Below are 72089 nucleotides of genomic sequence, written 5' to 3'. Positions count from 1 at the left end.
CCTGCAGAAGTCTCAGGATGTTGAGAGCCACCTTGACAGAAACAAACTAAGAGCCTCCAGAAGAGACCCTCCACCACCTGAGAATGGAGGCATGCTGGAAGAACATCCAGCCCCTGAGGAGGAAGAGGCATCATCCCCTGCTGTCCAACCTAACGGAGGTCCTGTAGAACCATCTGCTGCCCCTCTAGGTGGCCTGGGTATGTGTCCTCCACCTCGACCACCGACTGCACCACACTCCGGCCACCAGGACCCAGGTCCCTCTACGTGCAGGCCCAAGAAGAATCCATGGGTGCTCTCCGTGATTTCTAGCTTCAGAACTCACATTTATGAGTACGAGATACGTGAGTTGCACAGAAAGAATCAAAGGCTGGAAACCACCCTAGAGAAATGCAAGAGGTGTTGAACGACCTACTGCAAGGGAAGTCAAGCGTACCCTTTCCCAAGCAAAGTAAGGAGTGTGAGAAGGGAGAGACCACCATCCCCATGGACCACTAGTAACACTTCTCGAAGGAAGCACCATGAAGGGTCTAGGGAAGTGAGGTACCCTAAGAACAAAGGCAGAGGGACAACGCTGGTCACAAAAATGGAACTAAAGTCACCTCCAAAGAAGCACCCCCTGACCTAAGGGAGGAGCTCGATAGGAAAAGGTTAGACGTAAGGACGACACCTCCCATGGCTCCCTTAAGGATGCATGCAAGGGGAATACTAAACCTTCAGACCTCAAAGACACCTTGAATAAGAGGAGACGAGAGCTAGACTCCAAGATGAGAAGCCTTTGGAGCAAGATAGTTACCGTGTCGGGAGGACACTTGGACAATGATGAATTTGATTACGAATCACACTTCATTAGGGAAATCTAGACAGAGTGGCTCTCAGCCAATTTCATGGAGCCTCACATGACCCCATACGAGGGTATTACTGATCCCAAGTACCATTTAGATGCCTTCAATGACCTGATGGAGTTGAGGGGAATCAATAGCAGGGCAAGGTGTCATTGCTCCGTAGTCACCTTGAAAGGAGCTTCTTACAAGTGGTTCAAAAGGTTAAGAAAAGGGTCCATCAGGTTGTGGCAGCAATTTTGGGATGAGTTTCTCAAACAACATCATGTTGTTCGTGGCTACGCTATGCAGGTACCTGTCTCGCAAACACAAAACAGGGCAAAGATGAAAGCCTAAAAAGCTATATACACAGGTTTAACATGGAACCAACTAAAGTAGGAAGCCTAACTCGAGGGGAACTCAAGACGGCCATCACGGCCGGGGTGCACTTGGCCAGCAAGCTATGGGATAATATGTTCAAAAGGGAGGCCACTTACTTAGACAACTTCTATGAAAGAGCACAAAAATATATTCGCGTCGAAGATGGCCATGAGAACCTCAAGATAGGAAAAATCGAACCCCCATCTAAACCCTTGGCTCATGAGGGCTCGAGCGGCGCAAAAAAAAGGAGAGTTTATGAAGGGCCGAGGGATGACCAACAAAGAAAACACACACGTGGAGGAGAAAATGGGAAAACGCCATATACCTTCTATACAAACGAGATAGATACCAGGGAGCATATACTCATCACAAATGAGAATCAAGATCCCTTCAAAAGACCCCCGCCAATGAAAAGGGATCAATCCCAGAGGGAACCGAGCAAGTATTGTCTATACCATAAGGATATCAACCAGACCACAGTGGAGTGTACCCATTGAGGGTGGAAATCGAGGAACTCATACGCTGGGGGTACCTTGGAAAGTATGTTAGAAGGAAGAACCAAAAACCTGACGATAGGCTGGCTTCACCATGAGCACAAGAGCGAGTTGTGGATGTGCAAGGAGAAGTAAGGACGGTCTTTGGAGGTCCAGGGTTTGGAGGAGAGTTAAGGAAGGGGCAAGATTGATAGGCCAGGGAAGCTAGGTGGAGTGTCATCATAGATATCTTCTATTGCCCTACCTTGGAGAAGATGGGCTTGGGCATTAAGAACTTAAAACCTTGTAATACCCCCCATATGGATTTACTGGAGACTCGGTACAACCCTTAGGTACAATTGAGCTAGTCCTCACTATGGGAGAACAACCCAGACAGACCACCATCATAACAAACTTTGTTGTAGTGGATTGCACATCGACTTTCAATGTGGTATTTGTTACAAATTTTCTACACGCAAGTATACACGTTCGTTTAACAAGAAATATAATGTAAGAAAGGTCGAACCCACAATGATTATTACCAAGTACCAAACATTAATCCTAATATTCTATTTGGTTAACAATAATTTGATTATAAGAATTAAGTAAAACTATTGAAATAAGAACGTAATTGCAGGAATAAAAGATAACAAAGGAAATAGAATTCAATAATTAAATGAACTAGGGCAATTAACTTAATATACCATCCACTTTATATTTCAGTAATACAAATTGTACTATTCAATTCTCTCTCGTGATAGCAGGTCAAAAAAAGTAACTTATATTCGTACTAGGATATACAAGTCTCAATCTTATGTAAATTTTCTACATCTCTGTGATAAATGAACATAAGACAGGCATTAAGTAAGACAACCCTAAAGCTACACAGACCAAATAGGTACTCTCCTCCTATAATGAAGTCTATGTATATTCAATTACAGCATAATCAATTCTCACTTCTTAGATTCCGAATCAAAATCATATAAATCATGTAATAGACAGCCACTCAATCACAAGCATTAATCATAATTCGAATAGAACACAAGATAAATTCTAATGTGCTTCACGTTCCAGATTTCGTCTCTGTAGTATGTAGGGCCGCAACTCTTTCTGGTAGAGCCGCAACTCTAAATCTGGCTGACTTTTGTTTTCTTCTTTGTAACTCTTACGACTGGGGCTCTACACCATAGAGTTGCATCTCTTATTCCAAAATTTCACCAAATCATCAATTTGACCCTCGGTTTCGCCCAGTTCCATTCCTTAGCCTGTTTAACACCGTTTCTTCAAGAATTAAGCGCTTTATCTCCAATTTTAAGCTATTTCGTTAATAATCACACTTAATCCTGAAAACAAAATAAACACCCGCATAATGTCTCACAAAACCAAATAAAAGACAAAAATTACATCTTAAAACACGCCATAAAAATATACCAAACTAATCCTAAACGTATCCTTTACTCGCCCTCGAGTAAAGAACACAACTAAGACTCAATAAAACCTAAACAAACCAAGTTGACAACCATAAAATAGCCTAAAATATCGTGAATACCATATGCATATAATTCTAAAGAAAAGTAACGTGCTGTGAATGTGGGAAATTCGTTGAAGAAGCAAGGCACCCGAGAAGAGGGCCTCGCATACGTATGGGGCCTCACATAGCATAGTGTATGTTAATATGGAATAATTTTCCCCTTAATCACCATGAGCCAAGACACTAAGTTGGACCTCAAGGAAAAAGGTCTCCCTGACAGAAGTGTAAGAAGGGCATCTGTGAGCGACTAAGTGTCGAGATACATGGGCCTCACTATGCGAGGCACTTCCTCAAAGACGCTCCGCATGAACCCTTGAAACCCAAGGGCCTCGCTATAAGAATTTATTTGAGTGGGAAATGAGAGATATTTTATTCCACCACAGAGAATTATTTTCCCAAGGGTCTTGCACAGTGAGACCCATCCCCGAGACTCGTGAATGCCCAAGAGTGCACATGTCCTTCCTAGCCACTCTGTCCGACCCTAGAGGCACCAAGGGCCTCGCTATACGAGGGTCGTCATGCGTATGCATTCGCTGAGGCACCAAGGGTTTTACATAGTGAGACCCATCCTCGAGCCTCGTGAATACCCAAGCATGGCGTGCACATGTCCCTCCTAGCCGCTCTGCATGGACCCTAGACCCTACACCTACCTCCAAGCCTCGTACATGCCTATTTCTAGGCCCTACACCTGGAAATAGGGCCTGGAGAAAAGAAGTCTGGTTCGACACTTACCAAAATATAAAGAAGTCTGGAGAAAATACTTACTTTTGAAAGGTGAGGGGGACCACCAGGCATGAAATCATGTATAAGCACGGGGTGTACAACCCTGAGAAGGATAGAGCCAAGACCCTGACATCTGTGTCCAACAAGCAGTGGTGGTACGAACCCGTACAAAGAGTGGAGGCACTACTTGAGAACCCGCGACCATGTACTAGAGCTGACACCACAACGTCCTGCACCACTACCCTGATAATGTACCTATGTACGATCTTGTCCCCTAGGAACACCTTGTATCAGGGGCCATTAGAGCTCCTCTATAAATAGGCTTCGACCCCTTAAAGTAAGGGGTTGGAAAATTCATTGTATACTCAGGCTATCAAGCGATATACGAATATTTACTCCATTATTAATCTGCACTTATTTTTCCTCAAGTCCATTCTAATTTCTTATTTAGTTATCTTCTTACTAAGCTTTGAGTTTTCTGACATAACATCGTTGACGAGTTCTTTCCATCAACAGTTTGGCGTTGTCTGTGGGAAGAACGGGTATTAAGCAAACGTTCTTTCATCACTTCCAGCAAGGAAAAATGCCAAGGCATTCGAAACGCTTACGTCAACTACAAGATGTTGAGGTTCATCTGGACGGAGGACAGCTGAGGGCCTCCAGGAAAGACCCTCCTTTGCCTAAGCATGGAGATATGCCGAAGGAACATCCTGCCCTGAGGAAGGAGAAGGAAGTATCATCCCCGACTGTCCATCCCGGCAGAGATCATTCAGAGCCAACAGGCACCCACTTCCTCAACCCCCGGTGGCACAGCTCTGGCCACCAAGACTTGGGTCCCTCGACACACAGGCCAGGCAAGAGTCCCCGAGTGCACTCGGTAAGTTCTAACTCAAGGACTCGCTTCTATGAGGACAAGATTTGCGAGTTACACAAAAAGAATCGAAGACTGGAAACCACACTAGAGAACCTGCAGGAAGTTTTAAATGGCCTTCTGCAAGGAAAGTCGAGCATACCCATTCCAAAGCATAAGGAGAAAGAGCGTGAAAGAGGGGAAACCACTATCCCCGGAGACGATGGTAGAACTCGAATTTCCATCAGCAAAAACCCCCAGAAAAAGTACCATGAGGGACCTAGGCCGACGAAATACTCCCAGGAGCAAAGACGGAGGGACGACGCTGGTCGTAAGGAGGCGCCCCCTGACCTAAGAGAAAAACCTAATGGGAGGAGGTCAGAAGTAAGGATGACACCTCCTATGGCCCCTCCGAAGGGTAGAGAGAAGAGAAAGACCAACCCTACTGAGCTGGGGGACTCTTTGCATAGAAGGCGACAGGAGCTAGACACCGTGATGAGGAGCCTTCAGAGCAAGATCGCTACGACATCTTGGGGGCACATTACAGATGAAGAGTTCGACTACGAGTCACCCTTCACATGAGAAATCTAGTTGGAACGACTCCCAGCTAACATTAAAGACCCTCATATGACCACATATGAGGGCACCTCAGACCCCAAGTACCACTTGGATTCCTTTAATGATTTCATGAAGCTAAGAGGGATCAATAGCAGAGCAAGGTGTCACTGTTTCACTGTCACGCTGAAGGGGCCTGCATACAAGTGGTTCAAGAGGCTGCGGTCAAGGACCATTGGTTTATGGCAATAATTTTCTAACGAGTTTCTACAACAAAATCATGTTGTACGTGATTATACCCTGCCGGGCACTAGCCTCGCTAATATAAAGCAAGGTGAAGGAGAAAGCTTGAAGAGCTACATCCATAGGTTCAACATGGAGGCGGCTAAAGTGGGAAGCCTGACTAGGGGAGAACTCAAGATGGCAAACACGGTTGGAGTGCACCCAGGCAGTAAGCTTTGGGATAATATGCTCAAAAGGGAAGTCATTGACTTAAACGATTTCTACGAACGGGTACAAAAGTACATTCATGTCAAAGATGGCCATGAGAACCTGAAGGCATCACTTGTCAAGCCCTCAGCCTCTGAAGGTTCAAATGACACAAAAAAGAAAAGGGTGTATGAAGGCCCAAGAGATGACAACAAGAGGAAGCACAAACACGGAGGTAATCCTAGGCAAACATCCCACACCTTCTGCACTGACCTAGCACATACTAGGGAGCATATCTTTGTAGCGAACGAGAATCAGGTCCCCTTCAGGAGACCCCCACCAATGAAGAGAGATCAGTCAAAGAGAGACCACGAAAAGTACTGTCAGTATCATAAAGACATTGGCCACACCACAACGGAATGCACTCATTTAAAGGTGGAAATTGAGGAACTCATACGCAGAGGGCACTTGGGTAGATACGTCAGAAGAGAAAATGAAAGATCAAATGATAAACCACCCTCGCCACAAGCACGAGGTGTAGCTCCAGAGGTGTAAGGAGGGGTGAGGACGATCTTTGGAGGGCCAGGATTCGGAGGAGAATCAAGAAAGGGGCGATATAGATACGCCAAGGAAGCCTGACGAAGTCCACCCCTGTGCATGCTAAGCTTAGAACAACGACCGCCAAAAAACTTTAAAGGGGAAAACGACTTAATAACCTTCACCGAAGAAGACGTGCGTGGTGTGCATTTTCCACACAATGACCCCTTGGTGTTAAGTGTACAGCTGGCCAACATGAAGGTACATCAAGTTCTAGTAGACTATGCGGGCTCCATAGACATCCTATATTGCCCGACCTTAGAGAAGATGGGACTGGGTATCAGGAACTTAAAATCCTACAACACCTCCCTGTATGGGTTAACAGAAGACTCAATACAGCCCCTGGGCACAATCAAGTTAGCCCTCACCATGGGAGAGCTGCCTAGACAGACCACTATAATGACACATTTTTTCGTGGGAAGCTGTTCCTCGACCTTCAACGCGCTATTAGGGAGACCCTCCCTGAGAGAATTAAAAGCGATCACCCTGGTATACCACTTGGCCATAAAATTCCCAACTCCTGGGGGAGTAGCGAGCGTGAATGGGGAACATAAAGAAGAAAGGGAATGTTATAGCCTGTCCCTCAGCACAGTCATGAAATCACCAGAACCTATGGTGATGGGAAAATCCACGTGAGTTCAACCCCAAAGTTATGGAGGAGATTAGAACCGATGGGTGGGCATACACGCCTGGAGGGGAGCATCAGATAAAGCTCCACTTTTAGTATGCTAAATCAAAAGGGTTACCATAGTTAGCCCTCAACATAGTTGTGAGTCCTCCCCCTTAAAAACAGCTACGAATTAGAGGGGTAACCTAGATGCCCTGATATGTAGTAAGAACAATGTTGCCATAGATACCTATGTCTCTGCTAATTTTTAATGAATATGTTTCTTATCTGCATGATACGCACCTCATTTACGTGAGCACATATCTAACTCTCGGGTACCTATCACCAAATGGAATTATCAAAGTGCATGAGAAAAATGATTAAAGTGCCCGATGAGATAAATCTCGCCAACCACTTAGGGGCAAAGTATACAGCCAAAAAGGGTCCTAAAAGAGACCCTTATAAAAAAAGGAAATAAGGAAGAAAACCTTGCAAGGCATCTCTTGAGTTAATGAGGATTAGCTACCCTTATTAACATCAAGAGGGTCAAAAGGTCCTGCAGGAAGAGCCTTCTAATAAAGGTTGATACCTCTGTGAGAGGAAAGGCCTTAGGAAGAGCATCCACCAATAAGCCTAGAGCGGCCACCAAGCCGTCTAGTCAAAAAGGGTCCAAAAAGAGACCCTTGTAAAAATAGTACTATGCATAATGACGAGAAGGACGCTTCTCACAAGAAATAACAAGCACACGCAAAGAATATAAAAGGATACCAAGAACCCAAGGGGTTAACATGTCCTTACAAGTATAGGCAAGGTGCACTAAAAATACTATCATCATCAGACCAAGGAAGAGATAATGAATTCATCAAAAAAATAATAAGAGGGACTTACTAAAGTCCCTTAAGTTTAATAATCAAAAGAGAACTACAAAGGCTAGAAAGGCCAATGCATCCTAATAGTCGATATAAAAAACAAACAAGGACATACAAATCAAGAGTTCTGCGCACCATTAAAGATTTATGAGGAGTTAAAAACAAAAGGAAAACAATATGGAGGATTACACGGCAACAACATATATGTATGCAAATAGGCCTTGAAGAGGGATCTGCGGGTTTCAACCTTGACCTTTCCACTTAGAGATTTTCCTAATTGCATAATCTCCAAAGGGAGACAGGTCGATGTCAGGGTTGGTGTGAAGAAGGAATGCCACTAGGCTAAACAAGTCTTGGTGTGAAGAAGTGGGTTCAAGTCTTAGGATATTTATAAGGAAAGTCAAGGCTTTCTAGCCATTGGATCAAATTTAGATGGATGGTGGAGATCAAGAGCCTTGGCAACCTTGGGATCTGTGCTTGGAAATGATTGGTTCTTATCACATCTCAAGGGCATACTTGGATGACAACCAAAGTTAGTTGGTTTTTGTGTTTCTTTATGAATTGCAAAGAAAGACACCACCAATGCCCATTTTGTGTTTCCCCATACATTCCAAGATATCATTCAAAAGGTTAGTCTTCCATGCTCCTTCAAGAAAGGGCGAAGCATGAATGCCATACATATTACACAAAACACATGTTAAAGAGTCTACAAGAACACTTAAAAGTATACTTATAGACTCGGGGGCATATGTGAATGTGGGAAATTCGTTGAAGAAGCAAGGCACTTGAGAAGAGGGCCTTGCATACGTATGGGGCCTCACATAGCATAGTGTATGTGAATATGGAATAATTTTCCCCTCAATCACCATTAGCCAAGACGCTAAGTTGGGACATCAAGGAAGAAAGGTCTCCCTAACAGAAGTCTAAGAAGGGCATCGGCGAGCGACTAAGTGTCGAGATACAGGGCCTCACTATGCAAGGAACTTCCTCAAAGATGCTCCGCATGAACCCTAGAAACCCAAGGGCCATGATATGCTGGACCTGTCATGCATATGTACCCACCGAGGCACCAAGGGTCTCACATAGTGAGACCCATCTCGAACCTCGTGAATACCCAAGACTGCACATGTCCTTCCTAGCCACTCTGTCCAGACCCTAGAGGCACCAAAGGCCTTGCTATGCGAGGGCTGTCATGCGTATGCACCTGGTGAGGCACCAAGGGCCTCACTATGCTAGGCCCATCACGCGTATGCACCTAGTGAGGCACCAAGGGCCTCGCTATGCGAGGGCTGTCACAGGTATGCACCCGCCGAGGCACCAAGGGTCTCACATAATGAGACCCATCCCTGAGCCTCGTTAATACCCAAGCGTTGTGTGCACATGTCCCTCCTAGCCGCTCTACATGGACCCTAGAGACCCAAGGGCCTCGCATAGCGAGGCCTATCACGCGTATGCACCCAATGAGGCACCAAGGGTCTCGCATAGTCTCGTGAATCCCCAAGCCAAACGCATCTCCAATCCTCGTACATGCCTATTTCCAGGCCCTACATGTAATGACCCACTACTCTAGACTTTTGGACCATTAACGAAACTATACATACAAATCCTTAGTAAAACTTACATTTGCGAAAATACCATAACTTTATTAAAAACTTGTAAAAAACCAATGTTAAATCTTACATAACTCAAGGCAGGATATGGGACCCCATTGTTTTAAAAACAAAACATAACATAATTTAAAATAAAAAGGATTACATAACAAATGCGTAAAATTACACATAAACCATAAATAAAAAGACTACATCCTCGAAATCGAACTCTCGACTCCTTGAATCCATTCATCACCGATACACATTCTCCCAAGCATCCACGAATCTTACCGCCACTATAGCTATTTTCCTGCACATATAAACAAAAAGGAATGAGCCTAATGCCCAGCAAGGAAAATCTAACACATACTTCATATACATAAATTTCATAATAAACATAAAGACATAACATAACACTTATTACATACACATACTATAATGGCCATTATTACTTGGGGTCCCATAGACTAAACAAGTCATATGCCCATGAGATTAGTGGGGTCCTACTAGCTAAGTAGGTCATATGCCCATAATCTATTTGGGGTCTTGTTAGTCATATGGGTCATATGCCCAAGCCTACAAACATACATATCATAACACTTATGATAACATAAGAAACATAAGATAACATATAAAACATATAACATATGCATTTCTATCCTATTTTCCTTACCAAAGTTACCGGGATATGTGGACAGTGTTGGGACTTTGGAACACTCCTAATAACCATTATGAAAAAGAGTGAGTCTAATGAAGAAAAAGAGATGAAAAGGAATGGGAAGACTAAACCATTGAGAAACATACTTACCAAAACTTATGCGCTCAAGAACTTAGATTTCCTAACCAAAATAAGAATGAGGTTAGAAGACTGAGTAGAAGACTAAGAGAAGGGAAACATAACATAAAACCAATGAACTAGAGTGTGTTGAATACCTTGAGGACTTGTAGATCAATCTAACCCTCGAACCGAAATACTATGAAATCTTACTTCCCAAAGTGTTTGATAAGCTTAAGATGATTAAGCTTATGATTTCCCCACCCAAGTGTTTAACTCTCAAACTCTCCTAGCACTTGCAGCTTCTGAACTTAGAGTAAAAGGTGAATAATGGCTGGGTACTAGGTCCTATTTATAGAGTTTGCGAATGAAGGAATCTTAATTTTACTTGAATAAAAATAATAGCTTTTTAGGTGAAAATAATTTGAATAATCGTTCAGTAGAGGCTGAAGACTCGTTCAAAAGATGCTGGACTTATGAAGAAGTTGAATGGCTGAAAGGAAAAAGAATTCAAAAACATTTGAATCATGCTGAAGGAGGCGATATATCGCCCCCTGTAGGCGATATATCGCCTGGGCCAGTATGCCCGAGGCGACCGTGCATCGTTTCGTGTTTTCCGTATCTACGTGCTGCGATATATCGCCCCCTATTGCTGTGATATATCGGCACACGCTGAATATTTAAACACGAAATTACACATTTTTAGCTAAGTTTGAATGGAGTAAACAACCTTGACTAAGCCCTCAATGTATTCAAAGCTGCTGACTTACCTTATAACATTCAAACTTTACTCCTTATTAAATTTAATCCTCAAAATACTTAATTCTTAATCATCCATTCATAACATGTGCTTAAAATCCTATTGGTCCTCATCTAAACCTTATAGTATAACAAATATTATCCTTAATATCAGTCATATAATCAAGCCTTAGGTTTATACTTAATATTCTTAAACTATAGGTTAAACTTAGAAAATCTATAAGTACTACTATGAGTGTCCAAATAATTCCCGGTCTGAACCAAAAATCCACAGTTACAAAGATAATACTATACATACTATAATACTACTAAATAATTAGCTAAGTAAAGTTCTTGGACTCTACAATTCTCCCCTACTAAAAAGAATTTCGTCCTCGAAATTTACTTATCAAATAACTCCGGATACCGCCTGGATGTCCTCTTCCAACTCCCACGTTGCCTCTCGTGCAGAACTATTACTCCATAGGACTTTGGCTATAGGAAAGCTCTGGGACCGTAACTGCTTCATCCCCCTATCTAGGATGCTAACCGGTCGTTCCTCGTAACTTTAGTCTTTCTAGAGTGCTATCGTATCGTACTTGAGGACGTGAGATGGGTCTGACACATATTTACGTAACATCGAGATGTGGAAGATGTTGTGACTATCGGCTTGTGCTGGCGGTAGGGCTAGTCTATATGCAACTGGTCCCACTTTATCCAATATCTCAAAAGGACCTATGAATCGGGGACTAAGCTTGCCTTTCTTCCCGAACCGTGTGACACCTTTCATAGGAGATATCTTAAGGAAGACTTAATCTCCAACTTGGAACTCCACATCGCGTCGCTTGGTATCCGCATAGCTTTTCTGACGGCTTTGAGCAGCAAGCATACGCTATCTAATAAGCGCTACTGCTTCTTGAGCTTGTCTAACAGCTTCGGGACCTAGAAGGTGCCTTTCTCCTACCTCGTCCCAGTGCAACGGTGATCGGCACCTTCTTCCATATAGCAACTCATAAGGTGCCATCCCGATCGCTGACTGGTAGCTGTTGTTGTACGAGAACTTGATTAGCGGCAAGTACTTGTTCCATGATCCTCCGAAATCAAGTACACACGCGCGTAGCATATCTTCTAAAATCTGAATCATACGCTCAGACTGCCCCTCTATCAGAGGATGAAAATCTATACTAAGACTTAACTTAGTACCCATAGCTTGCTGTAAACTTCCCCAAAATCTCGATGTAAACACCGATCCTCTATCTGACACTATCGTCTTGGGGACTCCATGCAGCCATACAATCTCTTGGATGTAGATGTCTGCATATTGGTCTGTCGTGTATGAAGTTCTAACAGGCAGGAAATGAGCCAACTTGGTTAGTCTATCTATTACTATCCAAGCGGAATCATGCTGCTTATTCGTCCTTGGCAAACCCGTTATGAAGTCCATAGCTATATCGTCCCACTTCCATTCTGGTACGCTAAGCGGTTGCAATAAACCTGCAGGGCGCTGATGCTCCGCTTTCACTTGCTGGCATACCAGACACTTAGATACATACTCCGCTCTATCCTTCTTCATCCCTGGCCACCCATAGATTGCCTTGATGTCATGAGTCATCTTGGTAGACCCTGGATGAACTGAGTACGGGGTGCTGTGCGCTTCTTCCAGAATCGTCTTCTTAATACTTTGATCATTTGGCACGCATACCAGATCCTTATATCTCAATAAGCCTTGGCTAGATATTGAGAAATCTGTAGTCTTGCCTTGTCTGACTGCATCCATGTGTGCTGCTAGTGTGTCGTCATGTCCCTGACCAATTCGTATATCCTCTAACAAATTCGATTGGATAGACAAATTAGCCAGCTTGCCTACAACCACTTCTATTCCGGCACTGATAAGCTCCTGCTGTAGCGACTTTTCTATTCCGGATAAGGCTGCTAAATTCCCATAGCTTTTCCTACTAAGCGCATCGGCAACCACGTTCGCCTTTCCTGGGTGGTATAGGATTTCGCAGTCGTAATCCTTGACTAACTCCAACCACCTGCGCTGCCTCATGTTGAGCTCCTTCTACGTAAAGAAGTATTTTAAACTCTTGTGGTCCGTATAAATCTCGTACCGTTCTCCGTAAAGATAATGGCGCTAGATTTTTAACGCAAAGACCACTGCTGCCAACTCCATATCGTGAGTTGGATAGCGTTTGTAACGACCCCAAATTCACTATTAAGGCTTAAGGGCCTTGAGTAGTGTGCCTGGAGGGCATAATGGGATTCTGTGTGTGACTTTTATGAGTTTAATGCATGACTATGGTTTAATGCACGTTATTTGACTATTTGATTATTTGTGATGCATGACTATGTGAATTAGTATGCATGTAGACCTGATTGAACATAATTGTAATCTGGCCATTTTGGGCATGTTTTGTGTTGATACCGGTGATCCATGACTCGAGACGATCCTAGAGTGAGCGGGTTAGCGGAAAAGTCAAAGCGGGAATCTATACCCGGCTTGGGTTAAGCCTGGGGAGTTTAAATGAGAATTTGGAAATATATTGAGGTTAATCTTGATGATGAGGAATGTATATTTGATGATTAATCAGGTATTGGGTAGCGAGCGGGAATTATTAGGAACACTTGAGGAATTAGTGGGAATTTGGGTAATATGACTAAAATGCCCCTTTATGGGCATAAAGGTTTAGAATTAGTAAGGGAGGGCATTTTGGTCTTTAGGCTTGTAAGAGATGAATTAAAGGAGGGCTTTTTACTTAGTGGATTTTGTAGAAAAAGGAGTTATAGGCTGAAAAGAAAGAAGAAGAAAGAGAAAAGCTGAAGGGGTTTGTCCAATAACGGTTTGTGGCTCTCCCAACCAAATTCCTTCACTTTTCTTGGTGTCAAGCTCAGTGGAGAGCTAGGGTAGGCTGAGCATCAAGGATCCTAAGCTAGACTTGAGGATTTACAAGGGATTAGCAAGATCACATCAGAAATTAAGGTAAGTTCTTGGGGATTTTCTGTCTTAGGGCTTGACTGGTTTGGATTGTGTATTTGAGCTAAATGGATGGGGTTTTTGGGGAAAACAGGTCAAGGTTGTGAAGGTGCAAGCCAAGGAGGTCTAGGGTTCAATTCAAGGTCGAAATTCCACCCACGGTATGATTTCTAAGACCCTATCCTTGTTGTTTGAGTGAATTTATGGTTTTTGGGTTCATTGTGTTAGATTTTGAGTTTTGGGTTGCTTGAGCTTGGGATTGAGTTCTTGGGATGCTTGGGATGAGTGTGAGGTGTGGATATGTGTGTTTTTGGGTTTGGAAAAGGTTTGGGCAAGTTTGGAGTTGAAATGGGAGAAGAAAATCGCAAGATGCGATTTTTGGTTTTGGTCTGGCTGCAACTAGCGCTACAGCGCTAGTCAGGGGGCGCTGTAGCGCTAGCCCCTGTTCTGATGGGGTGGTTCTGCTTGTAGCGCTACAGCGCCCTCTTTTGAGCGCTGTAGCGCTGCACTGTTCACAGAGGGGATTTTTGGGCTTTTGTAAAGGGATTTTGACCTAGGGTTCGGGGCTCGATTCCGCCACTTTGTTTTGGGGATCTAGGACTCCCCGGGGGCTCGGGATTGGTCCCGAGGATAGGTTTTGGACTCGAGGTTTGGTAATGACTTTGACTTGTGGATTTTGCTTAGGTAAGCGCTAGGGCTCGGGTAGGATCGTGCTCAAGGAGTCAGGTGATCAAGGCTACCGAATCTAAAGGTAAGAAAATCGTAACACCCGAGAATAGGGCATGGGCCCACTGTGTGATTGCAGGGCATGGCCCTAGATTGTATTATGTGCAAATGTGTAATCTTAGATGAACTATTATATGTTTGAATGGTTATTTCTGAATGTATTATATGTGTGATTATAATGAAATGAACGGCTAAGGCCGAGAGCGGCGAAGGCCGGGTACGGCCTTGGGGCCGGAAGTAACGCTCAGCACATGGGATGCTATAGCCAGGGTGGGACCCCAAGGGATACATGAGTTATCCTACGGTGAGGACCGAGACCCCAAGCTTTGGTAAGGCCTCTGGGGCGGCATGGCCGTGCTTGTTTAATCTGATGGTTTTCCTATTTATCAGTGAATTATGCCAGCTATATTATTTGCATATGTTATGTACTATTTGGGTTTTCTTGCTGGGCTTCGGCTCACGGGTGCTCCGTGTGGCAGGTAAAAGCAAGGAGTCAGTCAACCGGCCATGAGTATGGAGAGCGTGGGGGCGGCGCGTACATGTTCGGCCTGCCCGACTGCTTTGGTTGGGGGCATTTTGTATATGGCTGTATTAAACCATTCTTTTGATAGTTGATCAAGTGTAAATCTATTTTTGAGTTGTAAATATTTTGTAAACCTTATTTTGGGATCCCAGATGTTTTATACTTAACGTTTTCAATGAAACTAAACATTTCCAAAGAGTACAGCCTTAAACTCTGGCTTATTCACACTTTTGGTTTTAGAAACCACTTAGAGTCAGTCAAAAGCACGATTTCTATTTTAAACTCACTAAGTAACGGCTCTAAGGTAGTAGGGCATTACAGCGTTGCTCCTACTCCTTAATTGACGTGAGGCATAGGCTATTACTTTGTCATTTTGCATCAGCACGCATCCTAATCCTTGCTTCGATGCATCGCAGTAGACTACGAATTTATCGTTGGGTGTCGGTACACTGAGTACTGGTGTTGAGCAAAGCTTATCCTTAAGCAATTGGAAGCTTTCCTGACACTTGTCATTCCAGTAATGTCCATAACGAGTCCTAAAGGCTGTCTTAGGAATATCTTCTCCCTTTACCTTGAGCTGATGATATCCTGGCCGTAAGTCGATCTTTGAAAATACTGTCGCACCTCAGAGTTGATCAAACAAATCGTCGATCCGAGGTAGCGGGTACTTGTTCTTAATCGTTACTTTATTCAGCTCACGATAGTCTATGCACATCCGCATACTTCCGTCCTTCTTCTTCACGAATAGTACCGGAGCTCCCCATGGTGAATGGCTTGGCCTAATAAAACCCCAGTCTAGGAGTTCTTGTAGCTGCGTCTTTAACTCCTTGAGTTCCGTAGGTGCCATCCGGTATGGTGCCTTAGAGATAGGCTCGGTGCCTGGTACTAATTCTATCGTGAAGTCTATTTCTCTAGTTGGCGGAAATCCTAGCAAGTCATCGGGAAATACTTCTGGAAATTCTTGTATAACTCGAACATCTCCAACCTTAAGCGGCGTCTCCCTTTCCACGTTCGTGATGCTGGCTAAGAATGCTTGACATCCTTTCTCCATCATTCTCTGAGCTTTGAGAGATGACACTAACGGGGTGCGTAATCCTGAAGCTTGTCCCATGAAGCATAGTTTCTGGCCGTCAGGAGTCTCGAACATCACCTTCTTGCATTTGCAGTCGATGGTTGCGCCATGCCGTGCTAGCCAATCCATGCCTAATATCACGTCAAAGTCCTTGATCACTAGTTCTATCAGGTCTCCTTCTAGTTCTATGTCCTCAATCTTGATCGGTACGCCTCGTACTATTCGTGATGATAGAACTACTTTGCCCGAAGGCAACTCGGTTACAAACCTAGTTCTAAATCTTTCACTAGGTTTGTCTAGTTTTTCTATCATTCCTAACGAGATATACGAGTGAGTGGCTCCCGAATCAAATAATACATGACATAAGTTATTGAGGATAGAAACCTGACCTGTGATCACCTTGTTGCTAGCATCAGCCTCTCCTTGGGTTAAAGCAAAAACCCTAGCAGGAGCCATCTTTTCATCCTTCTTCCCTTCTAGCTTTTGCTGAGGACAATCTCTTTTACGATGCCCTTCTTGACCACAGTTGAAACACTCCTTGGTGTTGGCGTGGCATTCTCCGGGATGCTTCTTCTGACACTTAGCACATGGCGGGTATTCCACGTAGCCCGGCCTATTTCCCCCATTATTCGTACTTGCCTTCTTATCGCTGTCGAACTTCTTGTTATCCGGATGCCGTCTTTTCTGGCCGTTACCGTTGTTGCTGGACTGATTGTTGCCATTATGGTTGTTGTTGTTCCGACTGGCCTGAGGTTGGCTCTGCTGCCTGGGTTCCGGCTTACTGGCTTCTTCTTTGCTTACATTGGCCTGCAACCTTTCTACTTCGATTGCCGTCTCCAGAATGTCGGCATATGTAGTGTTCCCCGGGTTGGCTAGCTTAACCCCCATCTCGATCTTCGGTCGAAGTCCTCTAACAAACTTGTTCACCCTCAGAAAATCGGTTGGAACCATCTCAGAGGCGAACTTTGCTAAGCGGTCGAACTGACGAGCATACTCTGCCACTGTTAAATTTCCTTGCTTCAGGTTGGCAAACTCCTCAACTCTTAACGCGAGTACAGCTGAGTTGTAGTACTTTTTGTGGAACAGCTCCACAAATCGGGTCCATGTCATGGTAGTAGCATCATGGGATTGCTTGACCAAGTCCCGCCATATCCTGGCATCCTTCTTGAGCAAGGACGAGACGCAGGATATGCGGTCCGCATTACTAAGGTTCATGTGTGTCAGAATCGGCTCCACATTCCTTAGCCACTCTTCCGCTTCAAAGGGGTCTGTAGTCCCTTCGAAGTTTGGAGCATGCTGCTTGCGGAACCTCTCATACACTGGCTCCATGTGCTGTACTGGATACGGCGCGTAGTTCGTCATTGGCCATCCCCCAAATGGACCAACTTGTTGGGGTGTTGGGGCCATTTGCTGTGGCTACGGCTGTGGCTGTGGCAGAGGCTGAGGCTGAGATTGAGCCTGTTGGCGTTGTTGCTGCAGAAGTTCCTCGACTTGCTGTCGCAGTCTGGAAATCTCCGCAGTGTTGTCAGCTGGCGGTGCCAGCGCGTTGCGGCGAGCAGTAGCACGCACTCCCCTTCGGCGAACGGGAGGGACTTCATTGGTCGCTGGAACATCGTTGGAGGCATTTCCGTTGGTGCGTGCAGATCTTCGGAGCGACATCGTAGCAGAGTTCTAACAGTTGAAAGAAACATGTTAGAACTTTACCTAATAGGCTCTAAGGCAAAAACTTATTCTAAAACAAACATATCTCGGACCTATTTATTATGAGTTTTTATGAAAAATTATATAAGTCTTTATTTATATTTAGAGTGGGTTTCTATACTTAGAAAAACAAGTCATCTTTATTTTCTAAGTGTGTTTCTAATCATCCTATATGACTTAATCCTCAGGCTCGAAACTTATCTTTGTCCCAAAGTTAACCATATTGAGGGAGGGCTGGGATCAGTAAAATCGTTCCCACTACTAAGGCCCCCTAACTCTCAATAAGGAAACTTGGTTCATTGATTTGTATCCACCCTCACCCAACTTAGTCATTATTCATTTTATTTAGTATTTATTATGATTGCAAAAATAAAATCAAACTCATACATGAAAATAAAATAACATGTTATTCATTTGGAAAAATAGTTTTCACTTATTACAATCATAAAATAAAAAGTAAATAAAACAAACAATAAAAACTATTAATCTAAAAATCGGGATCTTCTACATCCGATCCCTCATCTAGCATATCGTCATCTATCTCCTCATAATCATCATTGTCTTGAGCCTCAAAATTTCCTCGGGGAAGATTCAAGAAGATCCTATGTTGTTGCTCATTAGTGAATTGAAACTCTAAATCATAGGTGAACCTAAGTATGAGAGAATAATATCTTAGGGCTGCTTGTAAGTCATCATCATTATTTATAGTCTCCCATATTTCTTCTAAAGTTAAAATTACTGAAGGAAAATCTTTTAAAAGCCTAATTACAAGGGTATATTGTTCTGCAGCTCTCATCATGATTTGCTTAGACTCTTGAAGGTGACCTATCTCTTTGTGGAACAAGATCAATCTCCGAGTGATTTTCTCTAGTGTTCCTACGGTGTTCCTTGGCTCCCTTATTCTTTTTAAGGCCTTAATGGCTCGGATATCTTGGTAGGTTAAAGCTCCGTTCATACTTAACTGAAAACATAAACACTAAAGTTGTTAGCTATACACATAGGGAAAATAACTTGTAACTTAAACACTTACTTAGCGGTCAGATTCGGAGCTTTGAGCGTGTGTATCGAGGAGAACTTCATGCGAAGGAACCGTTTTCTCTGATACCAACTGTAATGACCCACTACTCTAGACATTTGGACCATTAACGAAACTATACATACAAATCCTTAGTAAAACTTACATAACTCAAGGCAGGATATGGGACCCCATTGTTTTAAAAAAAAAACATAACATAATTTAAAATAAAAAGGATTACATAACAAATGCGTAAAATTACACATAAACCATAAATAAAAAGACTACATCCTCGAAATCGAACTCTCGACTCCTTGAATCCATTCATCACCGATACACATTCTCCCAAGCATCCACGAATCTTACCGCCACTATAGCTATTTTCCTGCACATATAAACAAAAAGGAATGAGCCTAATGCCCAGCAAGGAAAATCTAACACATACTTCATATACATAAATTTCATAATAAACATAAAGACATAACATAACACTTATTACATACACATACTATAATGGCCATTATTACTTGGGGTCCCATAGACTAAACAAGTCATATGCCCATGAGATTAGTGGGGTCCTACTAGCTAAGTAGGTCATATGCCCATAATCTATTTGGGGTCTTGTTAGTCATATGGGTCATATGCCCAAGCCTACAAACATACATATCATAACACTTATGATAACATAAGAAACATAAGATAACATATAAAACATATAACATATGCATTTCTATCCTATTTTCCTTACCAAAGTTACCGGGATATGTGGACAGCGTTGGGACTTTGGAACACTCCTAATAACCATTATGAAAAAGAGTGAGTCTAATGAAGAAAAAGAGATGAAAAGGAATGGGAAGACTAAACCATTGAGAAACATACTTACCAAAACTTATGCGCTCAAGAACTTAGATTTCCTAACCAAAATAAGAATGAGGTTAGAAGACTGAGTAGAAGACTAAGAGAAGGGAAACATAACATAAAACCAATGAACTAGAGTGTGTTGAATACCTTGAGGACTTGTAGATCAATCTAACCCTCGAACCGAAATACTATGAAATCTTACTTCCCAAAGTGTTTGATAAGCTTAAGATGATTAAGCTTATGATTTCCCCACCCAAGTGTTTAACTCTCACACTCTCCTAGCACTTGCAGCTTCTGAACTTAGAGTAAAAGGTGAATAATGGCTGGGTACTAGGTCCTATTTATAGAGTTTGGGAATGAAGGAATCTTAATTTTACTTGAATAAAAATAATAGTTTTTTAGGTGAAAATAATTTGAATAATCGTTCAACAGAGGCTGAAGACTCGTTCAAAAGATGTTGGACTTATGAAGAAGTTGAATGGCTGAAAGGAAAAAGAATTCAAAAACATTTGAATCATGCTGAAGGAGGCGATATATCGCCCCCTGTAGGCGATATATCGCTTGGGCCAGTATGCCCGAGGCGACCGTGCATCATTTCGTGTTTTCCGTATCTACGTGCTGCGATATATCGGCACACGCTGAATATTTAAACACGAAATTACACATTTTTAGCTAAGTTTGAATGGAGTAAACAGCCTTGACTAAGCCCTCAACGTATTCAAAGCTGCTGACTTACCTTATAACATTCAAACTTTACTCCTTATTAAATTTAATCCTCAAAATACTTAATTCTTAATCATCCATTCATAACATGTGCTTAAAATCCTATTGGTCCTCATCTAAACCTTATAGTACAACAAATATTATCCTTAATATCAGTCATATAATCAAACCTTAGGTTTATACTTAATATTCTTAAACTATAGGTTAAACTTAGAAAATCTATAAGTACTACTATGAGTGTCCAAATAATTCCCGGTCTGAACCAAAAATCCACCGTTACAAAGATAATACTATACATACTATAATACTACTAAATAATTAGCTAAGTAAAGTTCTTGGACTCTACACTACACCTGGAAATAGGGCCTGGAGAAAAGAAGTCTGGTTCGACACTTACCAAAATATAAAGAAGTCTGGAGAAAATACTTACTTTGGAAAGGTGAGGGGGACCACCAGGCATGAAATCATGTATAAGCCCGGGGTGTACAACCCTGAGAAGGACAAAGCCATGACCCTGACATCTTTGTCCGACATACAATGGTGGTACAAACCCATACAAAGAGTGGAGGCACTACCTGATAACCCCCGACCATGTACTAGAGCCGACACCACAAATTCTTGCACCACTACCCTGACAATGTACCTATGCGTGATCTTGTCCCCTGGGACCACCTTGTATCAGGGGCCATTAGAGCTCCTCTATAAATAGGCTTCGACCACTCAAACTAAGGGGTTGGAAAATTCATTGTATACTCAGGCTAACAAGCAATATACGTATATTTACTCCATTGTTGATATGCATTTATTTTTTCCTCAAATCCATTCTAAGTTCTTATTTAGTTATCTTCTTACTAAGCTTTGAGTATTCCGACCTAACATCTTTGACGAGTTCTCACTGTCAACACGTGCCACTTCAAATATTAATCTAGAATTTCAATCAAAATACTTCACCCATTAACTGTAATCCATCAGTACTCATGCTCGTCCACTCATAACCAATAAATGTAAACAATTGAACCAATCTTTGCATGCAAAATTCTCACCATCAATCCACTCAACACGGTTATTCCATATGCTTGCTATACTTACTATTCTCCACTAATGTAAACAAATACATACTTAAAAAAAATAGGACTTTACAAAGCTTGTAATAGATGGCCTAGGTAAAGGTGGATTAGAAGACATTTTAGGCTCATGTATAAAATAAGCATTCAAACCAAACAACCTATCCCTTTAACTCAACTTCACATCCCACTGTTACCCCCTTTTTTTCTTCGTTTTCAAGATTGAGAAAAGTTGACTATTTATTCATCACATTTTTTCTTCTTCTTTTTGAAACTACATTCCCTCGAACTTAGATTTTTGAGTAAATAACTTAAGGAATGTAGTTTAATTTGAACTCATCATTTATTTTCTCTTTTTTTTTCTTTTTTCTTTATTCACTAAGTAACCACATGTTTCTACACACGTCCCTTAAACATTCACTCCCCCCTTCAATCAAAATATATGTTTTTATGCTCATGGTATAGGACAAAGGGAATAATGAATACAATGTTGCAAGTATAGGCTAAAAACATGTGTTAAACAATTAAAAAGGTCAATTATAAGGCTCAAAAAGGGTAACTAGAGATAAAAATATATAAGGGTTAGCTTGAAAGGCTCAATCATTTCAAAGATGGCCTACATCCTTTTCTTTAGTTTGTATTGTTTAGGATTTCGTCTCGAATAGCAAGCAAGCAAGTTCTAGAAAAAATTCAATTTGTACAATCCAAATTCAACATGCATATACAAAGTTCAAATCCCACATTTACAGCTATGAGCATTAGTTCAAACAAGTATTCAATTAACCATGGTGAAGTTACAAAGTATTTCAATCAAGCACACAGATTATTTTTATAGGCACAACTCTTCCTCTGGATTATACAGCATAACATTCACACTATCTCATCGGCAACAAATTATCATCTTGGTTTACATTCAAACAATATCATGAAAAATATACTCAAACACAATAATATCTAATACTAAACTTGAAAAACAACAAAGAACATCAAAGCTAAAAATAAATCCCTTCCCCCAAACATAAGACTAACATTGTCCTCAATGGTAAACGCAAATAAAAAGAAGAGACTTACCTAAGACCCCATTGGATAACATTAAAATGGAGGAGGTAGCGTGGAATTGGAGTTGTGCTAAATTTTTGTTTAATTTTTTATAAAACCCTTAAATTTTGTTTTTGGGCCCAATTGGTGCCGTGGCGATGGTGTGTAGAGCTGCGACTCTAATTTTGACACTTCTCAGCATTTTCTCTCTAATTTCCCTAGAGTTGCGACTCCACTCCATAGAGTTGTGGCTCTAATTTCTCCCGAAATCCTCAACGCCTCTGACTTAGGTAGCACCGCAGCTCTAACTCCTTGAGTTGTGACTCTAATTCAAATTTTCTAGCTCCTCCCCTCCTAATCACATTAGAGCTGCGGCTCTACTTTATACGTTTTTTGCTATTTTGCTACTTTTTTCACGTTTTTCACAGTTCTAATTACATAAAATATTTTCCAAAACTAAACAAAAATAAAATAAAATTGTTCAACTAAAAATAGCATAAAATAAAAAATAACGAAAACATAAACTTGAGATGCCTGTCAAGGGCGCTGTCGTTGACATCATTTAGCCGGACGTTGATCACTTTCTTAAATTCAACTTGGATCCAAACTACCCCTCATGTCCTTAAGAGCCATAGTATCATGAGAAGACACTCGTTTCTTGATATTGCACATTTTTGGAACTTTCCACCACTCATGAAACAATCGAGCTTTCTCGCTAAAGATCTTTTTCACTTTATGACGAGCTGTTCGCTTTCCACCTTAAACCATAGATTTATTCTTAGTAAATTTCAGCTTATCACCCTTACTTTCCACCACATAAACTCTACAACAAGATGGAACCTCCGTTGCAAAAACATTAAATGTTACCTCTTCTTTTTGCACCCACAACTTCAACTCTCCTTTTTGCACATCTGTTAAGGCCTCACCAGTTGCTAAAAATGGCCTTCAAAGAATAATTGGAATATTTTCATCTTCCTCCATATCAAGAAAAATAAAATCTGCAAGAAAGATGAATTTATCGACCTTTACGAACACATCTTCTATGACCCCCCTCGAATGAGCCAGTGATTGATCTGCCATTTGCAAAGACACGGTAGTAGGTCGAGCCTCTCCCAATATTAACATTCAAAAAATAGATAGAGGCATTAGATTTATACTGGCCCCTAAATCACATAAATCTTTTCTCAGCATTTAACCCCCTATAGAGCATGGAATGTTGAAATTACCTAAATATTTAAGCTTGGGAGGTAGCTTCTTTTGAAGTATCGCATTGCACTCCTCAGTAAGTGCCACTGTAACAACCCAAATTTCCTAATAAGGTTTAGGACCTTGATTAGGAGGCCGGGAGGGCAATAATTGATTTATTGTGCCATTATATGATTATATGCAAGATTATGTGGATCATATTATTATATGATGATAAATGCATGCATATGGGTGTATATTTTGTTATGAGAGAATTTTGGTAATTTGGCCCATTGGGGGCTAATTGTATATATGTGTGCATATTGGTAAGCTATTGTTGAGGCCACATTATAATGTGGATTTGTTCAAGTCGTTCCGCATGAGACGATCTTTGAGTATAAGTTAGCAGTTTGGTCATAACGGGATTAAGTTCGGGGCTCGGGGTGAGTCCCGGGGTAATTTGGTGATTAGAGCGTTTCCGGGAGTTAAGGGGTAATGGGATATGAAATATTGGTATTCGAGAATATTGAGAATAACGGGAATTGGAGGGTGTTAATTATGGTTAAGGAGATAGGTGTGAAAGGACGATTTTTCCCTTGGTGGATGTTTAGGACTTTAATTAAACTTGAGGGCATTTAGATCTTTTTACCTTTAAGGATATATATCAATACTTAAAACTAGAAAGCTGTAGAAGATTTAAGAAAACAGAGCACCTCCTCTTGCTTCAACCGACTTCCATTTCTTCTCCTTTTGTTCATCAATTTTGAAGTTTCTTCTGAGGAATTAAGTTGGGGAATCAAGTGTTGAGGATCTAGGGTATTGTTCCATCATGGAAAAGGAGTTCATACAGAGCTTGAGGTAAGATTCTAACCATTAGAACTCTGGTTTTCTGCTCTGTTTTATTAGTGAGTTCAGTTGAGATTTTGGGTTTGAAAGTTGAGCATCCAATGTGGTTTTTGGCAAAGCTTGGTTAAGTTATGATGTCTAGGAATAGTATATGGTGTTTGGAAGCTTTTGAATTAGGTTGGAAATGGAGGATACGAAGGAGGAAGAACCAGGGCCATGTCTGCCTGGTCCTAGCGCTATAGCGCCCAGTTTGTAGCGCTATAGCGCCCAGTTTGTAGCGCTACAGCGCTAGCCAGGGCAAAATGTCCCTGGTTGTAGCACTGGGGCGCTAGTGTGGGGGGGGGGGGGTAGCGCTACCCTGTTTTCTCAGATGCATATTTTGGGTGTTTTTAAGGGTTTTTGGCTCGGGGTTTCAATCCTTAAGGCTCGGGATCGAATCTACTCACCGTTTGGGAAAAATTCAGGGTCCCGAGAGTGAGGTTTAGGTTAAGACCCTTTTATGGCAGCTTTCATTAATTGGATTCCATGTTTGGTTATGACTAGGTGACTGCGGGATCAAAGGATCGATCGTTCTAAAGAGTCATTTGTAATATATTTCTCACTCGAACAAGAGGTAAGAAAATTGCACCAGATTATGTGGTTAGGTTGGGACTAAGTGTTCCCTGTGTTTTTATGCATTGTTATGTGAATGTGATAAACCATGTGAATATAGTGGGACTAAGAGCTCCCTATACTTGAATACGATGTCATGAGATGGTATTATGCCACGGGGACATATGATAAAGGACCTAAGAGTGCCGGAATCAATATTTGCACACAGGGTGCGGCTTAGCCACTGGTAGATGAGGACAACTTATTAGTCACTGAGCTCAGTTAAGCTGGCCGGAGTCAGTGGGTATAGCACTCGGGGCGACCTAAGTGAGCCGAAGATAGTAGGTTAAACAGAGGGTGCGGCCTAAGGGCACCGACCCTGAATATTGTGTAATGAATGTGATTAATGTTGTTAATTTGATGAATTTGAAATGTTGATTATCTGGATGAAAAATTGTAATTTTTCGATTGTTATCACTGAATAGGCAAATGTTATGAATTGCTAAATGCTTGGTTACTCTTTATGGAATATCTAGTTATTTATATTGATCTTGCTATGATATCATGTTTTCTTCCTGGGCCTCGGCTCACGGGTGCTACATGGTGTAGGTAAAGGTAGGGTATGTTGGATCACCCATGAGTTGGAGAGCGTTGGGGGCGAGGTGTACATTGTTAGCTGCTCGGCCGCCATGGTCGAGGGTTTGAACAGGGACGAAAACCTAAAATGTGTATTTTTCCATTAGAGTGGCCTGGGTTATTTGTAACTTCTGGAATTTGTTGTAAATATGTCATCTAAACCATGTTTTGAGTTTCCATGTATTAAATTATCATTTTTAATGAAAATAACCTATTTATGACCAAAATCTTTTATTCCTAATCCGTTGATGACGTTAGATTCACATTTTGTTTAAATGACTTGATTAGCAAGTCTTGCACTATTTTCAACACATAGTGTATTTGGTCTTGGTTACCCAGGGCGTTACAACTTGGTATCAAAGTAATCTAGGTTTATGGGTTCCTGAAGACTGGCTGGACTTGTGCACTCGCCACTAAAGACAAGCTCAACTCAAGGGTTTGTAATTGAATACATGAAATTGTATGCGTAAGTGCTTGAATGAAATATGAGTGTATTAAGTGGTATGATTAAAAGGGAGCATGAGATACTGATAGGGTCTGGCCCTTGACTGCTGTGTGATGATATTGAGGTATGCTGATTAGCATCGCTCTTGCATGTGGGTGAATACTTGGATAATGATTGGTATATGGATTGCAGGTGATTATATGTTTAAATTGAACTTATATGCTGTACCTGTTTATTGGCATATGGAATGCATAGTAAGTAGGTGTGCATCTAATGGTAATGAAATTCGATAATTTATGCATAGTATTGTAAATTGGTGTTTGGTATGATTTATGTGTGCACGATTATTATTGTTATTTGGATCTGCCCTTGGAATGGTTATGGGTATAAACATCAGGGCTAAGAGGTTTAGTCAGTAAAGACATATTAACTCAGATTGTATGTGCTCAGAATGGTTAATTGGACGTGGTTTTGTTTTAGTATGGGTTGCAGATGATAGTTAGGGTTGGAATCCTCCATTCGCCCCTGAGATTCGCAGCGGATGTTTGCTGATATGTCAGTCAGACTGTGAGATTTGATAGAGGGGATTAGATGGACGAAACAGAAGGTTTACTAGGGGAAACAGGCTACTTTGTATACCATGACCGCGGGACACCAATGTTTGTTAAACCAAGGGGAAACAAATAAGAATTATTGTATGGAAGGCTTTGGAAGCATTATCTTCTAGTTTTGAGGAAGGTTTGAGTTTGTTCAAGAATTGGTTAGTAAATGGGTATAATTAATCCCGTTCTTGATAATATGAGGAGGAAAAATTGAGACAGAGTAGTTGTATTAAGTATTTCTGGCAGAAGGATGTCAAGAGTGGTAAGATAGCAACAATGTATGTCAATGAGTTTGGTGGGTTGATCAATCCACTTGGATTATGGTACAAATGGATGTAGCCGGAGATGATGCGTCATTTATGAGTTAAACTTTGAGAGGGTCTTCTGTGCTTGGGCAGTAGATAGGGCTATGTTATTTAAGATATAAGGAATACAGATGATGATATTCTTGTTCGTGGAATATAGTAAGGGTGGCTAGTCAGTGATGGGAAAAAGGAGAACCCTTGATGGTTCTGTGGCTCCTGGTCTTGACAGGAAAGGGATCTAGCTCACAGGTTGTCCATCAAGACTGGGATGCCTTGTTACATTCAGAGCCCGAGACTAGTTCCTCGGAAGTGACCAATGGACTTGATAGTCTTTGTTTTTGGTTAGATAATGAGTTGGAAAGATCAGTGTTGCGTGTCACCCAGAAAAGATTTAGATATGAGGTACATATCGTGAGGTTGTTATACGAGGGGTCTAAGATATGAATACTTGTTGAGGAAGGATTAGAAATCTTTACAAGGAAGAGTTAGAATACGAGTGGTAAAGGGGTTCGTAGGGCAATTGGTTGAGCTCGTCTTATGAGATCTTTGATATAGGCCTGAGGAAAGCTAATGTGTTGGATGAGGGACAACCCTGGACTGTCGGGGATATTACTTGAAGTATATTGACTAGACTGAATTGAAACTAAATTGGTCAGTAAGGATTCAGCTGAGTATACAAGAAGTTGTTGGGTATGTTACAGGACTTAGGCATGGGTGGATTTGGTATCAGGGATGTTATAAAGAATGATATTAGTTTGGCTTAAGGAATTACTGGTTCACCTGAAGAAGTATGTGACTTAGAAGTGGATTGGATAGAGCATTGTGTCATGGGACTCGTTGATATCGCCTACTAGGAATGTAGAGTTTAAATGCCTCATTACAAGATAGGACAATGTCTTCAGGAGTTGATCATCGATCTGGTTATTACCAAATAAGGATCAAGGAAAGAGACATTTCAGGAATTAATACTTGTACCAAGTGGGGTATAATGGATTAATAGTAAAGGTTCCTAATTGTTTTATACTTCAATGACATGGATAAGTCCGACAAGCAGAGAATACAGGAACGACATGAATGGGTTACATTCGGGTTCACCAGCGATGTGTTGAACTACTCCCTAGCTAGTATCAGAAGGTGAATGACTACTACACTAATGATATTACGACTGAAGCAACAAGGTCATAGGTAAGGCTCCAGAAGGTATTAACTTCATTTTTCAAGGATATTCAAGTTTAAGCTACAAGAAAGGAAGAGATCAGGTATGAAGAAATTTGATTAGAAGCACATTAAGACTGGTCAACATATCAGCTACTACCTAAAGAATCTTCGAAGACAGCTACAACGTAAGGATTTTGAATATGGAATGGTTAGTCAAGTATGGGGACGGTGATGGATTGTAAGGTAGGAATAGTAATTCTTGAGTCTAAAAGAGAGAAACCCTTGTAGTAATTGGCACTGTATATATGGCATTTGTATTCAGAGTTGGAGATTTGCTGTAGGGGGATGTTTAGAACCTTAAGCTAGTGTGATTGACACTACCTAGGTTGTACCAGTGGGATCAAGACAGACTGGGTTAGTCTGTGAGTTTCCGGATAAGTTTCCAAGGAATTTTTCAAGGGTACATCTGCTCAAAGAGATGGTATGGTGATTGTGTTGGTGCCAGGGATGAAATCAGATCTAGGGCGTTGTACTGAACGGTTTCAACAAAGCTGTAAGAACTAAAGGCTCAATCATTGAGTAGGATGATGTTCTTTAAGGTAGATCTTTGATCTGGTTATTACCAGCTAGAGATCAGGAGTAGCTAGGGATCTCTGATCTGGTTATTACCAGCTAGAGATTAGGGACAGCTAGGGATCTTTGATCTAGTTATTACCAGCTAGAGATCAGGGAGAAGGATAGACAGAAGATCGTTATTATATTAGATAAGGGAACTGAGGAAGTTGAGTCATGTGTTGAGGATTTGGTCAATGCCAAATTGTTTTTTTTTTTTTGTGAAATGGGTGAACAGAGTATTCAAAGATTATCTAAATTGGATTTGTGATTATCTTGATCGACAGTGTTGTGATGTATTCTTGGTTGGAAAATTTTCAAGGTTAAGGAACGCCTTAAGAGTAGGAGTTTCCTTAGGCAGGCATGGTGGTATATGTATTTCAGGTTGAGTTCTACGTCTTTTTATAGGTTAGAATCAGTTTGTGTGTTGTTATGAAACCTCAGTGACAGGAAAAAGGTGATTGTCTATGCATGATGTTGGTTAAAGGATCCGACTAGAACTAGAGTGGAGTTTCTAGTAGGCTAGGTGGCTAGTTTGATACTTGGAATTATTATCTCATAAAGGATCAAAGAAAGACAGTTAAGTAAATTCCAGATGGAAAGAATTGAAGGGAGTCTTAACTGGGTTAGCTAAGGATTTTACAGTGTCAGGTATAAGTTTATTGTAATATAAGGATCAGATCTGGAATCTGATGAACACTGAAATTACATGGAAATTCTGGATGAAGCTCATGTTACTCTCTTGGTCTTTTCATCCAGGCATCAGTAAAAGGTACCAGAGTCTGAAGGATTTATATTGGTGGCCTAGGATAGAGGGGGACATAATGGAATATATGACAAAACTCTTAACCTGTTAGCAGGTCGGGACAAGGTATCAGAAACCAGTAAGGCTATTGCAGTCTTTGAGTATTTTGGGGTTAATTCACTATTATCAGTAAAGACAAGTTACACAGCTGATCAATATTCAAATTTCTATGTGAGATGGATAGTATACCTTCATGGAATTCAAGGTCTACTTTATTGAATAAGGACTTTGTTTTACTTCCAGGTCTTGGAAGGGTTAAGGAAGACGATGAGTATATAATTTGAATTTGGTACGGTTGCTAATTCTCAGACTGATGGTAAATCAGAGATAGAGAGAGGGAGTTATCCAGTTATTGGAAGGACACTTGATGAGTTGAGGTATAATAGAAAATGTATACCATCCACTCGTTGGAATGAGATAAGTGAGATGTTTATTTGGATCCTGAGGTGGTTCAGGGGATTATTAAGATTATTAAGAGGTTAGAGCTTGGAGGCTCACTTTTCGGAGTAAATGGAAAAGTTTTACTGAATTGGAAAACAGGAATATGGAGTTCCAAGTAAGATATTGTATCTTCCTTAGGATATCACCAAGGAAAAAGGGGTGAGAAGTTAAGGGCGAGTTGGGCCCTAGATTATCAAGACCATTTGAATCCTGGAAAGGATCAGTTAGGCTGCTTTTAAGTGGACAACAGTTTTGGAACTGTCGGCTGTACGCGGTGTATTTTGTACTCCATGTTGAGGACATGGGTTAGAGAAACTCATGTGTTGAGTAATGGGGATCTGCAGCTGAAGATAGAGTTATTCTATATGGAGTGGTCAGTTCAGTTATGAGATAGAAAAAATAAGGTTTTGAGAAACAAGATTGTACCTTGAGTTAAGGTAATGTTTTAGAAACAGTGAGGTCAACGAATGACCTGGGAAACTGGAATCAGTATTGCAGAATTTATATCCGGACAGTACAGATGAAATTTTGAGGACGGAATTTCTGTAAGGAGGGGATAGTTGTAACGACCCAAATTTCCTATTAAGGTTTAAGACCTTGATTAGGAGGTCGGGAGGGCCATAATTGATTTATTGTGCAATTATATGATTATATGCATGATTATGTGGATCATATTATTATATGATGATAAATGCATGCATATGAGTGTATATTTTGTTATGAGGGCATTTTGGTAATTTGGCCCGTTGGGGGTGTAATTGTATATCTGTGTGCATATTGGTAAGCTATTGTTGAGGCCACATTATAATGTGGATTTGTTCGAGCCGTTCGACATGAGACGATCTTTTAGTATAAGTTAGCGGTTTGGTCATAACGGGATTAAGTTCGGGGCTCGGGGTGAGTCCCGGGGTAATTTGGTGATGAAAGCGATGTCGGGAGTTAAGGGGTAAATATTGGCATTCGATAATATTGAGAATAACAGGAATTGGAGGGTGTTAATTATGGTTAAGGAGATAGGTCGAAAGGACGATTTTTCCCTTGGTGGCTGTTTAGGACTTTAATTAAACTTGAGGGCATTTAGATCTTTTTACATTTAAGGATATATATCAGTACTTAAAACTAGAAAGCTGTAGAAGATTTAAGAAAATAGAGCACTTACTCTTGCTTCAACTGACTGCCATTTCTTTTCCTTTTCTTCTTCAATTTTGAAGCTTTTTCTAAGGAATTAAGCTGGGGAATCAAGTGTTGAGGATCTAGGGTATTGTTTCATCATTGAAGAGGAGTTCATACCGAACTTGAGGTAAGATTCTAACCATTATAACTCTGATTTTCTGCTCTGTTTTATTAGTGAGTTCAGTTTAAATTCTGGGTTTGAAAGTTGAGCATTCAATGGGGTTTTTGGCAAAGCTTGGTTGGGTTATGATGTCTATGACTAGTATATATGGTATTTGGGTTCAATTAGGGGTTTAAATGGTGTTTGGAAGCTTATGAATCAGGTTGGAAATGGAGGATACGAGGGACGAAGAACCAGGGCCATGTCTGCCTGGTCCTAGCGCTATAGCGCCCACTTTGTTGCGCTACAGCACTAGCCAAGGAAAAATGTCCCTAGTTGTAGTGCTGGGGCACTAGGGGGGGGGGGGGGGGGTAGCGCTGTAGCGCTACCCTATTTCTCAGATGCATATTTTGGGTGTTTTTAAGGGTTTTTGGCTCGGGGTTTCAATCCTTAAGGCTCAGGATCGAATCTACTCATCGTTTGGGTACAATTCGGGGTCCCAGGAGTGAGGTTTAGGTTAAGACCCTTTTATGGATGTTTTCATTAATTGGATTCCATGTTTGGTTATGACTAGGTGACTGCTAAGGGATCAAAGGATCGATCATTCTCACGGGTCGTTCGTAATGTATTTCTCGCTCGAACAAGAGGTAAGAAAACTGCACCAGATTATGTGGTTAGGTTGGGACTAAGTGTTCGTTGTGTTTGTATGCATTGTTATGTGAATGTGATAAACCATGTGAATATAGTGGGACTAAGAGCTCTCTATACTTGAATATGATGTGATGAGATGGAATTATGCCATGGGGACATATGATAAAGGACCTAAGAGTGCCGAAATCAATATTTGCGCACAGGGCGCGGCTCAGCCACTGGTAGATGAGGACAACTTATTAGTCACTGAGCTCAGTTAAGCTGGCCGGAGTCAGTGGGTATAACACTCGGGGCGACCTAAGTGAGCCGAAGATAGTAGGTTAAACAGAGGGTGCGGCCTAAGGGCACCGACCCTGAATATTGTTTAATGAATGTGATTATTGCTGTTAATTTGATGAATATGAAATGTTGATTATCTGGATGACAAATTGTAATTTGTCGATTGTTATCACTGAATAGGAAAATGTTATGAATTGCTGAATGCTTGGTTACTTTTTATGGAATATCTAGTTATTTATATTGATCTTGCTATGATATCATGTTTTCTTGTTGGGCCTCGACTCACTGGTGCTACGTGGTGCAGGTAAAGGCAAGGGTTTGTTGGATCAACCATGAGTTGGAGAGCTCTGGGGGCGAGGTGTACATTGTCAGCTGTTCGGCCGCCACGGTCGAGGGTTTGTACAGGGACGGAAACATAAAATGTGTATTTTTCCATTAGAGTGGCCTGGGTTATTTATAACTTCTGGAATTTGTTGTAAATATGTCATCTAAACCCTGTTTTGAGTTTCCATGTATTAAACAGTCATTTTTAATGAAAATAAACTATTTATGACCAAAATATTTTATTCCTAATCCGTTGATGACGTTAGATTCACATTTTGTTTAAATGACTTTATTAGCAAGTCTTGCACTATTTTTAACACACACTATAACGGTCTTGGTTACCGAGGGCGTTACAGCCACTATCTCATAATCCTTTAGTTTCCTTTACTTCGTCAAAATTTCTTTCATAAACTTTACATAACTCGGCATTTGTTCAAGTGCTTCCGCAAAAGGAATGTTGATTTGTAGCTTTCGAAAGATATCCAAAAATTTAGAAAATTGATTGTCAAGCTTATTCTTTTCAAGCCTCTAAGGATATGGGATCTTTATATGGTGATCTATGATTATTTCTGGCTGCTTTTTCTCAAGGTTCTCATTAACCTCTTCTTCAACCTTACCTCTTTTCTCATCGACCACTTTCGGTAACTGAATAGGCTTATTACTGGGCTATTCTAATTCCTTACCACCCCTCAAAGATATCGCATTACATTTTACTTTTGGGTTTACTTCTGTAGTGCTTGGTAAGTTCCCTTGAGCACGTTTTGTCATTAGGTTAGCCAACTGACCAATTTGAGTCTCCAAATTTTGACTAAACGCCCTTATCTCAGTCATGAATTGGTTCAGTACATCAGGCTGTGCTTCAGGTTGCTTCATAGGTATTTGCTGTTGTGGTGGTCTATTTTGTGATTGATAAAACCCAGGAGGGGGATGTGGATACTGAGGTTGATTCGGTTGAAATTGTTGCTCACTACCCTGACCACTTGTCCAAGAAAATTTTGGGTGATTCTGCCACCCTGTATTGTAACTCATGGTATATGGGTTGTTGGAGAGCCTTGGGAAGTTCCCTATTGCTTGCACTTGCTCCATAGGCATGTTGTTAAAATCCTTTGTCGTGCATTGTTCAAATAAATGAAGTCCTCAACATGACTTGCATCTGTATAATCAATGCTGCCACTTGAGCTGACATCCAATTCATGCACTACAACCACCTTCTTAGTGGTTTCTCTTTCTGATGGCCACTGATAGTTATTAATAGCCATTTCTTCCAACAGATCATAAGCCTCATTAGCGCTCTTACTCATGACCGCTCCTCCAGACGCTGCATCAATGATTGTGCGAGTAGTGCCACAAAAAAACCATTGTACAAAATATGGACTAACATCCATTTTTCGATTCCATGATGGGAACATTTTCTCAGCAGCTCCATGAACCTCTCCCACGCATCATAAAGTGACTCGCCATCTCTTTGGTTGAAATTGTTTATTTCACCTCTATACCTTGTAAACAACGAAGGTGGGAAAATTTTTGCCAAAAATTTTTGTGTGAGCTCCTCCCATGTTGTGATAGAATTGGATTCCAAGGAAATAAGCCACTCTTTGCTCGGTCCCTTAGTGAAAACGGGAACAGTCTCAACCTCACTGCATCATTTGTCACCCCGTTCAACTTAAATGTGGCGCAGAGCTCTAGGAAATTAGCCAAAATGTATGTTTAGATCTTCCGTTGGTGATCCCCCAAACTGCACTAATGATTGTACCATTTACAGAATAGCAGACTTAATTTTAAAATTATTACCCTCAACCACTGGAGGTCTAATGCATGACTGTGCCCCTATGATAGTAGGCAACACATAGTCCCTCAAACTTCTTTGTATTGGCCGTTGTAGTGGTGCAACTAGTTCAACAACTCATGCTCCTCCAACATTACTTGTTGTTATCCCAACATTAATATTCTCAGCGTTGTCATGGGAAATATTGTCAACCCCTCTGTTACCTTTGTTCTAAGCCATTCTTTCTAACCTTTTTTGTTTCAGAATTCTTCTGCAGGTTTTCTCAATTTCAGGATCAGCAGGCACCCTTGATTCAGACCCTTGTCGTCGCATAAACTATGTGAATACCTGAAATCAAAAATTTTGAAAAACCAGAATGAGAACGGTATAAAAGAAAAGTAACAAAATTATAAAAAGAATTAATTTCTTGATATTAGTAAAAACAGTCCCCGGCAATGGTGCCAACATGTTAAAAAATTTCTACACGCAAGTAATATAATGTAAGAAAGGTCAAACCCACAAGGACTGTTACCAAGTACCAATCATTAATCCTAATATTCTATTTGGTTAACGATAATTTGATTTTAAGAATTAAGTAAAACTATTGAAATAAAAACGTAATTGCAGGAATAAAAGATAACAAAGGAAATATAATTCAATAATTAAATGAACTAGGGTAATTAACTTCATCTACCATCCACTTTATATTTCAGTAATACAAATTATACTATTTAATTCTTTCTCGTGATAGCAGGTCAACAAAAGTAACTTATATTCGTACTAGGATATACAAGTCTCAACCCTATGTAAATTTTCTACATCTCTGTGATAAATGAACATAAGATAGGCATTAAGTAAGACAACCCTGAAGCTACAAAGACCAAATAGGTACTCTTATCCTAGAATGAAATCTATGTCTATTCAATTACAGCATAATCAATTCTCACTTCTCAGATTTTGAATCAAAATCATATAAATCATGCAATAGATAGCCAGTCAATCACAAGCATTAAACATAAATTCAAATAGATCACAAGATAAAATATAAATCATAAAACTTGCATTAATTTAAAATAAAGTTTAAGGAGAATCCATTAACACCCTATAAAAAGAGTTTAGTTCATCACAAAATTCATAATAACCATAGGAGAATTAAAAGCATCCAAATTACAGAAATTAAAAGTACAAAAGAAGAAAAACCACGATAAGTTATCCGATTCCACTTGCAATCCTCCACAATGTGCCTCTTTTTATCTCCTAGGGATAATCTCTTTTTTAAAAACGTAATTAAGAAAGATTTTATAGTCCCAAATGAATTTTGTGCGAAAGGACAAAATTACCCTTGAAAAATGCCCTAAATTCGGCTTCCGTACGGATTGGTGCCGTGGCGCTGGTGTGTAGAGTCGTGGCTCTATTGTGCTTCACGTTCCAGATTTCGTCTCTGGAGTATGTAGCACCGCAACTCTATTTGGTAGAGCGGCAACTCTAATTCTGGTTGACTTTTGTTTTCTTCTCTATAACTCTTAGGGTTGTGGCTCTACACCATAGATCTGCTGCTCTAATTCCAAATTTTCACCAAATCATCAATTTGAACCCCGATTTCACCCAGTTTCCATTCCTTATCCCATTTAACACCGTTTCCTCAAGAATTAAGCCATTTTCCTTGAATTTCAAGCTAATTCCTTAGTAACCACACTTAATCCTGAAAACACAATAAACATCTGCATAATACCTCACAAAACCAAATAAAAGACTAAAATTACATCTTAAAACACACCATAAAAACATACCAATCTAATCCTAACAAATTCCCCCAAGCTTATCCTTTACATTACTCGCCCTCGAGTAAAGAACACAACTAAGACTCGATAAAACCTAAAAGCAAGTTGACAACCCATGGCGAGAAAGTTTCACAATACCTCCCTCCGCACAGCAGAAAGGACACAAGAACCCATGGCGATGGTTACACATGAAGGTATGAACTTACAATAACTAGACCCCCGAGTTTCAGAGGAGCCAAGGGCTGAATCCGTGGAGGAATTGGAAGAGATCTTTTTACTGGAAGATCAATTAAGGAAGTTGAAGGTGGGAAGAAACCTTCGAGAATATATAAAGAAGCTGGTGAAGTTCTTGGAAGACAATCTCGATGTGTTTGCTTGAAGTCACAAAGACATGGTAGGGATAGATCCTTCCATCATGTGCCATCACCTAAACATCGACCCTACAACAAGACTTGTGAGGTAAAAGAGGTGAGCGCTTGATCCAGAGATGTATGCAGTCCTTAAGGAGGAAGTGGAAAAATTGAAAACCAATGGATTCATTCGCGAAGCATTCTACCCAGTATGGGTATCAAACCCCATACTGGTCCCAAATCCAAACGGACAGTGGACAACTTGCGTGGATTTTACTAACCTCAACAAAGCCTCTACAAAGGATCACTTATCGCTTCCAAGGATAGATCAGTTGGTGGACGCAACTATCAGGCATGAGCTACTTAGCTTCATGGATGCATATTCTAGATATAACATGATACCTATGAACCTAGCCGATGAGGACCATACTTCATTCATAACAAATAAAGGGCTCTATTATTACAAGGTAATGCCCTTTGAGCTGAAGAATTCGAGTGCTACCTACCAGAGGCTTGTAACATCCCAAAAATGCTAATAGGGTTTAGTGCCTAGATTAGCATGGCGGGAAGGCATAATTGGATATATGTGTGAATAACTGAATAAATGTGTGACTATATAGCATGCATGATATATATATGATAATATGAGTATGATTATAAGCATGTTTATGAGTATTAAATATGCATGTGGGCCCATTCTTTATAATTGGGGCATATTTGTAATATTGGCCCATTGCAGGCATAAATGATAATATATGTAAGTAAATGATTGAGACCATATTATTATGTGGATATATTTGCAGTATATAGCTCGAGGCGATCCTAGTGAGCGGTTTAGTGGAATAGCCACAACGGGGTCCAATACCTGGCTTGGGGGCGAGCCTAGGGGTATTTTGGGAAGTTTAATGAATATTTGGGGTTTATTGAGTAATGGATAATTATTTGGTAATTAGTTGGGCAAGACGAGATTAATTTCCAATTGGTAGGATGACTTGAGGAATTAACGAGAATTGGGGATAATGACCATATTGCCCTTATGGTCAAAAAGAAGGCTGAGTTGATTCATGGGAATTTTAGACCATTTTTAGTTAAGAGTTATAGTTAGGGGAAACTCTAGGATGCTCAGAACTTGTTAGAATAGGTTAAAAATCTCTCTCTCTCTCTCTCTTCCTCTTACACGTTCACTCTCCCTTCCTCTCTTGTGCCTTGAGGCTAAAGGGGAACTTTGAAGAGAAGCGTGGATTTGAGCTGGGAGGCTAGAAGTAGACAAGGACTAGTTGGGGGAAATTCAAGCCACAACTGAGGTAAGGTTCTAAGCCTTCTTATGCTGAATTTTGGTTGAGTTGGATATGTTTAGAGTTTCTTGAGTTAACTTCTAGTTTTGGGATTTTAGGTTGTTAGAATTGGTGTGATAAGTCACATGTGATGTTTATGATGTGTTATTGAGAGTTTTAGGCTCAGTTCTAGATTTAGCACATACTTGACTTGGCCCTAGGGGGGCAAGTCACGGCCCGTCTCCCCCACAAATGCAAAGGCTGCGCCTCTGACATGTGGCGCGCCGTGGCCCTTAGGGCTAGGTCTCGGCCCGCCTAGACACTTTTGGCCTAGGTTTGTCTTAAGGATTGGGGAGGCTTGGGGATTAAAACTTAAGCACTCGGGATGATTTCTACTACCCAGTTTAGTAGAAATTGTGGTCCTAAAGGCTAGCATTTGAATCCAAAGTTTTTAAATGGTTTATGAACTTATGGTTATTCATTATTGCAGTGTCACTAGGTTTTACCGCAAGGGCTCAAGAATTAAGGATCATGCTCGGGGCCAATATACACTCATTGCTTGGGATAAGAGGTAAGAAAAATGCACCCATGTGGTTGTGTTTGGGACTAAGGTTCCCTGTGTCTGAATATATGCAATGTGTGACTGTATTGATGATATGCTTTATATGAAAGTACGACCTAAGGGTGTCGGGGCTGCTAATCAGCGCACTGGATGCAGCTCGGCCAATGTGAGCCGGGGTCAACTAAATAATCAGAGGACTCAGCCTAAGCGAGTCAAGTTAGCTAATTAGTCAGAGGACTCGGCCTAAGAGAGTTGGGGTCAGCTGAATAAACAGAGGGCTCGCCCTAAGGGTGTCGACACCTAATCACTTGTATTACTGATTGAAATGTGTGATTGAGATTATATGTTTGTCATTGTTTAGTTTAATGCTTGTACTTTGTTGCATAATTGGACTGGTTAGGTCAAGTTCGATTAGATGCTACTGTTGCTCTTTTATTGGGATTGTTACCATAATCTATTGACAGTTGAATCTGGTGAATTATATTTACTGTCTTTATATTGTTGCCTATTTGTGCATGTTGTTTTAAGTTTTCTTGTTGGGCCTTGGCTCACGGGTGCTACGTGGTGCAGGTAAGGGAGTTGATAGCTGGACTAGCCATGAGTTGGAGAGCTTCAGGGGCGGTGTGTACATAGCCATGGTCGGGGTAGCTTGGGAGAAACTAGGGATAAACCCTGTTTTACAGCTTAGGACGGCTAAATTGTATCTGTTTATCTTTCACCAATTTGTAAACTGGTTTTTGGGATCATTTTGTTGACCAGATCTTTTATTCCTTGACCATGACATAGTCTTCAATTACACATTTAAGTTCAAACGACTTGCTTAGCAGGTTAAGCATAATTTCAAACACATAGTGTAACGGTCTTGCTTATCCAGGGCGTTACAACTTGGTATTAGATCGGTCTAGGTTTAATGGTTCCTGAAGACTGGCTGGGTGTGTACACTCACCGCTAAAGATAGGCTCGACTCACGGTTAGGAATTAAATGACATGAATATGTGGTTAAATGTTTAAATTGAACCTATGTGTCTTATCTGCATGTTAGTATAGAAAGCATGATGTGTATGAATACATTTGGTAAAAATTGTACTGGATAATGAATGCATGAGTAATGTAGATTGGTGTTTTAATATGCATATTGTGCGTGTGATTATTGTGATTGTTTGGACCTGCCTGTGGGATGATTCTTGATATGAACTTCAGGGCTGAGGGGTTTAGTCGATGATTGTGGACTGATTCATAATGTATGTACTCAAGATATTTAATTGAACCTGGTATGGTTAGAGTGGGGGCTATAGATGATAGTTAGGGTCAGAACCATTCATCTCCCCCTGGAATTCACAGTAGACATTTGATGGTATGCGGGTAAGGCTACTAGATCAGATTAAGGGAATTAGGTGGTTGAGCAGCGGGTTCCATTGGAGAAATGCTGCTTCGTATGTCTTGACAGTGAAGGCACCAGTGTTGGTTCAACCTAAGGATGGAAACAGATCAGGGTTATCGTATTAATGATGATAGAAGCATTATCCTCTAGTTTTCAAGGAAGGTTTGGGTTTGCTCAGGAACTGATTAGTAGATGGGCGTGGTTACTCCTTCCTTGATGATATGAGAGTGGTAGGCCATGATAAAGTAGTTGCGCCATGCGCATGCAGCAGGAGGATGTCCTGAGTTGTGGGGAATAGTACCCCAAACTCGGAATGTTGTGGTGATGGGTTAGGAGGAATTCAGATAGTGAATTGACAAATGATACTACTATGATGCAATTTGAATTGCGAAGACTAAAAAGGTTATGAACTCGGTTCAGAATAGTAAGACAATGACAAAGTATGTTGAGGAATTTGATGGGTTGGTCAATCCGCTTGGGGGTTTGGTACAAGTGGATGTGGCCTGGTAAGAACGATTTACTTAAGGACAAAACTCTGGGATGGCCCAGAGCACATGGGTTGCTCCAGTGCATGAGATTTTCATCTATGTTTGGGCAGTAGGGAGGGCCTTGTTACTAAGGACAGAAGAGATAAGATATGGAGTGTGAAAGCTATAGGGCAAGAAGCGTAGTCAATGGTATTCCCATTTGCGGGATTAAGTAAGGGCAGATGCCCAGTAACCAGAGAAGAAAGACCCTTGATAGTTCTACTTCTCCTTGTTTTGACAAGAAGGGTTATAATTTACAGGATAGTCGCCAGGGTGGCGATGAGGCCTGGTGAAGTTATTTAGTATGCGCCAGATGCGTGAGACGTCATCTGGGAGGACGCCAAGTGAATGCATGTTTTCTACATTGAATAGTTAAATATGTTAGGGAAGATTGCCCGAGATTGGAGAAGGGAGGACTGGTCTACCTTGTTATAGTCAGAGCCCCAGGCTAGTCCCTCGGAGGCAACCGGTTGACTTGTCTGTCTTCGTTGTTTATTATATAATGACCTAGAAGAGTGTGGTGCTGCATTTCTCCCATAAAAGACTCAGATATGAAGTGCATGCTTCAAGGTTGGTATACGACAGGGCTTGAGATATTAGTGCTTGCTGGGGAAGAATTGGAATACTAATGGTAAAAGTGATTGACCTCGTCATATGAGAGTTTTGATATGAACCTGACTAGGAGCTAATCTGTTAAATAAGGGACAACCATGGATTATAGGAGACGATAATAATGTTTGGATTTGGAAGGGAAGGGCCTGGTTGTAACTATGAGGTGCCTGGATGTTGGGGTAGAAATCACTTGGAATATATCAGTTAGACTGACTGGAAACTAGATTAGCAAGTAAGGTTTCAGATGGGTACAGAAAGAATTGTTGAGTACACTACGGGCTTTGGGTATGGATAGACTCGGTATTAGCGACATCATGAAGAATGATATTATCTTAACAGAAAGAATTAATTACTCAGTTGAAGAAAATATCTGATATAAGGATGAATCAGATGAAGCATCGTATTGTGGGACACGTTGACATCGCTTGTCGAGAATGAAGGGTTCAATTTCCCAGTTGCAAGATAGGAAAATGTTATCAGGATTGATCTTCGATCTGGTTATTACCAGCTGAGGATCAAGGAAAGAGACATTCTTGAAATTACTTCTTTCACCAAGTGGGATGTGATGGGTTACCAGTGAAGGTTCTTAACTGACCAATGCTTTAATGACATAGGTAAGTTCGACAAGAAGAGAGTACAGGAACGACAAGGATGTGCCATATCCAGATTGGTTAGGAATGTGTTGGTCTACACCCACTTATAAGCAGTACGCAAACGACTACTACGTTGATAATACCAAGACTGATAAAGCAGGTAGGGCTTCAGAATGTGTAAACTTCGATTTCTCCAAAGATAATCAAGGTCACGTTATAGGAAGTGACAGGATCAAGTATGAAGGAATTTAGTCAGAAGCCACCAAGAAATTGGTGATGAACACATGAGGGGTGAAAAGTACAATGAGACCAGCAAGACACGTCAGTTACTACTCGAAGCATCTTCGAAGACAGCTACACTCAAGATTAGGATGACACAAGAACCTAAGGTTGGACTGAATGGATAGTTTTGTATCACATATTCAAAAAATAGAATAAGAATTGGTTGGCACCCTATGGTATTAGAGTCCATATGCAATGGATGGATATGGAAGGGCAACGAGAAGGGTTGTCTTTGCTTAAGACATGAAACTATAAGGTGGTGCATTAAAGACTAAGACCCGCCCAGGTATAGACTGAAAGGATGATTGTGCGTGCTTCATAGTAGATGAAAGAATAAGAACACAAATGTTATACATGGAGCATTAAAGTTGACGGTACTGCTGGATAGCCATGGTTAGGGTGCAGTGTAGGCACCTGTGGAATAAAAGTGAATGTATTAACGCAAATGATTGGAGCATTTGGTCATCTGTAGAGGAATAACCTTGAGACCAAGACCTAGTGGAAATTAATGGGTGATTCATATTGGAGACCCTTGATTGCATAAGGGAAAATTGATATGGAAGTTGACCTCCTAAGTTGGTAAGATCTGTGCCAGTTGGATAGAACGCCACAGATTACAGAAAATTCAAACGAAGTAACGATTAAGGATGATATATTATCTGTAGAGGATAGTGGACAAATGTATCTCTATGGACAACGAAATTCAGAGAGAAGATCTTGTATGAATGGTTAGAAACCCTACTATGGTAGTATGAATTAATTAAAATATGAAGATCAGATAAGTGATCCGATGGAGCCTGGTGTTGAGGTGGAGATTCTAGATGAATACAGTAACCAAGACATTTAAATGGATGTTGAAATTTAGAAAAGAAATTCATATATTGGAAGGTAAAAATGTGTAGTAGTGGGCCGTAAGAGTGGACCACATTAGACGGCAAGTAAGAAGGTTGGACATGAAAGGTTGCGACTCAAAAGATTGATTTAACACACTTTGGTTCGTGTGAACGGGTGACACAATAAGGCATTTGGGCAACATGAGACTGTATGTCCCCATGGAACACAACAGTTGATAGTGCCAGGTTGAGACCCTTTATTTTCCAAGTTCTGGAAAAAGATATAGAAGACAGAGTATAAGATTGAAACCTAGAACTATTGGTTACTTTCAGATTGATTGGCAATATGAAGAAGTGATTCAGATTTTGAAGAATTATGCATTGAATGTACGACTGTTTGGGGGCATCAAGACAAGTATGGTCCCTTGATTGAATAGTCACACTGGTGAATGCTGGTCAACGGCCAGGGTGACTCAGCATAAGATACAGTAAGGTAGAGAGCAATAAGTACTTGTTCTAAGTAATGAAAAGAAAGATAGAGAATATTCTGATTCAGTATTTTTTCTGGGAAACCAATGAAGTTAATAGGATTATTAGGGCAAAAGTGTCTGCCTATCTGAAAGGACATAAGAGTTCACAAGTTTCAAGTATGGGGAGACTTGTATCTTTTCTGAATATTGAAGACAAGAAAGAATATGATATTTTGGGAAAGAAATAGGAGTTTTGACTCCTGATTTAATAAAGATTCTGAGATCATACTAAGGACTAGGCTGGGGGCCTGCAGGTTAGCCTTACCCTAGTATGGGTGGTGGCTTATGAATGTTACTGGTGCCAATGTCAAGGAAAGAAATGTATGATATCACTGTTGATGAGGTAAGGAGACCCTAGAATTCCAGCGGGAGTTACTGCACAAGGAAAAGTTAATGGAATTATGATAAATGAGATAAAGATTTAAGGATTAAGACTGTCACTCTAATAAAAGTGCTACTGAAGGATAAAAGGGTAAAAGACTAGACTAGGTGGTTATAGTCAGGTTTATGGGATTTGTGTTTCTAAGTGTTTGAATAAATTTTGAGGACGAAATTTCAATAAGGAGGGGACAGTTGTAACGTCCTAAAAAAGCTAATAGGGTTTAGTGTCTGGATTAGCGTGCCGAGAGGGCATAATTGGATATATGTTTGATTAACTGAATAAATGTGTGACTATGTGGCATGTTTGATTAATTGGATACAGTAAGGTTTATGATAATATGAGTATGATTATATGCATGTGTTATGAGTATTAAATATGATGGTGGACCCATTCTTGATAATTGGGGCATATTTCTAAAATTGGCCCGTTGCGGGCATAAATGTTAATATATGTGAGTAAATAATTGATACCACATTATTATGTGGATATATTCGTGATATGTAAGAAGTCTGGCTTAACACCCATGACATAAGAGTCCTGTTAAACTCCATGACACGTAAGTAAGTTACTTCTGGAATCAAATCTCTATGGGTAAGAAAGTATGACAAATTCCTCTATGAGTCTGGGTAACCGGTGTAACTAGTTTACACCCATCAACACAATGGTGAAACATGCTAAGATATGTTGAGACATGTTAAGCTATTTTGAAGGTTCCTTCAGAATCCTAAGTAGGTATTATGATATGATACGAATCACTAAGTAAGGATGTATGTATGATACGATTGAGTAAGTAAGTATGCGTGTTACCAGTTCAGACTGTATGTATGCTCTGGTATTTTCTGCTTACAGGTGTACCTTCAGGTGATAAATTTTGATTATGAGGCATGACCATGATTTTTCCAGGATGTTCGTACGTTCTTAAATTGTATGTTAGGGTTCAGTTTCATCATAATCCTATTCTTGGTTGATTATCAGCCTAGTTACAGTTAGTTAAGTTCTTACTCTGTTATGTGGCTATGTTTGTTAAGTTGTTCTTACTAAGCGTTTCGCTTCCCTAGTTGTTTCGTGTTGTTGGTGCGCTCAAAGGAAAAATGGATCAGTGAGCATTAGAGTTTATTTGCAAGGATGTACATATGGATAGACCTTTTGGGAATTTACATTTTGGGGATTAGAACCCATATGATAAATAATAGTTTATTTTGAGCTCGTTGAATGTTTTAAAATTATGACACTATAATTCACTTTTAAGTATGCGCATACTTTCGAACTATTGTATGTTTTGAAAAGTTTTTTTTTATATGGATTTTCAGTTACCTTATTTTAGAAAATGGATATGTTTTCCACAAATTATGTTAAGAGATTTTACGGGATGTTACAGTTTGTATCAAAGCACTGGGCTAAATCAGTTCTGTAGACAAACCCACATGTACATTCTGCAAGATAGACTGGCACTCACTGTAAGTATTGTCTTTTTATATTTGTTTCCTTTACTTTCTTTTATTTACCTCAACCCTATAAATTGCAGGTTATGGCTGATATACCTGAGGTAGATGACCTTGTGATAGAGAACCTACTCACGATCCCTACACATAGGGTGGACTATTATTGGGTATTTCACAACGAGAATCCTCGATGCTTCGAGTATGATGAATGACATCGGTGTTTCATTTGTCAATGAACACATTACATGATAGAAGTCCTTGATAGGGCCAACACACCCGAGCAACGGAGAGTGTGATATACCGACACTTTTCTAAGAGGCTTGACACAGATATGGTTTCATCGCAGACATTGGCAGCTAATTCGTGACACTTGGTATGAATTCTATATGGAGATCGAGCTAGTGTTTGGGCCATGGATTGACCTATCTCCATGGATGATAGTATACCTCGAGGCAGGGTGGTAGAACCAGAAGATGATCCTGAGGAAGATTTAGGTGGGGACATGCGTGTCGATTAGGATAGGGATCGTCCATTCTATTATCTTTTGTGAAAAACATTATGGTTTCAAATTTCACTGTTTTGTATCACTTCTGATTAAGGGTCCTATGATAGAAACCCTGAACCCTTTCAGACTTTGCGTTGACTGTTATGATATGGTTTGATATGTTTAAATGCAATCTTTTGCCTATTGGATGTGTTCTATGATCGGTTGTTGATCACTTGTGTAAAGAGTAGCATGCGTATGCTGCTGCTACTAGTTTGTTACTTTTAGTAATCACTCATTGTAGTCTATACATACGAAGGAACTCTTCATGGCTCCTGATAACAGGGCTAGGGCAGGATGTCAAGCTGATAATGCACAGGATCCAGTAGAGCAACCAACTATGAACTCGTAAGTTTCAGTAAGCCAAGGGAAAACTTGAGGTAGGGGCCGAGGCAGAGGTCGAGGCCGAGTGAGGAGCCAAGGTCAAGGTCAGGGAGCGAATCAAGGAACTAACCTTGCTTCTCAGATGGAGGAGCTCCGTAGAAATTTGGAAGCTCAAAATACTAGCATCGAGTAGGGCCATAAAAGGCAGGTGGACTCTTATGCCCGCCAAACAAAGATGTTTCAAACATTACTCCAACGCCTCCCAGCAGCACCGGCTAACAATCAGAATGAACCAGAAGTAGCTGCGGCTGAAGTAGTGCACCAGGATCCACCGAATGGTGGGGCAAGGGATGAACCCCAAGTTGAGGCACCGAGGGTGGCCTAACAGAAACCCATATCTGAATGGGTTGGTTGCCAGAACCCACCCACCTTTGAAGTTACTACTGACCAAGTGGTGGTCGAAGAATGGATCAGCATATTAGAAAGGATCTTCGATTTCATCAAAACTACTGAGCATGAAAAGGTGGTTTGTGCAATTTATATGTTGAGAAAAGATGGCCGCATCTGGTGGGATGCTGCAAAGAAGGGTCATAATATGGCCGAAATGGAATGGCCATAATTCCTAGTCTTGTTCAACTCTAAATATTACAACTATACCGTGATTGACCATAAGGTGGTAGAGTTTATGACTTTGAAGCAAGGAAATTTGAGCGTCCAGGAATATACCAGGAAGTTTGATCACTTATGCAGATTCACACCGGATCTAGTTAATACTAAATCAACCAAAGTATGGAGGTATATGAGAGGACTTTGAGGAGAGATCAGAAAACTTGTGGACACCAGGAAGACAAGCCCGAGAACATATGCAGAATTAGTGGAGCGAGCGCTTCGCCAAGAGTCATGGTCTGAACTAGAAAGAAAGGAATCCCATAAGTTTGAAGAAAGAAAGTTTACCTTTGGCAATTCGGGTCAGACCCAAGGTAACTAGAATGGCTCCAAGGGAAGGTTTTTCCCCAGGACCAACCGCAATAAAGGGAACTTTTGAACCCGAGGAGGCTCAAGGCCGAGTAGCAATGGGAATAACAAGAGAAAAGGGGGACTGTCTGACAGTTAGACCGGGGGTTCCAACAAACAACCCAGGCGCGAATTCGAGTACTGACCTATTTGTGATAAGTGTGGCCATCGACATCTGCGTGAGTACAAGGAGAGGGCATGCTATGCCTGCGAAAAACCAGGGCACCTCGCTAAGAATTTCCCAAGTTCGAATTGGAAGGGTGGCAACAACCAACAAAAGCAAATGAGAGCCCCACCACGGGTCTACGCTCTTACCCAAGGCAACAAAGAAGTCGGACCCTCTAAGATGGTGTCAGGTCATATCTCTATTGCCCAAACCTTAGCATATGAATTGATGGACACTGGTGCATCACATTCTTTTGTACCTGCCTCTTTTTTTGAAAAATTGAATAGAATGTTTGAACCTATGCCTAGTGTCTATGGGGTGTCGTTGCCTTCATAGGAAGATATGTTGGTGCAGTCATGGGTAAGAGTCGTACCAGTAGTAGAGGGACGACAATTGACAATAGACCTATTGATTTTGGACCTACACGAATATGATGTAATATTAGGGATGGACTGTTTATCTAAGTATGGTGCCATAGTGATCTGTAAGAAGAGGAGAGTGGTTTTCAAACCGGTAGGAGAAGAGTTTTTTACGTTCTAAGGCGCAGCAAGGGAAAAGAAATTCGCGATGATCTTCGGCATGAAGGCAAGAAAGTTGTTAAGGGATAGTTGCATGGGATATCTGGCACACGTAGTGGATAAGGATAAACATGGCATGTTACAACTAGCCGAAGTACCCATCATATGCAAATATCCTGAAGTATTTCCCAATGACCTTCCCATCCTACCGCTGAAGAAAAAAGTGGTTCGATATAGAGATTATTCCAGGGACGGTGCGCATTTCAAAAGCTTCGTACCGGATGGCACTAGCAGAATTGAAGGAGCTGCAGGCACAACTATAAGAGCTGTTGGATAAAAAGTTCATAAGACCAAGTCATTCTCCGTGGGGAGCCTCGGTATTATTTGTAAAGAAGAAAGACGGCTCCATGAGAATGTGTATAGACTATCGGGAGCTGAAAAAAGTGACGATCAAGAACCGATACCTACTTCCCAGGATCGATGATCTATTTGATCAACTCCAGGAAGCATCAGTATTCTCCAAGATAGATCTCCAATCAGTTTACCATCAACTCAAAGTTAAGGAGTTGGACATATCTAAGACAATGTTTTAGATGCGATGTTGTCACTACGTGTTCGTAGTGTTGTCCTTCGGACTCACCAATGCACCCGCCGCATTCATGGACCTCATGAACCGAGTGTTTGGCAAGTTTCTAGATTAATTCGTCATTGTGTTTATTGAAAATATTTTGATATACTCAAGGAACACAGAGGAACATGCGGTGCATTTGGAGATGGTTCTTCAGCGTTTGATGGAACAAAATTTTTATGCCAAATTCCCCAAGTGTGAATTTTTGCTGGAAAAGGTTAGTTTCTTGAGCCATGTGGTGTCAAGAGAAGGGATATCTGTGGATCCTACCAAGATAGAGGTAGTAAGTCAGTGGAAACCACAGAAAAATGATCAGGAAGTGAGAAGTTTTCTCAGATTAGCAGGGTATTATAGGCGGTTCGTAGAAGGGTTGTCAAAAATAGCTACGCTAATGACCGCTCTTACCCATAAAAATGCTAAGTTTGTATGGACTGAACAGTGTGAGAGGAGTTTCCAAGAACTAAAGACGAGGTTGACCACTGCCCCAGTGCTGACTATCCCTAGTGGGACAAAGGGATACGCGATCTACAGCGATGCCTTAGGACAAGGAATGGGGGCGATACTGATGCAACATGGCAAGGTGATAGCTTATGCATCCTGAGAGCTAAAGAGTTACGAAAAGAACTACTCGATGCATGACTTAGAGTTGGCTACAGTAGTGTTCGCATTAAAAATCTGGAGACATTATCTATATGGGATACATTTCGACATTTACACCGACCACAAGAGCCTCAAGTATTTCTTCACCCATAAGGAATTGAACATGAGGCAGTGCCAGTGGTGAGAATTGCTTAACGATTATGATTGCGACATTCTATACCGTCCCGGAAAGGCCAATAAGGTGGCAGAAGCTCTTAGTCGGCAGCTGATGGCGTACGTGATGACAGTGTGAGAAATTCCCTTAGAACTGCAAGGTGACACCTTTACGTTGGATCTCGAGGTTGTTGTTGGAAAATTAGCAAATCTTTCGGGGCAAACCACCATTATGGAAGCCATACATGGAGGACAGCTTTTGCAACCTTGATATGAGCGGATCAAACACGAGGTGAGGAAGGATATGCAACCGGGATTCCACATGTCGGAAGATGGGGTGTTAGGATTTAAAGGTAGAATTTGTGTTCATGAATATGCAGAGTTTAAGAAGAAAATATTGTATGAGGCACACAATGTCCATTACGCAATGCACCCCGATGCCACAAAAATGTACCAGGATTTAAGGAAATATTTTTGGTGGCCGAAAATGAAAAAGGAAGTAGCGGAATACGTGGCTCATTGCCTCACCTGCCAAAAAACCAAGGCGAAGCACCAGCGACCAGCCAGGTTGCTGCAACAGCTAGAGATTCCAGAATGGAAGTGAGAGATGATCACAATGGACTTTGTCACTGGACTTCCAAATACTCCTAAGGATCAAGATAAAATAATGGTTATTGTTGATATATTGACCAAGTCAGCGCATTTCCTACCCATTAAGATAACTTATTTTGAGGAAAAGTTAGCAGACTTATACATAGCAGAGATTGTACGAATACACGAAGTATCTAAGTCCATCATTTTAGACCGAGAAAGACGTTTCACCTCATCATTTTGGAAAAGGATGCAAGAACGTTTGGGGACTCAACTTAAGTTTGGCACTACTTTCCATCCCAAAATAAAGAGCCAAAGTGAGCGAATGATCCAAACACTAGAAGACATGCTGAGAGCCTGTGTACTCAACTTCCAGGGGTCTTGGTGCGAAAAACTTCCACTGATGGAATTTTCTTACAACAATAGCTACCATGACTCTATCAAGATGGCACCATATGAATCCCTGTATGGGCGAAATTGTCAATCCCCAATTCATTGGCACAAAGTTGGTGAAAGAAAATTCTTGGGTACAGAGGAAGTCGACAAAGTTACCGAGGATAACCAGAAGATTTGAGAGAGGCTGGAAACATCCATAGATCGACAGTGCAAATATTCGGACTGATGCCAAAGACCCTTGGCATTTGAAGTAGGAGATAAGGTGCTCCTGAAGGTAGCTCCGTTGAAGGGAGCTTTGCATTTTGGAAAAAAAGGAAAACTGAGTCCAAGATATATTGGACCTTTTGAGAAAGTGGAGAAAACCAGTATGGTAGCCTGCTGATTAGCTCTCCCACCTACGTTAGCTCGAGAAAATGATGTATTCCATGTATTAATGCTGAGAAAATATGTTGAAGACCCAAGTCATGTACTTAGTTACGAACAGTTGGAAGTGGATTCGAAGTTGTGTTACTAGGAGAAACTGGTGAGGATTCTGGATTGTAAGGATAAGGTGTTGCGTAATAAGACTATACCCTTGGTTAAGGTGCAGTGGTGTAACCATGGGATAGAAGAAGCAACATGGGAAACCAAACACTGGATGAGAGCATTATACCCACAACTATTCTATGTTTCGAGGATGAAACTTTTATAAATTGTAGGTATTGTAACACCCCGTGTTTAGGGCACCAGGAAAAACCCTAGTTCAGGTATTTTTCTATGTATTATGTACTATGTCAGGTGAAAATTTTCTGTTACAAGAGATTGGGATGTGTGAATGCTTGCCATGCTGTGGTAAGTGCGATTTTTGTTAGAAACCGAGACCTTTGGTCGTGCACCGCTCAAAAACCCTAATTAGGTAAAAATCTCAGATTAATTAAATAGGAAATACTATGGCATAAAAATATTAATTTTTTCTGACACCGAGTCTTTATAGTCGAGCCAATAAATTTAAGAAAAATTGATTGAGGATTTAATTCCAATCAATTGGGTATAAGAATGGAAATTCTTGCCCGAGCCCTAAGGGCATTTTGGTCAATTTCAGTAAATTACTAAAATTATGTGTTATGTGAAACAATTTATTTTTGGTCACATTTATTTAATTAATTTTAACTTGGGATATTTAAAAACTATAAGGTGAAATTTTGGTTAGAAATTAGAAGTGAAATTACCAAAGGGTCCTTGAATGCCTTAAAGTGCGGTAAAATTTGGCAATGGCCAAAAAGTCTTTTCACAAGGGAGGAGAGAGAAGGGTGGGCGGCTAGGCTATGCCTATGCGCTCAAGTGTCTTATGACACATATCCTAGGGAAGATCAAGAGACTACCCTAATGATTAGTTCTCTTCCACATATTTTGTCCTTAATTCTTTTTCACCAAAATTACACACTTCCCTCAAAAATCGTTTTGTCCACTCAAACAAACTTCCTCTCTTCCACTATACACTCCCAAAACCAAAAGCCCTAAGCCCCTTGGCTGCCATTCTCTTCTCTTCACAAGCTTGGTTCACACATTCTCCATTGAAGGAAGGTGGAGCTCAAGGGAAGACTAGTGAAGAAGTAAGTACGAAACCTTGTCCATTTCACTTCTTTACTTCTTCAAATCCGAAACCCTAAGGGGTGAAATATGCATGCATGTGATCTAGTAGCCATTCATGGCATGGATCTTGTGTTCTAGGGTTCAAGGGAGGTTGTTCTTGGAGGATCTCAAAGTTGAAGCTTTTTGGAGGTCTAGTGAAAACAAAGGTAGGGGCTCTATAGTTTTTTTGAGTTTTTCCATCCATCTAAAATCTCCTACTCTAACACTCTCTTAAAAATCTGCATGTGAAACTTAAGGGGCTCGGTTTGAGGGTATAGAATCCAAGAACGATGTTTGGACAAGCTAAGGGCTATCATCTCCAAGCTAGAATCATCAAAGGTAGATCTTTGGTTGGTTTTTAGTTATTGATGTTCAATCTGGTTGTATAGGTGGTTTTGTTGGTTTTTATAGTTTATTTTATGCTTGAGGGTTATATTGGTTGATTTGCATGCATGCATGTGGCTAGGGTTTTGCTAGTGTGTGTAGTTTTGCAAGAATGTGTAAAAAATACGTGCTGCCAAGTTTACGTGGTCTGACTTCCAATGGGTCAGATAGTACCCTAATACCTCTTTTTATGGAAGTAATTTTTATGTTTGCATAGTTTTACATGATTACATGAGTTTATGTGTTTGAAATAAAAAAAAAAAAAGGTGTTTTCAAACCGAAGTTATGAACTTTTTGGCATCCTGATGTAAATCTGGAAAATTTATGGGCAGCATGCACTACCCAGATTCTTTTGATTTTTAAATGGGTTTAACTAATAAAAAAATTATGAAAATTTGTAATATGTTAGTTTAAACATCTTTAAGGGTCACTGTGAAAGTTTAAAGAAAAATATGTTAAGGTATATGAGATATGATTTTTCGAAGTTTGCCCTAGAATCTAGAATCAAAACATCTCTCAGATGGCTTTAAACATTTGGTTAAGTTTTATTATTCCAAAAATTATGAATTTTTTTAGAGAGATACTTTAGATATGTATAAAGATATCCCTGTAAAATTTTAGAAAGAACTGGGCTATGGTGTAAGAGAAATAAATTTTCAAATTTACAATAAACACTGGAAAAACTTCTGGGTAACAGGCACTACTCAGATTGTTTTAAAAATTCGAATGGGTTTGGCCATCTCAAAAATTATAAAATTTGAAAGTAATTCATTAAGATGTGTACAAGGACTCCTATAAAATTTGAGAGAAAAATGTGTTACAGTTTAAGAGAAATAATTTTTCTAAGGTTGCTCTAAAAACATAAAGGTAGCAATTTGAAACCTTAACGAAAGGTTGATTTTTACCATTTTATAAATTAAGGGTCCAATTGCCCTTCTTTTCAAAAAACAACATAAAGAGAGATCCTACATTATGGGTAAGAATTTGTAAGAATGGGACTTTGGGTTTTGTAGAACCGTTAAGAGAGCGGTAGGACATTGTTTACTATTATTTGAAATAGATCAATAAGCGATATTTTGGCAAATGATAAAAACAGTAAATTTTCATAAGAAGACCACAAGTTGGTATTTTCTAAAGATATGAGTTGAGTATAAGTCCTTTTTCCTAAAACCAAAATATGAGTTATCCGATAAATGAGTTCTTAATTTAAAGAATATTAAAATGCATGGTGGTGAGCGTGTTGCGGTGAGACCGATTTTCCTATGATACCACTAAGACAGAAACGAAATCCGACCTTATACACTGTGAAGTGTATAAGAGACTATAGTATAGTTTCCGTAAGAATTTATTTCATATAGCTATTTTGGAATATTAACTATAAAAATATGTCATATTTTAATCTGAGTCACTGTGTGGTTTCACTACAGTGTTATCTAAGCATGAAGGCTTGCTTCTTGATAGGTGGTTTCCACAAGCAAGTGCTAAGGAATCCGGGTAAGACGACTTATGATATGTTTCGCTACAACACATTAATGACTAGTTTAGATAATTGAGTTATTAGTTAATAATTTGAACTAGTCCTTGAAGGTTTACTCAAGACCGTGGTCCTAGAGAATTCTCATACTCATGACTAAGGCAAGCAATCTTGCTAGCTACCGTGACAACTATGAACTCCGGCTAGCCACCGAGGAACTATGTGAGAAAGCGATTCACCATCGATGCCTGTGTGGCTAAGTCGGTTGGCCATCGTGATATGTAAGAATTCTGGTTCGCCACCGATGCCTATGTGGCTAAGTCAGTCGACCATCGCGATATGTTAGAAGTCTGGTTCCCCACCGATGCCTATGTGGCTAAAGTCGGTTGGCCATCGTGATATGTAAGAACTTCGACTTAACACTCGTGACATAAAATTCCGATTAAAATCCGTCACATGTAAGTAAGTTAATTCCGAAATCAATTCTCTATGGCTAAGAATGTATGCCAAAATCCTCTAGGAGTCTGGGTTACTAGTGTAACTAGTTTACACCCGTGGACGCAATGGTGAGATATGCTAATATATGTTGAGATATGTTAAGCTATGTTGAAGGTTCCTCCGGAACCCTAAGTAAGTATGTATGATATGATACGAATGACTAATTAAGTATGTATGTGTGTATGATATGAATGAGTAAGTAAGTATGTATGTTACCAGTTAAGACTGTATGTGTGCTCTGGGATTTTCTGCGTGCAGGTTTACCTTTAGGGGATAAATTTTGGTTATGAGGCATGACCATAATTTTTCTACGATGTTCGTACATTCTTAAATTGTATGTTAGGGTTCAGTTTCATCAGAATCCTATTCTTTGTTGATTATCTTCCTAGTTATAGTTAGTTAAGTTCTTGCTCTGTTATGTGGCTTTGTTTGTTAAGTTGTTCTTACTAAGCGTTTCACTTACCCAATTTTTTCGTGTTGTAGGTAAGCTCAAAGGCAAAGTGAATCATTGAGCGCTAGAGTTTATTTGCGAGGATGTACATGTAGATCGACCTTTTATGAATTTAAATTTTTTGGATTAGAACCCATATGATAACTAATAGTTTATTATGGGCTCGTTGAATGTTTTAAAATTATGAAACTGTAATTCACTTTTAAGTATGCGCATACTTGTGAACTATTGTTTGTTTTGAAAAGTTTTTTTTTTATGGATTTTCGGTTACCTTATTTTAGAAACGGTTATGTTTTCCACAAATTATGCTAAGAGATTTTACGGGACGTTACACTACTGACCCTCTATGGAGAAGGACACTAGCAACTTCGCAAGAAGGTGTGAGAATTGCCAGAGACACACAAAATACCCTTGGCAGCCCCCAAATGAGCTGATTAGCCTGACCAACCCTTGGCACGCTCCTTGTTACCAGAGGAAGAGCAAAGTACAAAGTTGTAGCGATGGATTACTTCACGAAGTGGGTCGAAGCAAATCCTCTAGTCAAAATAATGGCAAAGTAGATTGTCATCTTTGTCGTCACGTCCATCACTTGTAGGTATGGAGTGCCCTATAAGATCACATCTGACAACAACACTCAGTTTGAAGGAAGGTTGTTCGAGGATTACTGTAAGGAGAGAGGCATAAAGAGGAGTTTTTCTATCGTGGTACACTCACAAGCCAATGGGCAGGTGGAAGTCGTTAACAAGGTGCTCAAGAAAAATTTAAAAACAAAGCTAGAGAAGTTGAAGGGATCTTTGGTCGTTGAGCTACCCAATGTATTTATGGCCTACAGAACCATACCATATTCTACTACCGGGAAGACCCATTTTTCCTTAGCATATGGGTTTGAGGCTGTTCTCCCAGTGGAAATGAAGATCAATTCTTTCAGGGTACAAGCCTACTAGAACCAAGCTAACCATATAGCAATGGCTGAAAACTTAGACCTGTTCAAAGTAAGAGGAAAGAGGGCCCAACTGAGATTGGCAACATACCAACAACGAGCTGCAACGTACTACAACTCTAGAGTACGAGAAAGGGCATTCAGGGTATGAGACCTAGTATTGAGGAAAGTCCTCCTCAATACCCATGACCCTGGGGCAAGTGTGTTAGTGGCAAACTGGGAAGGACCCTACCAGGTCGCCCAGATAATATCTCCTAATACATACAAGTTAGCACATCTAGATGACACCGTGTTACCCCGAGCGTGGAATGCTGAACATCTCAAGAAATACTAGAAGTAAGACATTCGCATCCAATGCAAAAATATTTGTACTTAGTTTGTTTGCGTTATGTTAGTTTCAGTATCTAAAAATCACAGCAGATGCAATGTTGCTATACATACCTTTGTAATCTGTCTGTTATCAATGAAAGTGTTTCCTATCTCGCATATTATATTCCTTCCCTTTGCAAGAATTTATATAACAGATAAAGTCTTTGTTGGGAGTGAAATGATCAAAGTGCTCAATGGAATGAATCTCACCAAGCACTTGGGGGCAGGATTGAAGGCATATATATATATATAAAGGAAGAAGAGAAAACTCGATATGCAATCTCTTAGATTCATAAGGATTAGCTACCCTTATGAATATCAAGATAGTTAAGAAGCTTCACAAAGATAAGCTCCTACTAAAGGCTAACACCCCCATAGGGGGGTGAGGCCTCAAGGAAGGTATCCCCCAATAAGTCTAGAATGGCCATCAATCTATCTAGCCAAAAAGGGTCCTAAAAGAGACCCTTGCAAAAATAGTACTATACATAATGACGCTTGTCGCACAATATAATAAGCGCGTAAAAAAAAAAGGATGAAAAATAAAAATCCCCAAGGGGTTAACATATCCTTACCTAGGTAGTCAAGGTGCACCGATAGACGTAAATCGCATGCAACAAGGGGTCCAAAATGGAGCCTCTATAAAACAAAAGTGTAACGCCCCAACTCCAGGGACCGTTACGGTGTGCCTTGGAAATAGTGCTAAACTCGCTAAATGAGTTGTTTGCCCAAAATTGTGTAACTAAGTATGATTAGCGGTTTAGGGATTAAAATTTTTGGTTAAGATGTAACGTTTCATTAGAACGTTTAATATATACATTGGGATCCCAAAACTATAATTTCAGAGTCTACTACAAGAAAATATTTACAACAGGCCGTTCTATGCGGCAAAACAGGGTTTAACCCTAGTTCCACTTTAAACCTCGACCGTGGCGGACGAGCAGCTGCATATGTACACGTCATCACCTAAGCTTACCAACTCAAGGATGGTCCAGCTTCCTTTTGCCTCTACCTGCACCACATAGCACCCGTGAGCCGAAGCCCAGCAAGAAAACATAATATAACATGATATAATATCAACAGTAATTGCATTAATTGTTCAGGACTAACAGCCCAAGAAAAAAGGTGACCATCACAAAAGTCACAAATGTGGGGACAACACCCTTTAGCCATGTGATGATAGAATCACCAGGGCTTAACAAACGAGTGAGCATCTCGCTAGCTTCAGCAGGATAGGTGCATGGTGATTGGTCACCAACATAACCTTCCTCCCGACTCTAGAGTTGTAACTATGGAACAGCGTTCCTTAGCCATGTGACAAACAGTCACCGGGGCCATACGCCCTGGCTCTGAACATCTGGTCTTAGACCAGGCAAGCGCTTATAAGTTCATCGACTTTAGGGTCGATCCTGCATTAATGCCATAGAGCCATTCAATGCAAGTTTGTCGACTTTAGGGTCGGTCCAGCATTAATGCCATAAAGCCATTCAATGCAAGTTCATCGACTTTAGGGTCGGTCTAGCATTAATCCCATAGAGCCATTCAATGCAAGTTCGTCGACTTTAGGGTCGGTCCAGCATTAATGCCATAGAGCCATTCAATGCAAGTTCATCGACTTTAGGGTCGGTCCAGCATTAATGCCATAGAGCCATTCAATGCTGATATGGATTAGATCTAATCTTCATTTGGCCCAGCGTTCATAACGCTCTGCCATTTCTGACCTTTAGGTCAGTGTCCCGGACTAGTCAGTACCATACACAAGTAAGCCATGCCACCAAACATATATCACATGTTTAATATCCATAAACAAGGTATTCATCATGCTCACTAAACAAGTACTAGTACAATTAGGATCATGCATAAACACAGAGATTCAAGCTCTGAACGATATCATACCCAGTAAACAAAGCATGTCCTAATCACATGTTTCTCATGCATCATATGCTTAACACTTCACAGTCCAACATGCACCAATAATAGCCATGCATGTCATGTTTAATAATCAACCAACATGCATCAAGAATAGCCATGCATGTCACATATACACAGGGTGCAGTTTTCTTACCTTTGGTCCAAGCACAGGTTACCAACAAACGAGCAACAAGCACGATCCTGATTCCAAGCCTCTAGTGATAACCTAGTCACAACCACAAATGGTGATCCAATAAGTTCAAGTTCTAAAACAAATCCTGGAACCAAGACCTAGCCTCCGAGACATCAAACACCACCAATCCGGGTAGTAGGAATGATCTCGAGGCCAAAGGTTTGAGTTCCCATGACTAAAATCCCATTTTGGTCACTTTTCCTCTTTTGAGCCGCGGCCCCAACAATTAGAGTCGCAGCCTCACCCAAGTCAGGCCCAAAACTCCTCTCTGACAGCAATTAGAGCCTCAGCTCTACCCCATAGAGCCGCAGCTCAAATAGCCCATCAGCACCAAACCAGTAGCTTCTTCAAGCTTGAGCCGCAGCGCCCAAGAACAGAGCTGCGGCTCAACCTCAAACCCAGCCAAAAATCCTTCATTTCTTCATCTAAAATCCTTTCATAAACATATCCAAACATCTCCAAACTCAAAAATCAAACTTCCCAAACATCCCCATGATCCAAAACCCATAAAAGCCTAGTCTCAAATCACCCAAAAACACATCAAAACACAAAATCCAATTCAAGCTTAAAAACTTTGAAAACTTAAAACTTAAAACTTGATTTACCTCCAATTGAGTTGTTTCCAACTAAATCCTCCGGCTAATAAGCTTCTAATCTTTCCTAGGATTGCTATGCCTCGATCCTCGCTTGAATTAGAGTCCTAGAACTCAAGTTTCCTTCGAAAATGCGACCGGGAGACGAAAGTGGAACTTAGAGGAAGAGAGAACGTACAGAACGTTCTTTTTATTCTTTTAAAAGGTTACTTCAAGCTTAAGTAACCTCAACCAAATCCTAATGCTCGGGGTCCCAAAAATACCCCCAGGGACAAAATAGTCAAAACCTCTAGAATTTCCCCCTGATCTTACTAACTCCCAATTTATCACCAAATATTAATTCCCATTACCCAATAACCCGGTAATGCTCTAAATACCCCTTGACTTACTCCAAGACAAGCTTAAATCCCGTTGTGACTTTCCCACTAGCTTACCTCCTAGGACCGTCTTGTGATGGGTAACCCTGGCATAACCAAATAATAACAAAGCGCCACGCCCATTTCACATACATGCCAAAAATGCTCGAAATGGCCAAAATATGAAAATCACCCAATTCATCACAAATGGGTTCATATGCATATTTAATACACCTAAACATGCATATTATCATTAAATAATACAATAAAGCAATTATGGCCCTCCCGGCCTCCTAATCAAGGTCCTAAACCTTATTAGGAAATTCGGGGCATTACAACCATCCCCTCCTTACAGAAATTTCGTCCTTGAAATTTACTCAACAGCTCGGAACAAGAATTCCACTCACTTGACATAAATTTTCAATTTATCCGGGTCGCTTCCTCGACCTCACCATTTCTATAGCATTACCTTATTACTTCTATCACAATCTGAATTGGCTATTCCTTACCGGAATACTTAACCTTAACCTTCAGATTCTCATAACTCAATTCATAAAATCCTTTAACCCATGTCCACTGCATGGCAGTACATAGCACACTGTATACAGCTGTCAGTGCTAAGATATAACTGATCCAGAATCAACCTATCCGAACCCAATCCAGGATTCAACTGCCGAAATGAACTAGGGCTTAACTTGCCCTAATTCCTCACCTATTTCCATGGTGATAGTTTAAAGAAGATATATTCTTCCACCTGGAATTCCACATTCCTGCTTTTCAATTCAATAAAACTTTTCCATTTATTCTGAGAAGTGAGCAACCAAGCTTCATTCTTCAGCAATCTCATTAGTCCCCTGAACCCCCTCAGGATCCAGATATGTATATTATCTCATTCATCTTATAAGATGTTCCTTCAATAATAATCGGATAACCCTCTCTCTCTGATTTTCCATCAGTCTGAGAGTAATAAACTATACTGAGTGTTATCTCTGTTCTCATGGCCTTCCAACCCTTCCAAAACTTGGAAGTCACAATAAAGTCTTCATCTAATAAGATAGACCTTGAGTCTCATGAAGGCGCTCTATCTCTTTCACAAAGAGATATGAATACTGATCAGCTGTACTATTAATCCTTGCTGACACAAAAGTATACTCACTTGGACTACTGGTCCACAATGACTCAATGTCAATTCACACTGACTCACTAACCTGGGAAATCCCCACCGCGAAATCCATAGCGATGCTACCTTATTTCCATTATGAAATTCTCAATGGCTATAATGGCCTTGCTGACTCCTAATACTCTGTCTTGACCTGCTAACAGGTTAAGAACTTTTCACACATCCTATTACATCTCCCCTTATCTCAGGCCATCACTATAAAGTTTCCATATAATGTTACCCTTTCACGATGCCTGAATGAAGCGAATAAAAGAATAACATGAGATTCATCTAGAATCTCCCAATTAATCCCGATATCCATTGAATTCCAAGTCCGATCTCTATACCGTCATAAACTCATATCTATCACTGTACAACTTCTAGCTAATCCAGCTAAGACTTTCTATCCAATCCTTCTTATCTGTGGTTCAATTAATTATCTTTCCCTTTTATCCTTCTTGAGATAATAATCTCAAACAATAAACTAGCCACTTGGCCCACCAGAAACTCTACTCCAGTTCTGGTCAAATTCTTTGATCAACATATTGCATATGCAATCACTTTTCTCTATTACTGGGATGTCATAACAATCCACTAACTGATCCCGGTCCATAAAAGACCCAAAATACTTTCCCAAGGCACCTAAAATATCTTTACCACCCATGGACACTCCTATCCCTAAGGCACTTTTCAACCTTGGAAAATCTTCGCAGAGAAAATACAACAATATCATCGTCCAAGACGATCACAAATCCCATTCAAATAAACCTTTGAATGCACTATTCATCTAATTCACAAACACTTAACATTAAACCAATTCTCAAGACATATTCACCACTCGCAGTGCTCTAATCTGATACCAACACAATCCTTTATATAATTTCCTCTCTTTGATCTCTAACTGGTCCTAACCAGATCCAAGATCCACCTTAAGGGATTCCATCTTACTCCACAACTAAACCTTTAATTCTTATAACTCCGCTGAGCCACTCAAAGCAGTGTTTACATCCAATTCCATCTTTGGCACTAAGCCAATCAACATCCTAATCTTCTTTTATAACAAGAAGCCCTGACAAACCATCTGGTAACACATTCAGAACACACAGACTAATCCAGTCTGTCCTGATCTCACTGGTACAACCTAAATGGTATCCACCATGTTAGCTAAGAGTTCCATGCACCTCCCTGCACAAAACTCTAGCTCTCACCACTGGTATCATAAGCATACAGAACCATGCACCATACCAACTATCACAAGGATTTCCGCTCTCAAGCCCAAGAATTACTATACTTTTCTTGCCATTCAAGATTGCTCCACAATTACTTAACCAATCCATACCATGGATCAACCAAAGCCAGCCATAACTGACTCATGAAAACTACTGATGAGTCCTTTTATCATAACCCAACTCATCTCTTAGATTGCCAATGCCATACTACATTTCCCATCACAACATAACAATGTGATCTATATACACCATCTTTATACCTTCCTCTATATACACTAACAAAGAAAAAGTATGGCACCAAAGCCAAACAGCACAACTCAAAACTCAGAACTAGAAAACTGACCTGTCACCCCCGAGGAACTAGTGTCGGTCTCTGACTGCTCTGGAATAAACACTCGAGTTGGAATCGAGCTGTCTATCCCCTTTTTCTCATCCTTTAACACAGGGCACCTCTTCACAATATGCCCAACCATACCACATGCGAAACATGCCTTTGCTCGGCATTTTCCCAGATGATGCTTCTTGCACCGAGCGCATTCTGGGTAAGGCTTCCATATTTTCTTCTTACTTGTTCCAATAAGTGGAGATACCACTATCTAAGCTCTGTGCTCTCCAGCACTCTGCTGCCCAATCTGATGTCATGCGCTCTCAACTGCAAGAGCCTTCACTACCACCTGAGCATAGGTAAAGACTTCATGCACTGGGGCAACTCTAATGCCCTGAGCTATTCCAGGATTCAACCCATGAATAAACCTTTCCTTCTGAGCTACATCTGTGGGTACCATATCAAAAGCAAACTCAGCCAACCCATCAAATTTAGTAACATACTCGGTCACTGATGCATTACCCTGAACAAGATTCAGAAACTCATTCATCTTAACAGTCTTGGCTACATCACAATAATACCTCTCATTAAACAGCTGCCTGAATTTCTTCCAATCCATCACAGTTGTATCTCGTGTCTGGGATACTACCTCCCACCACGTCCGGGCATCATCCCGCAGTACACATGTAGCACAGATCACCCTATCGTGACCCACCAGTCCCATACTGTCAAGAATGGAACTGATCATGCCCATCCATTGCTCAGCTCTGAATGGATCTAGGCCTCCCTCGAAGACTGGAGGATAAAACTTCAGGAATCTTCCACAGAGGAATTCCCATTTATTCTCAACCCTAGGCTGAGCCAAAGCTGATGCCACCCCTGGCATAGCAGAGGAAGAGGTACTCCCCAACAGACTTCGCTGTTATTTCAGATACCTAATCTCTTCCTCCTGTCTCTGCAATCTTAATTGCAAATCTGTAAGTGTCTGCTGAAAATCCATAAGTGTAGACGAAGAACTGATACCCTGGCTGTAACTCCCAGCCCCTGTAAAACTACCACCAGGCCTCATTATCTTCCCTGAATATGAACCTGCTGTTTCAATCTGCAGTCAATAACTTGACTCATTAATCACAATAACCATATCAAGGGCTTTCCCCCACGGGATAAATCTTACCACACCACAATCATAAACCACTTGCAGTGCTACAAACATGCCCATGGCATTCATACATCTCTCATAATCCCTGCTCTTCCAACATTCACACCATGCCTCAACTCCAGCATGCAATATCACAATTATGTAATCATGGAGCAGGTAATCAAATAGTCATATTCATAGATATATTCATGGAGCATATAATCAAATAGTCAAGAGCCAAGCTCTATCAGAATCTCATGCTCCCTAATGCAATGTGCAGGTAAAGCATTCACATTCTATTTAAGCAGCTATGCACATAACTACAGAAATAGTTACCATTCCATGAGTGAAGCTATCTTCAGTGATGAGTGTACATGCCCATCTTGTCTTCAGGAACCATAAACCTTGGCTCGCTCTGATCCTAAGTTGTAATGCCCCAACTCCAGGGACCATTACGGTGTGCCTTGTAAATAGTGCTAAACTCGCTAAATGAGTAATTTGGCCAAAATCGTGTTACTAAGTATGATTAGCGGTTTAGGGATTAAAAATTTTGGTTAAGAAGTAACGTTTCATTAGAACGTTTAATATATACATTGGGATCCCAAAACTATAATTTCAGAGTCTACTACAAGAAAATATTTACAACAGGCCGTTTTATGCGGCAAAACAGGGTTTAACCCTAGTTCCACTTTAAACCTCGACCGTGGCGGACGAGCAGCTGCATATGTACACGCCATCACCTAAGCTTACCAACTCAAGGATGGTCCAGCTTCCTTTTGCCTCTACCTGCACCACATAGCACCCATGAGCCAAAGCCTAGCAAGAAAACATAATATAACATGATATAATATCAACAGTAATTGCATTAATTGTTCAGGACTAACAGCCCAAGCAAAAAGGTGACCATCACAAAAGTCACAAATGTGGGGACAACACCCTTTAGCCATGTGATAATAGGATCACCAGGGCTTAACAAACGAGTGAGCATCTCGCTAGCTTCAGCAGGATAGGTGCATGGTGATTGGTCACCAACATAACCTTCCTCCCGACTCTAGAGTCGTAACTATGGAACAGCGTTCCCTAGCCATGTGACAAACAGTCACGGGGCCATACGCCCTGGCTCTGAACATCTGGTCTTAGACCAGGCAAGCGCTTATAAGTTCATCGACTTTAGGGTCGATCCTGCATTAATGCCATAGAGCCATTCAATGCAAGTTTGTCGACTTTAGGGTCGGTCCAGCATTAATGCCATAAAGCCATTCAATGCAAGTTCATCGACTTTAGGGTCGGTCTAGCATTAATCCCATAGAGCCATTCAATGCAAGTTCGTCGACTTTAGGGTCGGTCCAGCATTAATGCCATAGAGCCATTCAATGCAAGTTCATCGACTTTAGGGTCGGTCCAGCATTAATGCCATAGAGCCATTCAATGCTGATATGGATTAGATCTAATCTTCATTTGGCCCAGCGTTCATAACGCTCTGCCATTTCTGACCTTTAGGTCAGTGTCCCGGACTAGTCAGTACCATACACAAGTAAGCCATGCCACCAAACATATATCACATGTTCAATATCCATAAACAAGGTATTCATCATGCTCACTAAACAAGTACTAGTACAATTAGGATCATGCATAAACACAGAGATTCAAGCTCTGAACGATATCATACCCAGTAAACAAAGCATGTCCTAATCACATGTTTCTCATGCATCATATGCATAACACTTCACAGTCCAACATGCACCAATAATAGCCATGCATGTCATCTTTAATAATCAACCAACATGCATCAAGAATAGCCATGCATGTCACATATACACAGGGTGCAGTTTTCTTACCTTTGGTCCAAGCACAGGTTACCAACAAACGAGCAACAAGCACGATCCTGATTCCAAGCCTCTAGTGATAACCTAGTCACAACCACAAATGGTGATCCAATGAGTTCAAGTTCTAAAAAAAATTCTAGAACCAAGACCTAGCCTCTGAGACATCAAACACCACCAATCCGGGTAGTAGGAATGATCTCGAGGCCTAAGGTTTGAGTTCCCATGGCTAAAAACCCATTTTGGTCACTTTTCCTCTTTTGAGCCGCGGCCCCAACCATTAGAGCCGCAGCCCCACCCAAGCCAGGCCCAAAAATCCTCTCTGACAGCAATTAGAGCCTCACCTCTACCCCATAGAGCCGCAACTCAAATAGCCATTCAGCAGAAAACCAGCAGCTTCTTCAAGCTTGAGCCGCAGCGCCTTGAGTCGCAGCGCCCAAGAATAGAGCCGCGGCTCAACCTCGAACCCAGCCAAAAATCCTCCATTTCTTCATCTAAAATCCTGTCATAAACATATCCACACATCTCCAAACTCAAAAATCAATGTTCCCAAACATCCCCATGATCCAAAACCCATAAAACCCAAGTCTCAAATCACCCAAAAACACATCAAAACACAAAATCCAATTCAAGCTTAAAAACTTAAAACTTGAATTATCTCGAATTGAGTTTTTTCCAACTAAATCCTCCAGCTAATAAGCTTCTAATCTTTCCTAGGATCGCTATGCCTCGATCCTCGCTTGAATCCGAGTCCTAGAACTCAAATTTCCTTCGAAAATGCGATCGGGAGACGAAAGTGGAACTTAGAGGAAGAGAGAATGCGAGGGGGAAGGAGTGGATCTCAAATCCCTCTTCTTAGAAGAAATGTGGACTTAGGAGTGAAGTACGGCAGGGAGTGGCAGACTAACTTCATCAGGACGAAAAGGGCCAGGAAATGCTGGATCATGTGATGAAATCGAGAGAGGGCCAACACGAGAGGGGGAAAGCATAGAAAAGTGCCTCTTCAATTGAGTAGGAGGAGGTGGCTCTGGATCCTGTGACCAAACCGAGAGAGGGCTAGCACAAGAGAGGGAAAGCACAGAAAAGTGCCTCTTCAATTGAGTAGAACGCAAGGAATTTAGGAGACGCGTTTCTAACAAAGGCTGACACTGGAATACGAATAATACGGGACGATGAAGGACCACTATTTTCCTTCTAGGTAGCCTCGGGGCTAGCAGTATTGATCTCGCAGGTCTTCCCGTCAAGAAGTGGTAGGAGAAAGGAAAGTTGGCTAACTGGAAGTAGGCCGTATTCGCGAAGGTTAGCCTCTATAAGAGGATCTTAGCCCGTTTCTCCGAGTCAGGCAATTTAGCAATGTCCCCGATACGTTTAATAGAATCCCCTTCAATCTTAGGGGAATTCCTGACACCTGAAATAGAAGAAGAAGTAACGGGGTGAAAAAGTTTGTATAATAAGTTACACAAGTGAGAAGAGAACATCATAACCAAAATGGTCACACAAAAAGCAAAGTAGAAGTACGTGACATTTGAAAATCTCTGTGGGCAGTAGATATGCTCTAAGTAAAGAAAAAACTTTGCTTCCAAATCCCTGGATTGGAGATGGACCCAACCACGAAGTCCTTCTCCTCAAAGGTTTTCCCAAGATAATAAAAACTAAGAGTACTTAGAACCTTCTTGAGATTGTACATGTAGTGTACCTCTTGAGGCGAGGGCACTCACAAATTTTTTTTTTGGTACAACATGAACAGGTAGCATAAAGTGATCCACACATTAGGAGCCAATTGGAAAGGAGCAATGTCGAAGTAGTTTAACACGTCGATGAAAAAAGGATGAAGTGGAAGAGTTCCCTCAGACCAGAGTATAAACTAGCTATAAGCCACCGTCTAAGGAGGAGGGTATGGGCGCGACATTGCTTGGTAAGGGGGGGTGAGGCGAATAGGAAGCTCAAGCTTATACTTCTACACCATGTTAGCTAGCCTCAGTTCAACCATCTAGAAGATGATAGAAGCAGCAGCGAAGGCAAGAGCTGACTGGTGGACAAGAGAGGTTGCTTTCTTCTAGCTCCTAGACATATCTAAAATACAAGAAAAATGAGAAGTTAGTCTAATAGCAGACCTTTTCCAACGCCACTTCCTCATGCTAGCTCGTGTCTTTTTTCGAATGGAACGAGGGGCAACATCAGTGGAACATCCATCATAAGAATATCGGGGCATAGAGGGTAAACCCCCCTTCAAGTAGGAAGTCCCGACTTTTCCAAGCAATACAACGTCCCATGACTGGACGACGAAGGTCTCAAGAGAGGAGGGAGAAACCGGTAACTCACCGCAAGGGGAAGAATCAAGCTTGCTCTCTAAGTCCAAAACCTTGCTCCTAAAAGGCGCTAACAATCCTAGTGTCCCATGTCCTTATATTATCTCCTCTACATCATGCTCAGAATCTGATGAATGATTCCCTAGACAAGAGAGTGTATATAAACAAATGGAAAAACAAAAACTATGTGCCTAAGCAAACGAATGGCTCCCCAGGCAAGAGACTGTAAACCGTAAATCTAGACATGATCCGGCACTGGACAAATCAATAAGTCTCCAGATTATCAACAAGAGTGTAAAACAATGCACGCGTAGTTACAATAGAGACTCCATCCTATCTTACATGGACATGAGGAGAAGTAGAATAAAAAGCTTATCTAGAAGAAGAAGAGCTCAGGCACACTGTTACGAGAAGAGGGGCGACTTTAGGCTGGGGTCGACCTCGGGGGCCGACCTCAGTGGGCGACTTCGAGCAAGGGGGCGACCTCAATTGAAAAACAAGCTCCAAATTCTGGCCTAGATGAAATAATTGGCCACTCGTAAAAAAAACTAAATGAAATTACAAAAGAAAATAAAGGAAATTGGATGTTTTTTCAACTGCAGTCTCCATTCTTTACACTTTGTAACACTTAGATCTCGAAAGTTGATTTTGTATTAGTTTGGTACCCTATCTTTTCAAATCATTTCATTTAGATCCCTAAATGATATTTTTATTTTTTTTCTTTCAAAATACATAAATAAAGTATAAAAATGGTGAATCAATCTTAAAAAAATTGGACTACTTAATTTATAACAATACCAAACATGACATTGAAAAAAAATATATTTTCATGACATTTTAAAAATATTTAATGGTTTTATAAATTAAAATAGTTTTTCATTAAAAAAAATTCTCACCTAAAAACTTATAATATTAATAATTGAACTATCACGAGATTATCAATATTTATAATGTACACATTTATTTTGCAAATTTTTTCTATAATGCAACTTATAACTAATCATATAGATATGCACATAAATAACTTTATATACACTATTATTAAGTTTTAAAAAAAATGCATGAAATAAAAAATCATAAACATAATAAAAATTTATAATATCAAGATAATGGAGATAACATAATTATTAGTATTAATTATAAAACAACAATGTAGGTAAGAATAATTTTTAAAAAAACATTAATTTAATTTATAAAAATATTAAATATTTTTAAAAATGCCATGAAAATATTTTTTTCTCATGTCATGTTTGCTCTTGTCATAAATTAAATGTCCAAACATTTTAAGAATGATTCACCATTTATTTTATATTTTTTTTATGTATTTTCAAAGAAAAAATAAACAAAAATAGCATTTAAGGACCTAAATGATATGATTTGAAAAGGTTGGGGACCTAACTGATACAAAATCAACTTTTGGGACCTAAGTGTTACAAAGTTTAAAGAATGGAGACCATAGCTAAAAATAACCCAAGAAAATTTACCTTAAAAATGTTCCCACCAAGTGTTGAACCTCCAACCTCTTGGGAGAAGGAAATGGCTACCAACCACTAAGCCAAGAAAGAGTGAAAAGGAAGTGTGGGTAAAATGTTAAAAAAGAGGAGGTATATATAGGGAAAGCCAATCATTCCCAACCGTTGGATCAAACACAATCCAAGGGTGCAAAAAGAGAAAGAGCATTAGTACCCTTCTTGAAAAAATTCCATAAGGATCTGCGCCACACAACAAAGAATTCTCACTAGCTAATATTATACCAAGTGTGGGATTTCAAACTAAAGAAAAAGAAAAGGGAAGCCATAGACACTATCTATCATCAACTTATCTCAAACTCAAGTCCTACAACAAGGAGCGTGAGACACTGCATCCACAGGATACCGTTTTTTCAAGATAAACATCACCAACAATCTACAAGAAGATTAGGGACACCTCCTTATAGATTAGGGGGCGAGTGTGAGACTTGAAAAATGGCAAGAGAATCCAAGCAAGAAGCAAGTGTCCAAGAGGTGCTAAAGAAGATAGGAGTAGCCTGAAGACCAAGTCCACGCCCACCAGGACCCCTAAGGGCGAGCTCAGGGGGTGAGTTCAAGGCCCCCTAAAGCCCAAGCATCAATTTGACCCTACTCACGACCATGGAACGCATGTCAGGCTTCTTAGAGGCTAGGAAGATTGTTCAAAGGACCTCAACAACCTTGGAGTACAGGCTTAGGATCACCATTTAATTTGAAAGTAAATAAGTCCAATAGGTCCATCCAACCTGAAGGCATAGTCTCTCTTCACATTCAAGCTATGAGCACCTTACACTCAAGCTCTCAAGGGCTCATCAACATATAGACAAAGTAGACGTACGAAAAAGGTCTTAGTAGTACAAAGTACGAATGAGACACGACCGTCAAAGGAGGGGTGGTCGTACTAAGTCAAAGGAGTAGTGGTCGTAAAAAGTACTAGGAGTAGGACTACATCCTCCCACGCCTCTGACCATAATCAGGCTGGAAGTCCGACACCACCAACGTTTGTGCCATGATCCTCTAAAGTGTCCCATAGTACCACTATTTCTTTGTCTCCTTGAGACTGTTTTTGTACTAAGAGCCACTAAAGCTCCCGTATAAATAGGGCCTCCTTTGATCATTAAAGGGGGGTCGGGAAATTCTTGTAACACCAGACTATTCTAAGAGAAATATACAAGTTTTCTTCCATTGTTGTTCAACAATTTTTCACTAAGTTTCTACAAGTTATTCTAAGTTCATGACTTAGAATTAAGCCCAATAGACGTAATTAACCCGGACTCAGGTCTTTGTAAATCTAAAAGTGGCATGACTGAGTTATTTTACGCAAAATAAGATCTTGGTGACTCTTTATGAGGAATGATCGATTATTTTGACACAAACAATGCACTTGTTGACTTTAATTGAGAAATAATCAACAAATTTCCCATAAACTTATGACTTAATGACTTTAAATAAGGATCATTCGAGTTATTCCCTTGTACCAAATAACTAGTTTACACGATCATAGACTTAATCTAATTAGTTTGCAATAACTTAAGAGTTCATGACTCCAAATTAAGATCAATCCAGAAATTTGACACTGACTCATGTCATGGCAATCCTGACTGTGGAATAATTGAGTTATTTCATTCTAAGTAAGATCTAAGTGGCTCTTAATGGGTCATAATTAATTGATTTCACAATAAATAAGTACATGTTGAATTTAATTGCGGAAGTATCAAGATATTTCCCACTAACTTTGCAATTCATGACTCTGAATTACGCCCAATCGATGTAATAGAACCTGGCTTAGGTCTTCATGATTCCGAATGTGGGATGATTGAGTTATTTCACGCAAAATAAGATCTCGGTTAGTCTTGATGAGGAATGATCGATTCTTTTGACACTAACAACGCACTTGTTGAATTTAATTGTGGAATAATAGAGAAATTCTCCACTAACTTAGGAATAAATGATTTTAAATAAGGATCGTTCGACAATGACTCTGAATTAGCAATAGTTAAGAAATTTAACAATGACTCATGTCTTGTTGATTTCGAAAGTGGAATAATTGAGTTAATTCACCCTATGTTATATCAAAGTGGCTCTTAATAGGGCATAATCGATTGATTTCAAATCAAATACGTCCTTGTTGACTTTACTTGCGGAAAAATCAAGATATTTCCCACTAACTATGGAATTTATGACTCAGAAATAGGCCCATTTGACGTAAGTAACCCTAACTTAGGTCTTCTCGATTCCGAAAGTGGGATGACTGAGTTATTTCCTACAAAATTAGATCTTTTTGACTCTTGATGAGGAAATATCGATTATTTTGACACTATTAATGCACTTATTGACTTTAATTGAGGACTAATCGAGAAATTCCCAACAAACTTAGGACTTAATGACTTTAGATGATAACCGTTTGAGTTATTCCACTATGCTGAATAACTAGTTTACTCGATCTTAGCATTAATCTAAATTGTTTACAATAACTTAGGGTTTGATGACTCCAAATTAGGATCAATCAAGAAATTTGACACTGACTCATGTCTTGGCAGTTCTAACTTTGGAATATTTTAGTACTTTCTCTCTAAGTAAGATCTATGTATCTTTTAATGGGGCATAATCGATTGATTTCACAATTAATATGTACTTGTTGACTATAATTGCGGAAAAATCAAGATATTTCCCACTAACTTTGAAATTCATGACTCAAAATTAGGCCCAATCTACGTAATTGACCCTGACTAAGATATTCATGATTCTTTAATTGGGATAACTTAGTTATTTCACGTTAACTAAGATCTTGGTGATTCTTGATGAGGAATGATTGATTATTTGGACATTTACAACGAACATGTTGACTTTAATTGAGGAATTATCAAGAAATTCCCCATGGCAACCATGGACTTAATGACTTTAAATGAGGTTCGTTCGAGTTATTCCACTGTAATCAATAACTAGTTTACCCAATCATAGCATTAATCTAAATACTTTGCAATAACTTAGGAGTTGATGAATTTGAATTAGGATGAGTTGAGAAATTTGACACTGACTCATGTCTTGGCAATTCTGACTGTGGAATAATTGAGTTATTTCACTCTAAGTAAGATCTAGGTGGCTATAAATGATGCATAATCGATTGATTTCACAACAAATAAGTACTTGTTGACTTTAATTGTGGAAAAATCAAGATATTTTTGACTAACTTTAAAATTCATGACTCAGAATTAGGCCCAATCGATGTAATTAACCCGGACTCAGATCTTTTTTATTCCGAAAGTGGGATGACTGAGTTATTTCACAAAAAATAAGATCTTGTTGACTCTTGATGAGGATATTCTGACACTAACAACGCTAATGTTGACTTTAATTGAGGAATAATGTGACAGCTAGAATCTCGTGATCCGCAGGGGGAATGACCGGGTTAAAGTTGTGCCATCCCACATCGCCAGGGGAAGGTCAAGTGTGATGATTCTAAGACTATGTAGGTATGGGACTACAAGAAGGCTTAAATGGATTGATGGGTACTACCTATGCCAACAAGATGCATCTTCTTTTCTATAGCCCATCACTAGAGAACTCAAAAGTTAAGAGTGCTTGACCTGGAGTAGTCTAATGATGGGTGACCTCCTGGGAAGTTTTCCCAAGAAGCGTGTGAGTGAGGAAAAAGCACGCTGGAAAGACTCGTGTTGGTTTGTAGGGCCAGTCGTCATTCCAGGAAGCATCCATAGAGACGTGGGACGTTACATTGATGAATCTGATACCATTTGTAAAATGCCCTAGACTAATACTTTGTTAAACAT

General features: G+C 40.4%; 1 protein-coding gene and 1 non-coding gene across 2 annotated transcripts; one reads left to right on the top strand and one right to left on the bottom strand.

Annotated features, from left to right (window-relative positions):
- Positions 1 to 33451: 33451 nt before the first annotated feature.
- Positions 33452 to 33814, bottom strand: LOC133832106 (uncharacterized). Its single transcript, XM_062262491.1, has one exon. It carries the CDS (start codon positions 33812 to 33814, stop codon positions 33452 to 33454), a length of 363 nt encoding a protein of 120 aa, XP_062118475.1.
- A 362-nt stretch (positions 33815 to 34176) lies between these two features.
- LOC133813288 (small nucleolar RNA R71) lies at positions 34177 to 34283 on the top strand. Its single transcript, XR_009884317.1, has one exon. It is a non-coding gene; the product is annotated as a small nucleolar RNA R71 (small nucleolar RNA).
- The last annotated feature ends 37806 nt before the right edge of the window (positions 34284 to 72089 follow it).

This window comes from Humulus lupulus, chromosome 1 (genome assembly GCF_963169125.1).
Source record: "Humulus lupulus chromosome 1, drHumLupu1.1, whole genome shotgun sequence".
NCBI lineage: Eukaryota > Viridiplantae > Streptophyta > Magnoliopsida > Rosales > Cannabaceae > Humulus > Humulus lupulus.
The sequence above is the reverse complement of the archived record's forward strand: the minus strand, read 5'-3'. Positions and strand labels throughout refer to the sequence as shown.

Excerpts from the sequence above, each read along its gene's own strand:
- LOC133832106 (XM_062262491.1), bottom strand. The coding sequence starts at position 33,814 with ATGAGTTACAATACAGGGTGGCAGAATCACCCAAAATTTTCTTGGACA.